Source organism: Panulirus ornatus, chromosome 46 (genome assembly GCF_036320965.1).
Source record: "Panulirus ornatus isolate Po-2019 chromosome 46, ASM3632096v1, whole genome shotgun sequence".
NCBI classification, from domain to species: Eukaryota; Metazoa; Arthropoda; class Malacostraca; order Decapoda; family Palinuridae; genus Panulirus; species Panulirus ornatus.
In genome coordinates, this window is record NC_092269.1 from 7,433,310 (window position 1) to 7,505,398 (window position 72,089).

The 72,089-nt window shown below is 37.7% G+C and overlaps 3 protein-coding genes and 1 pseudogene across 5 annotated transcripts in view; 3 read left to right on the forward strand and 1 right to left on the reverse strand.

Annotated features, from left to right (window-relative positions):
- The first annotated feature begins 8,498 nt into the window (after positions 1-8,498).
- LOC139763110 (carnosine N-methyltransferase-like) lies at positions 8,499-19,360 on the forward strand (annotated as a pseudogene).
- A 5,644-nt stretch (positions 19,361-25,004) lies between these two features.
- Dcps (Decapping enzyme, scavenger) lies at positions 25,005-47,225 on the forward strand. Of its 2 annotated transcripts, none has more exons than XM_071688767.1 (8): positions 25,005-25,140; positions 26,883-27,141; positions 36,383-36,503; positions 39,443-39,588; positions 41,951-42,175; positions 42,637-42,754; positions 44,211-44,348; positions 47,040-47,225. In XM_071688767.1, exons 2-8 carry the CDS (start codon positions 26,887-26,889, stop codon positions 47,054-47,056), a joined length of 1,020 nt encoding a protein of 339 aa, XP_071544868.1. In that variant the 5' UTR covers positions 25,005-25,140; positions 26,883-26,886; the 3' UTR covers positions 47,057-47,225. The 2 variants fall into 2 exon arrangements, with proteins under 2 accessions (XP_071544868.1, XP_071544867.1); XM_071688766.1 differs by lacking the exon at positions 25,005-25,140 and adding an exon at positions 25,203-25,335.
- Positions 47,226-48,235: 1,010 nt separating this feature from the next.
- LOC139763112 (RNA pseudouridylate synthase domain-containing protein 1-like) lies at positions 48,236-59,965 on the reverse strand. 2 transcript variants are annotated; one of them, XM_071688768.1, is made up of 7 exons: positions 59,828-59,965; positions 56,652-57,002; positions 54,524-54,699; positions 52,904-52,984; positions 51,116-51,359; positions 50,456-50,575; positions 48,236-49,214 (listed from the first exon to the last, which is right to left on the reverse strand). In XM_071688768.1, the coding sequence occupies exons 3-7, from the start codon at positions 54,674-54,676 to the stop codon at positions 48,895-48,897; spliced, it is 918 nt and encodes a 305-aa protein (XP_071544869.1). In that variant the 5' UTR covers positions 54,677-54,699; positions 56,652-57,002; positions 59,828-59,965; the 3' UTR covers positions 48,236-48,894. The 2 variants fall into 2 exon arrangements, with proteins under 2 accessions (XP_071544869.1, XP_071544870.1); XM_071688769.1 differs by having other exon boundaries at positions 48,725-49,214; positions 54,524-54,680.
- Positions 59,966-60,996: 1,031 nt separating this feature from the next.
- Positions 60,997-72,089, forward strand: part of RabGGTb (geranylgeranyl transferase type-2 subunit beta) — an 11,352-nt gene continuing 259 nt past the window's right edge. Inside the window, exons 1-7 of the mRNA XM_071688771.1 lie at positions 60,997-61,150; positions 62,048-62,155; positions 63,617-63,817; positions 67,358-67,516; positions 70,120-70,264; positions 70,906-71,105; positions 72,054-72,089. The exon at positions 72,054-72,089 is cut by the window's right edge and continues 259 nt beyond it. Of these exons, the coding sequence (XP_071544872.1) occupies positions 61,148-61,150; positions 62,048-62,155; positions 63,617-63,817; positions 67,358-67,516; positions 70,120-70,264; positions 70,906-71,105; positions 72,054-72,089 (852 nt within the window). The 5' untranslated portion in view covers positions 60,997-61,147. The remainder of the gene's footprint in view (positions 61,151-62,047; positions 62,156-63,616; positions 63,818-67,357; positions 67,517-70,119; positions 70,265-70,905; positions 71,106-72,053) is intronic.

The following is a 72,089-nucleotide window of genomic DNA, read 5'->3' on the forward strand; positions in this document are numbered from 1 at the left end:
GAAATGTATGAGAGGTTGTAAACATAAAAACAGTTCAGACTTTAGAGGAAGAAATTTGGAACTTGTCTGACGGTTCTGAAATAGTATAATGTTTTATTTGAGACCAGACGAGTTTAAATGTTTTTTTTTTTATATGAAGGGAGTTAAGTGCGTGGAGGTAAATGTATGTTGCGTAAGGTAGTGATTGCCTCATTATTTGTGGGGCAGTGTTGGAGCGGATAATCAACAGTCGTGTGTTGGTGGTAACTCGTCAACACACATGATGCCAGATACCACTTGTTAGTTCGGTGGCGACTACCCCCTGGTTCAGTTGGTTATTTATCCCTCGCTTCCCCAGCCAGCCACGTGATGTACTAAATAATAGCTTTGTTATGTGTACTAAATGATAACTTTTGTATTGTCTAATTCTCATGAGAAAATATCAATATGCTGTACAAATCCACCAACATCAGGTGTTATCGTACCCCGCCTGCATGTGACTCCGCCATGAGCGTAAAGTGTCCTTCATCGAGGCTGTATCATCGTCAGGAGACATGCAGGAATTTATTTACAAAAAGTTAATCATTTCCCTGCTCCTGATTGGGGTGTAGACTCGTATAATTAGGATCCTCCTCAATACGATCCTGAGGTTTATATGCATATAATTTTTTTTCCTTTCCATCCTTGTACGCTGTTTTCCGCGTTAGCGAGGTAGCGCCGAGAGTTAAAGGAAGAAAGAACTCATACCCATATTCTTAGCTGTCATATGCAATGCACCGAAACCACAGCTCCCTGTCCACATCCAGACCCCACAGACCTTTCCACGGTTTCCTTGGGCTGCTTCATGTACCCTGGTTCAGTCCATTGACAACATGACGCCCCCTGTATACCACATCACTCTATCCCGTCCATATGAAGGCCAGGTCTTGATAGAAACATGAAAAGGGTTTTAGAGATAAAAACTAAAAGAATAAGAGGAAATACGACGAAGGTAAAGAGTTATAAAACTTGGTCATCCTGTGACTCTAGTTAATGACGCGAGGGGAGGTCCACAAGCAGCCATTTGTTAAGGGGAGAAACCATGGTAATAGCTGTAGTGGAGAGAGAGAGAGAGAGAGCCAATCAGCAATGTGGCCTGGGCCAAGTGGGTCAAAGTTTCTGAGGTCAAACTGGTTTGGGGTCAACTCTTGTTGAGGATATATGTGTTAAGACAGGAGGATATATATGTGTAAGACGAGTATATATATATATGTAAAACAGGAGCACATATATAGCTTCCTGCCACCAAGATGTGGTCTCCCTGGTACCACAGATTGGCCTAACACCAAGGTATGGATGGACCTTGGTGCCAAAAGGTCGAGGGGGGGGGGTCCTGTTACCAAGGTATGGCCACCTGGTACCAACGTGAGGCCACTTGGTACCTACGTGTGGCCACCTGGTACCAACGTGAGGCCACTTGGTACCAACGTGTGGCCACTTGGTACCAACGTGAGGCCACCTGGTACCAACGTAGGCCACCAGGTACCAACGTGAGGCCACCTGGTACCAACGTGAGGCCACCAGGTACCAACGTGAGGCCACCTGGTACCAACGTGAGGCCACCTGGTACCAACATGAGGCCACTGGTACCAACATGCGGCCACCTGGTACCAACATGAGGCCACCTGGTACCAACATGCGGCCACCTGGTACCTGGTATTACGTCTGTCTTACCCTGGGAAATACTGGGGCGATTTCCGGGACTATCTGCTTTAAGATGACCTACCATTAAAGCGAAAGTTCCTGTACATCTAGTTATGAGTTCCGACCACATGTGACCCAGAATACTGGGCTCGTTTTAGCCCCACTGGGTACGACGGGACGACCTTCACCGGGTACGACCCCTTGAGCACGACGGTGTACGACCCTTCGGTTTGATGGCTTGACCTGAACCTTAAGGGCCGGGGTCAAAGGCTTAGATGTCACAGCTAAGGGTCGTACCGTCGTGCTCAAGGGTCGTACCGTCGTGCTCAAGGATCGTACCGTCGTGCTCAAGGATCGTACCGTCGTGCTCAAGGATCGTACCGTCGTGCTCAAGGATCGAACCGTCGTGCTCAAGGGTCGTACCGTCGTGCTCAAGGGTCGTACCTTCGTGCTCAAGGGTCGTACCGTCGTGCTCAAGGGTCGTACCGTCGTGCTCAAGGGTCGTACCGTCGTGCTCAAGGGTCGTACCGTCGTGCTCAACGGTCGTACCGTCGTGCTCAACGGTCGTACCGTCGTGCTCAACGGTCGTACCGTCGTGCTCAAGGGTCGTACCGTCGTGCTCAAGGATCGTACCATCGTGCTCAAGGGTCGTACCGTCGTGCTCAAGGGTCGTACCGTCGTGCTCAAGGATCGTACCATCGTGCTCAAGGGTCGTACCGTCGTGCTCAAGGATCGTACCATCGTGCTCAAGGGTCGTACCGTCGTGCTCAAGGATCGTACCGTCGTGCTCAAGGGTCGTACCGTCGTGCTCAAGGGTCGTACCATCGTGCTCAAGGGTCGTACCGTCGTGCTCAAGGGTCGTACCGTCGTGCTCAAGGGTCGTACCGTCGTGCTCAAGGGTCGTACCGTCGTGCTCAAGGATCGTACCATCGTGCTCAAGGGTCGTACCGTCGTGCTCAAGGGCTTTAGTAACCACCAAATCAAATATGATTTCCTTTTTAGGTTTGAAAAAGATAACTCAAAAATAACCCCATGTTGTAACCAATGTAATTCGTCTCGCCAGCGATTACATATAACATTATCAAGATGGCCGCTCCCACCCCAGCCTCACGGACAGACAACCCAGTTCCATGACAGTTTGCATGACGAAAGGTGGCGAATGTCAGTACTCATGACTGTCATGCCCAGGGTAGAATATATATATATATATATATATATATATATATATATATATATATATATATATATATATATATATATATATATATATATTCCTATGAGTCCACGGGGGAAATGAAACACGAAAAAGTTCCCCAAGTGCACTTTCGTGTCATAATCACATCGTCAGAGGAGACACAAGAGAGAAATATAACAGTCAGTCTCTTGTGTCTCCCCTGATGATGTGATTATTACACGAAAGTGCACTTGGGAACTTTTCGTGTTTCATTTTCCCCCATGGACTCATAGGAATATCTTGATCAGGCGCAAAATTGTGATCCTTTCTAATATATATATATATATATATATATATATATATATATATATATATTATAATATATATATATATATATATTATATAGGTCAAGACCTGAGTTGTGTAAGGTTAGGGTGGTGGCGGTGGGTCAGGCAAGCAATGCAGGGGAATTGACAGCCGAGAATGTGTGTGTGTGTGTCGTTGGGGCCCGGGGAGACGAGGAGGAGGAGGAGGCCTGCCTGACACAGAAACGGAAATACTGACAGTATTTACGACGACATTTTGCCAAGCGAGAAGAGAGTGTATTTACTAATGACAATATTGCTGCCGTCATGGTAAAGTGGGTAGGCTAGCGCGTAACGCTCAACACGTCTTTTGTTGTTATTGAATAATATGCTTCCTCCTTATTTTAGCTGCAGAATGTAAACAGGAATTTTAAGTTGGTGTATTTCGGCAAATTGGTTTTTCCATGAGGAAGCCACTGCAGTATTGGGGGTGATGGGGTGCGCACCCCCTTACTAAAGTCACGAGATATTAATACGGTCAAAATACTGGCCTTTTTTTTTTTTTTTCCAATTCCGATTCTTGTTTTTGAAATATGAATTTTATCAATAATACACCAAAGTTGACTGAGGTACGTGGAATTTTGCATAAGACCTTAGTCTTTATCTTTGTTTTTTTTTCTGTGAACAACATCATCTGCCGCCTCACTGACCTTGGCGCCACCGCTGCTGTTGGAGGCTCCAGCAGAGTCCTGACCTCTGGCGGCCAGAGCAGAAACTACATTATACATACTGACTCCACCAAGATCAAACCTTTTTTTTATTTTAGTTATAAATGCTATAGACATGTACACCATTGATTTATAAGCATACATATATAAGGTTTTCTCCTCGAGGATTAAAATAAAGATGAGTAAACTGGGTAATGGTGTAAAATATAATATGGTCTGCCATGGAACGAGCCACAGAGGTTGTGTCCACTCGTTTAGGACGAGTCACTTTGGCCTTCACGGTGCTGAACCTGAAGTTCTGATGGCAGAAATAATTCATTTCCATCCCAGAATTTCTCCAATTTGCAATACGTTAATTTTAGTGTATGCAATGAGATACATTTGTGGGGACAGGTGGAGGAAGCCATGACCTGCCTTCTGCAGGGGAGGAGGAGGATGGTAACAAGAGCGAAGATGTGTCACATGCCTGGGGGCTTCTTCATTGCCCAAGACACCCACAAGTGAATGACTGTATAAAGAATATATATATATATATATATATATATATATATATATATATATATATATATATATATATATATATATATCTTTTCATACTATTCGCCATTTCCCGCGTTAGCGAGGTAGTGTTAAGAACAGAGGACTGGGCCTTTGAGGGAATATCCTCACCTGGCCCCCTTCTCTGTTCCTTCTTTTGGAATATATATATATATATATATATATATAATATATATATATATATATATATATATATATATACATATTGGCTTTACTATTTCTGTAGGGTATAGAAATGACCACAAAACTGCTTGCAGGTATATACCACCTTACCGGCTGGCACTAAAGGGGCACCATGCCGACCTAGGCAGCCCCCACACACACAAGTGCTACATCACCCAGGAGGACACCATGCTCGCGCCCTGGTAGAGGTCATATGTCGTGCCCATCTTTAACAAAGTTGATCGGGAAATAGTGCTGTAGGTTTGACCCATCGAACAGTTTGAACTTCTCGTTTTCAAAGTCAATAGCGACTCAGTAACACTCTATGACAGTTCAAGAACTGTACATTCTTAGCTAATGGGAAATTGATCTTGTGTTCGCTGCAGCAGACATGTGTCAGTGTCAAGTTGGTAGTTTTCTGCTTTTCGAGATAACTTTTTTTGCGTGGTTTCCTCTTCTGGCAGAAGCTATTAATTAAGATAGTTTCTTCATCAGTCCTCTTTAAATCTGCAGCCTTCCTATTTATATATTTTTCCTTTAGTTTCTCTGAAGAAATCACAGAGAACTTAGTTTAAGGACACACTACGAAGGCTGTGAGTGAAGCAAAGGCCTCTAAGCCACCATTTGCAAACCTTCCAATATATGCAAACCAGATGTTCACGAAATCGTAATCATAAACTTAAGTTACAATGTCTATGGCTGCTGATATGTGTCACCTTCTTCTGTGACTCGAGCATCTCCACGCCATTGAACTTGGCGCCAAGGCTGGTGACCCAAATTGCCTCAGATCTACCTTTTTCATTGAGGTTGAAAAAGAGAGACAAAAGGCGTGTGGCTCACTGCTCAGTTATGACAAAAAAATGTGGAGTTCGAGGGGTTATTAGGAAAGAAATGATGTGGAGTTCGATGGGTCATCAGGGGAAAAAAATGTGGAGTTCGAGGGGTCATCAGGGAAAAAATGTGGAGTTCGAGGGGTCATCAGGGAAAAAAATGTGGAGTTCGATGGGTCATCAAGGAAAAAATGTGGAGTTCGAGGGGTCATCAGGGGAAAAAAATGTGGAGTTCGAGGGGTCATCAGGGAAAAAAATGTGGAGTTCGAGGGTCATCAGGGAAAAAAATGCGGAGCTCGAGGGGGGGGGGGGGATCAGGGCAAGAAGATATAATACGACATAATATACGAGAAATATTACGAACTTCGCGTGGAATAGATTCCCTCAGCAATGGAGTAGTAGATCGATAGACAAAATTAGGAGCACAGCTTAGTACAAACATGTTACTGGGATCTTAAGTTCACATATTTTCCTATGACCACAATAGTTTCTTTCTATCAAACTATTCCAGTCATTTGTCTTCGTGTAATCACACAGACACACACACACACAACACACACACACACACCACACACACACAACCATATCAATTTTCTTATTGTCTCATTTCTGACACATTGTGGAGTCCATGGCATTTATCTCCTCGAATTAATTGATTTTGGGTCGCCAGCGGGGAAATAGTTGACATGGCGAATGCGTCTTTAAGAAAAAATAATAATAAAAAAAGACTTCTGGAAAATATTAAAAACTTTTTTTTATGTACATATTCCGATATATTCTCAAATATTTGCAGAAATTCTTGATAACAGAAAAGACATGATCTTCTAGTCAAAGAAATATCTAATTTCATTCTAAATTCTATCACGGAAAGCTCTGGTAAAGTCATATTTTATTTGATAATTCTACAGTAACTCTTTATAATATCTTAAACACGCACACGATACTGAAATTATTTATGATTAGTCATTTGGTGAAAGGAGTCGAAGTGTCAGCCATCATGAGAATAGCAAGCTTCTAGGTACCTCTAGGTACTTCTATGTACTTCTAGGTACTTCTATGTACTCTAGGTACTTCTATGTACTTCTAGGTACTTCTATGTACTTAAATGTACTTCTATGTACTACTACGTACTTCTATGCATTATTACATATTAATATGTTCTACTCAAGTTTGGTTACCTCACCTACAAAGGTAAACAAAGTTAGTTCACCAGCAGGTTCTTGCAGGAGGACAACAAAGATGTTACGAAAATTATAAGACATGTGAGTCACAGCGAAAAGGCTAGAGATCATTAATTTGCCCACCATGGAAGAGAGAAGAGTGAGGGGTGACCTGATCATAACCTTTTAAGTTTCAAAAACTAGTTTAAAGGTGACAGTTCTCCACCCGAGAACATGACACCAGGCAAGAAACCTGTTAGATAAATGATAAATATATTTTTTAATGTGATTGGTGGACAAATGGAATCAAACTGGAGGACGTGGTAAATGTAGACATCATAAGGAAGTTGAAAAAAAAAATTATGATAGAGAATGTTTAGAGAAATATGGCTTCACTAGTATAGAATTACCTCCGTTGATATATATATATATATATATATATATATATATATATATATTATATATATATATATATATATATATATAGTAAAGAAGGTTGTATTTAGTTTATAGAAATTGAAAGTTGATGGTGAGATGAAAAACGCACCATCATCCAAGTTTCCAAACCCAATTACCCAGTTAGCATCATGGCTGGGAGAAATGTTCTTATGATCCCTCGCCAGGCTTTTATCTCGAGGTTAGTATTGATAATCAAATACCTATGAATGAACTTAATGTGCCAGTTAATGATTGTTATGATTATGTTGATGCCTTTGGTCATATTAATGGAAAGGAATGGATATATGTTGAGGGAGAGAAGCATAGAAGTCCAGTGTTTTAACTGGTTATGGCCATATCTCGGCAGTATAATACACAAGAATCATGCAAAATTCACATGACAGCCATATTAATTAGACGACACACTGATAAACTGTAATAGGAAGACATTATTAAAAGTTGAGGCAGAAGGGTTAATGGTAAGGGATAATTATGGTGCCCCCAGAACCAGCCGTGGCACCAAGGACCAATATGTCGCTGCTCCGGGATCTGCCTTTGTGTAATGACTCAAGATGTTCATTGTTAATGCTGGCCCGTACCGCTCACCACCAGTTCATTGGGTATGAATATCCTACCAGCAAGAATGTATATTGTAATGTATGTCTTCCATGTGGTTTCTATGCCAGAACATTAACTCTTGCGTGATGCAATCAGGTATGCCAAACATTTCAAAGCTTTACCCGAACTATTTCCCTTAGTTGCAGTAAGGTTTAATATCATGTGATATGACAAGATGGCTTACATAAGACGCTGGTCATGTCCAGCAGTTTTTTTTTTTTTTTTAAGAAAGGATCCCAGAATGCATCCATCACCTCTTAACTACAATTGGCTAATTTGTTCTCGTCGTATATATATTCTTGGTAGTATGTTAATTTGTTGAGGATCATTTGGATAATATTGTTATCCACGAGAAACCATAGGACACAAAATGACCTATTTTTTCTCTCTTAATCAAGGGCGTTTAAATGAGCTCCTGGGGTTTATAATGAGGTGTCTGGGCGGCTGGGTTAGAGAGGACTCATCATGGCCACAGGATAACGGGGGAGGCGGGGGTCAGGTCAGGTCAGGTCATTAGAGGTTGTTGCATTGCCGTATAGCAGGTCAGTTGGCTGGGGGGGGGGGGAGGTGAGGTGACTGCCTGCTGGCTGGCTGGGGTGATGGACGGCTGGGGGGAGCTGGCTAGGCTGGGGTGATGGACGGCTGGGGGAGCTGGCTGGCGGGGCCCCTGGGGGAGAGATGGCGGCAGGGGGCGGCGGGTGGCAGGCGGCGGCGGCGGCGGTGGTTAGTAGTAGGAGCAGCTGTGGCGGCGGCGGTCACCACGACGAGCCGTGTTGGTGGACACCAGGCCTCACACCACACCTCCCTCCCCCATAATTTTTCCACCTCATTCTGGGTGAGTTTAAGCTTGATCCAACCAGGCCATCTTGACGGGTCTCTGGGGGACCCACACAGCTGCGGGGAACCACCTGAAGACCACGTGCAGACCCCCAGGTGGAATGGGTCATCCATTATTGTTATGTCTACTGTAACAACCCAACCTCAGAGCTTAGCCAGGGGACTGATCACCTTTAATAGGAGGGAGGGAGGGGAACTAGAAGCCACCACGGGTCTCATTCCTCTATGGCCTGAAGATGTAAATGATTGAATTACATATTCATGTGTATTACTGTAAATCCATGTCGTTATAGGATGGTTTAAAGAGACCGTAAATGATAGTTACATACTTCCGTATGTAATGGTCTGATCCTATATGGCCTGAAGATGTAAATGATTGCTTTACATGCTCAAGTGTATTACTGTAAATCCATGTCGTTATAGGATGGTTAAAGGAGACGGTAAATGATAGTTACATACTTTAGTAATGACTGAAAAATATATGACGTTATCGCGATTGTTTTTCCTCTTTGTATAGATCTATGTGGCTGTTATAATCTTTTGATATTGTAAAGGAATGAGACTACAGATATTCAAATATTGGATATGTTCACCTTATAATTACATTCCTGGCCACGTTTAGAAATTTTTTCAGTTTTTTTTCATGGTGTTCGTGAGATAAACTGTTTCTACTCATGAACTGTCATTTAATGTCATTTTAGCATTCATTGAGCCTTAATGAGTATGAGTATTTACACGAATGTTTAGTTTCGTAATGTTAGTTGATTATAAGAATAGATTAAGACTTGTAAGGTTGTCATAACAATAAGGAAGTTTAGGGACACTGTATGAATCACAAGAGGAATATCATTGATTTCATTTGGCAGTGATGTTGTATTGTGTGAGGTAGGACGAAGTTAGGGAATGTTTGATTTTTAGAGTTTGTTTGTGTTCAGTGTACGTAAAAAAAAAAAGATTTTTATAGTGGGGAGGGCTATGAAGTTACGTGACAGTGTGGGGGTTAGTATATAAGCTGAAGGGAACAGAACCTGTCAGAGACTCACAAAGCTTCACCAAGCAAATGACATGGACAGTAATTTCGAGTTTTAGTCAAAATTTATCTACAACATTGTCTTCTGCAGTAGTGCATGCCACTTGCTTCGGATGTGCTTATATGCAGGCTTTGGCCTTTTCGTGTTTAAACACGACATGGGATTGCATGACATTGTCATTAACCAGGTGTAATCAATAACCTCAACAATTACATTTGTTAATTTACATTGAGAATGTTACATTAGATTACATTAACCTAGGGAATTTAGGAGAGGTTGTCATTACAAAATCATTGAGCTTTGATGAACTTTATTATTACTGGTTTTATTTTCTCTCGACCGGTTTGGGAGCTCTGCCCCTTAGTCCCTTTAATGTAGCCTAAATCAGCAACATCTAACAGGGAGGATCTTCTCTGCTCCTAGACCCCTTTAAAGAAGAGAGGAAAATGTTGATATCAGCATATCAGCAACAACTTCAATTGTGATAAGTCTGTTGCATTGAAAGCTACACCGCTTACTGATGTATTTTGAAAGAACATGTAGGCAAGGCACTGCCTGTTTCACAAAATCATGCAATGGAAGAAATTTGCAGCACTGATCATCAGGCTTGATTCCCAATAATTTGATAGTGCTGAACTGCACCCTTGATATTGACTAGCTATTTTCATATGAATGATTCAGATCCCTGAAAATGCATGTCGTATAAGGCTGGTGGTGCTAAAAAGCTTTTTATGTATATAAGCTGAGATGGCATGTGATCTAGTATTTGCTGATAACCATTTTTTTACATGGTTATCAGCGTATATGTGTGTGTGTGTGTGTGTGTTAGATTAAGCTAGATACCCATTTTATTAATCATTCTCTAAGGGAGGATGAACAGCTGGTATGGTTGTGGACCAACTCGTTATGAAGTATGACAAATATGACCCAAGAGTTTCAGACTTCACTAATATTAATGAAAATAATCCAAGAGGTCTTTGATATGATTTACAAGGAAAACATAAAAATCACCGTAAGGACATGTTCTTTTGTAAGTAGAGTTGTGAACAAGGGGGGGTACATTTCATAATGGCATCAGTATTTTCTTTCCTTGTTTGCCTGTCCTGTTTAAAGAAGGTATCAACAAGAACAGACTAAGCCCTCAAGGGAAAATATTTGCTTGGCTTGTAATTCTGTTCCTACTTTTTGAGAGTATTAATTCTATACAGGGGAGTACTTCATCCCCACAATCCAGGCCCTTTAGTTGCCTTCTGTGACATGCAGAAGATAAGTGGGTTTTGGGTTGTATATTTTCATCCCTGTTCCCATAGATAATGGGGATTTTATGTTTGTTTTGTGTTGAGAGCTTTCTTTTATGCATTTATTTTTTTTTTTTTTTGACAGGATCATGGATGATGCTGAAGCCCAGGAAAAGGAGCACTTTAAACGGATTGTCCATGCCTTCAAAGCTTATAGGTACGATTGTTGATTTTCATGCATTATTTTGTTTTTAATGTATATATTGGTATTTTTTTTTTTTTTTTTTGAACTAAACAGATAACATGACCAGGCCATTTATTGTAACCATAATACTTCTGATTGGTAAGTCGGAATTAGCAAATTACACATAGACACCCTCACACAATTGATTGAGATGGACAAGGAGTTAGTGAATGCTGGCAGACTTAAAAGATTAAAAAGTTAATTGATGGTATATAACATAGATATTTAAAGCTCTCTCCTTGTAATGTATGAATAGGTAATTACACTTAGATACTGAGGGACTGTTAAGAGAGGGAGGATTGGTTCAGCAAATGACATCAAAAAGTAAATAAGATACTGAGGGAATGTTAAGAGAGAGAGGATTGGTTCAGGAAATGACATCAAAAAGTAAATAAGCTTTGAGATGTACTATGGTGAAGTTATAGGAAGCCTCCAGCTATACAGTATTTTTACATTGTCATAGAGCCAGGAACGGGTGGATTAGGATAAGAAAGGAGGATCAACAGTATTGAAAGGGATATTATGGACAGGGCAGAAGAAATTCCAAAACTTATCCATAAACTCATGAGGGGTAAATTGTTAGTTAAAGAGCATGTGATCAAGCAAAGGTATGCTGAGGAAGAGTTGCAGGGGAGGATGATAATAGCATCTTTGGACCCTGAGGTCCCTTGTCTGCTTGCTCCTACATAGAGCTACCTCTCCCTACCTCATTAATTATCTTCCCACCCTGGCCGCCAGGCTGCAGGGTTGTATCATTGTCTTTTGACAAAAGGGAGTACTGTCTCATCAAGGAACTTTTCACTCCAAAGCATATGATCATTTCCCTACTACTAGAAGTAGTGCAACCTAAGTTTCATGATGGTTAAAAAAAGGAATTATAGACTGCTTTGCTTTAGATGTATGCATAGCTTCATTGTTGATCTCGTGTAAAAAATATACATTTATGTACTATGGATGCATAGTGTCCGACTTGAGATTACGAGCATCTTTATATTGACTGATTTACGCAAAGATTTATACATTCCAGGTAGTTATTTTGTTTTCTTGGTGTTATAAAGATAATACTTTTCATCTTAGTTATGTCCTGCTGTTAAATGTGTTAATTTTGACTGATAAGTGTTTTTGCATCCTAGCATTTTCAATATAAGATTCCTCTTCTCTGGAATGTAACTACTGGTGTGATTTGAAAGTTTCTTATTTGCAGATACTTTTCTTTGAAGAGGGTGACGGATAAAGAAGTGTACATAAAATCTCTCCAACCACATCACCAGTCACTTCTAGAATCATACAAGCGTCATCTGGAGCAACAAAGGATTTGTATTGAGCATAATGCGGAAATAATCAAGTCCATCATTAAGGATGTAGAAAATATGTTTGAGAATGTGCAGCATGAAGCAGTGGTATGAATTTATTTTTATCATTTGTTTTATATTTTACATAAGATTTTCATCACATTATGTAACAGTATGATTTGATCTGTGTTCATACCCATAACATGTCTGCTAACTGTATGGGGTAAGTCTTACATCATATTTATTGTTTCATGCTGAATTTAATGTTATATTCTCAGGTTGTCTTATCCTTACATCATTCAAAGAACTATTCACTGTGGGTGTTTCCCTTATTTTCTGGAGAAAAGTGATGTTTTGATTTGATTGAAGCATTTGATGAAGGGATTAAACAAGAATAATACAAGGGGCTTATGCAAGTTGTTACATGCCTTCATTTTGGATATTTGTTTCATGCTTTAGCCCATGTATACATTGGAAATATGCATTGCCTGTTTCTGAAAAATTCTCGATCATCTTTTTTTCATTTTATTCTATCTTGTGTTAACATTGTCAGGAAGATATACATCATGGGAATGAGATTTATATAATTAAAATCCAGTTACTGTATCTCATTTGCTTCATTTTCAATATATGTAGATAGTTGAGTGTAGGTAATTGAAAAACTAGTTTTCTTGTATGTAAGTTATATGCACATTTACAATAAGATATTGCATCATTGTCACACCTGAATGGTTCGGTGTATTCATTTTTATTTGTAGGTGTGTTCTCATTTACATGGATTTGAACAGGTGCAAACAGCCTCTTAGGTTAGTTACAGACCTCCTCAACCCTTTGGTGTTCAGTACCTTAATGAGAACGTAAGCTAAGATTGGAGGGGCAAGGTATTAAACTTTTCTTTCCTTACACCCCCTCACTTAAATGATTCATTGCCATCCCTGTAGTTGTTTCAAGGGAAGTGAATATCTTCCCTTCGCAGGGACTACGTAGCTTTCCTGCACTTCTTAGTCGTTGCATCCAGATAATAGCTTGTTACCAGTTACACAAACCTTTATATGTAACATGAGTGCAGGATGTAGTCCAATAATTGCTAGTTGTGGGTGCATATTCTTTTTTTTAGGTTGTTTTACCATAGAATTATGTTCCTTACCTCTGCAAAGATAGAAGTATTAGGGTTATGACCACACCTTCCATATAGAAGAAAAGATTAATATGTTATATGTTAAATTGCTTATTTGAATCTACAGAATGTAGATGCTGCTCAGGGGAACAGCTTATTGGCTCCAGACATTGAGAAAGTTCAGTCGACCATCAGGCAGATTGTGCGCGATTGGTCAGTATGTGGAGAGCATGAGAGAAGTCAGTGTTATGGACCAATCATTAGGCAGATTGAGCATCTGTTTCCCTCAGATAAAGTGTACGTATCTTTAGCATACAAAAATTTTGACTTCTTGACAGAAGCAGGTATTTGGCAGCTGGTTCTGTTACGGCATGATTTTTGGCTGGTGTAATTAATGTGATTAGTCCTTGTTTGTTGCTATTGAGGTAGCTTCCAACTTCTTTTTTTTTAGGGGTATATTCTTTATGTAATATAAGCATTATATGCATGGTCTAGAAACATTATATGTGGATGACTAAAGTTTAGCTCCTTGTCATCATGCTGTGTGTATCTCCTCAGTGAATGTATATGCTTTTTGCTGTTCTCAGATACTTCATCTCGGAAAGTTTCTGTGATTGAATGTGCTAATAAGAATGCTAGTTTTGGCTGTGTGGAGGCCAATGGAGGAGTTTCGCTCCTTCCATTTTCAAAAACTTTATGCCCCTTAATTACATGGAATCTTTGCATTATTTTCTTCTTTTTGAAAAATGATTGCCTTTCCCTTCCGCACTAATCTGTTAGTTTCTGATACCTTTTGCTTTCACAAACATTCTTGAAAGGACTTAGCGGTATGTTGATGTTTTGATTCCTTTGTGTCATCCTGTTGTCACTAGCTTCCCTCCTGTATCCTGCCACCTCCCTTCTTTTTTGAGCTTGAACTTATTTACTTGCTACCTACATGAAATTTATTTTATGATTATGTGGCTGATGACTTGAGTAATGCAGGTTGTCTGTGATAAGTATTTTCTATGAAATATATTTGTTTTCCTTGGGGATAAGGGAGAAATAATACTGCCCACACCTGCATGTTGTCGAAGGCAACTGTTGTAGGAAGAACAGGGGCAGGTGGCTGGAGATCTTCCCCTCAAATGGTATCATTTTCTAAAAGTACGAATACGAAGAGGATTTTTCTCTAAGGCACTTTCATCTCTGTTCCTGCTATGGCAGGAAAGTTGAAGAGATATGAAATAACTTGAGTAACAGTAATTATTGCAGAGTAGAATGTAAGGCTGTAATGGAACCCGTGCTAAAAATTGTATGTAGATGTGGAAAACTTTAGTTTTATAATACTGCTCACTTTAGTGATTGCTTCAAGTTGTTCAAATGTTTAAATATACTGTTACATCTTCATAAACCTGATAAGATGCAGCGAAGTATTACTTGCCATCCTAATAGACTTACACTAGACCAGTTGCCCTCTCACCTACAAAAGCACTAATATGAAATAGAAAGAATTACTGGAGAGAAGGTAATTCTTCAGTATTACATTAATTCTTTTCTGTCACTAGATTTACTGTGAGCTGCACATTCTGATGCAAACCTTCAGTTCCCCCCATTTAAGAGACTGCTGAAATGCCATTAGATATTAGTATTTTAAGTATGGACCCAAAACTTCCATGAATTGACATAAACTTTTAAAGCTAGTCATTCATGTACAGGGTTTTACTGTGAGCTGCACATTCTGATGCAAACCTTCAGTTCCCCCCATTGAGAGACTGCTGAAATACCATTAGATATTAATATTTTAAGTATGGACCTAAAACTTCCATGAGTAGACATAAACTTTTAAAGCTAGTCATTCATGTACAAAGTTTGAATTCACTCAGTTTACCATGTGTTTGGTGTATGTGTGTGTGTTCATTAGCTGAGTATACTGCATATTGTTAATGATTAACACAGGATGTTTCTTGTAAATTATTTTTTATATTATTCATTATTCAAACTTTTACTTTATAAACAAAGATCAGTTCTGTTCTCATATCATTTCGTGCAACAGCTATTGAGCATTTACTCTGCTCACAATCTTGGGCATTGAAAGACAGAGAAACACTTTCCATCAAGGACTCTTAAATGTTTGTATTTATTCCATTTTATAGGGTTCTTCAGGATGTTAGTATACTGGTTCCTGGAGCTGGACTTGGGCGATTGGCATATGAGCTTGCAAAACGAGGATATGCCTGCCAGGGAAATGAGTTCAGCTTGTTCATGTTGTTTGCATCAAATTTCGTCCTTAACAAGTATGTAAACACCTACTTTTTAAGAAAATGTTTTGCTTCCCACACCATATATTCTTGATACCTTCCACAGAGCATCTCTGTCAACTCTTTATCATATGCCTTCTCGAGATCCATAAATGCTACATACAAATCCATTTGCTTTTCTAAGTATTTCTCACATACATTCAAAGCAAACACCTGATCCACACATCCTCTGCCACTTCTGAAACCTCACTGGTCTTCCCCAATCTGATGCTCTGTACATGCCTTCACCCCCTTAATCAATACCCTCCCATATAATTTCCCAGGAATACTCAACAAACTTATACCTCTATAATTTGAACACTCACTTTTATCCCCTTTGCCTTTGTACAATAGCACCATGCAAGCATTCTGCCAATCCTCAGGCACCTCACCATGAGTCATACATACATTGAATAACCTTACTAACCAGTCAACAATACAGTCACCCCCTTTTTTAATAAATTCCACTACAATACCATCCAAACCTGCTGCCTTGCCAGCTTTCATCTTCCTCAAAGCTTTTACTACCTCTTCTATCTTTACCAAATCATTCTCCCTAACCCTCTGGGGATAGGGGATTAAGAATACTTCCCACGTATTCCCTGCGTGTCGTAGAAGGCGACTAAAAGGGGAGGGAGCGGGGGGCTGGAAATCCTCCCCTCTCTTTTTTTTTTTTTTTTAATTTTCCAAAAGAAGGAACAGAGGGGGCCAGGTGAGGATATTCCAAAAAAGGCCCAATCCTCTGTTCTTAACGCTACCTCGCTATCGCGGGAAACGGCGAATGGTATGGAAAAAAAAAAAAAAAAATTTTTTTCTGGTTGTATGTATGGATAATCAGCCCTCTTTTAGAAATGAATTGGAAATTTATGCATTATGGTTTTTCCATCAGTCACATCTTTGTTGAATAAGAAATCTTTTAAGGAGTATAGTCATTTTGTAATGTATGAATTTACGTGAATTAGTTTTCATTTAACCAGTAGAACATTAATAGGGAAATTTGAATTAAGGAGACACTAGCACACATGATAGATACTGAATGAATGTGAGCAAATGAGGACTTTTCTTTATGTAATCCTGGTGAACAATTATGAATAAAAGAAGAAAAGTTAAGTATGCTGTGGACAGGACTCCCTTAAATAAAACATCAGTTGGCTGAGGGCCATGTCTTTGTACATGAACAGCCTGAAGCAGGTCAAGTTACAAACTGTTACTTGTTTAGGCTTGTTACAGGTGTAGTGCCATCCAAAATTGGCATCCTTTTTTCTCCAACAGATTGAAGGATTTGCTGCATGATATTAACTTGCACCAGGGATTGAACTTAGCCAGTCAGAATTGCTGATGATTGTACCATTGGTGTACAAAAGTAATTGTAGACTGAGGAAGTGGTTCATGCATCTTCTAAAAATAAGTACAGAAGGATGATTTGAAATGCATTTTCTTATAAAGCACATGACATTTGTCGATAAAGATAGTTGAGTATGATTGGGCGTAAGTATGGTTAAAAATGTAAGTGCTGAATGGATCACACTGAAGTGTAACCTCAGAATTTTATTTTCTAGATAAACTAGATATCCTGGTTTTAGATAGGGGGCTGTGGTTTTGTTACATTACGCATAACAGCCAGAGAATGGATATAAGTGAATGAGGTCTTTTCTTCATCTGCTGGTGCTACCCCTGTAACATGAGAAATGACAAGCAAGTGTGAAAGTACAGAAGAGGAAGATAAACTTTGAAATGAATATTTCAAACTTGCATTACATGGTGTACAAATTAAACACTATATACTTTTCCCGTATTCTTAATTCTCCAGTTTTATATTTAGGTTTAGCATGTACTATAGAATTTACTTTGTTTACTTTATAGATGTCGTGGGCTGAACAGTTTACGTGTATATCCATGGGTTCACTCTGGTAGCAATACTCTTGGTAATGCAGATCAACTACGTGAAGCAACATTCCCAGACGTGGATCCCTCTGACCTTCCACCACGCTCACAGTTTACTATGGCTGCTGGAGATTTTTTAGAGGTAATAGTTTCCTCTGGTAGGTAGTAGTCGATTAGTAGCCACTTACCAGGGAAGTATATTACCAGTATCACCTGCCTGGGTATTGGGAGGATTAATGATGGCTGTGTAGTTGGCCAGCTCTAAAACAGTGGTTGTCAACTTGCACTCCTCTGACCCAGGTGGCTGTCTTTTATTTCTTCCTGACCAACACAGATTGCTGGCATTCTATCCACAAACATACAATCTTTTCTTGTCACACATAACACTTGACAACGCTTAACTCACACAGCTCATTCATCTTAAACTTTGATTTTCTTGCAGTGGGCATTAAGTGATAGCCTTGCCTTTTGGCAAAATGTTAGGAGCAATGGATGGAAAAAATTAGGTAGGAACAGTAGACAGGAGCATTATTGAGAAGTATTAGGTAGGAACATTTAGGTGGGAGCATTAGGTTAAAGTAGTAGATTGGAACATAAGTAACTAGTCTATAGGAACATTAGGTAGGAGCCTCTGAAAAACTCTTGATAGAGTTGCCATCTAAGAAGCAGCACTGGAGATCACCAGTTATGGAGACTGGTTCCCAAAGGGAATGGGCTTCAGAGATATAGATAGATAGTTTCCCTGTGTTTATTATTATTATTTTTTTTATTACATATTTGCCGTTTCCCATTTCAGTACATGGGAGTGGATGCCAGCAGGACCATAAGCCTTGCTTGTGTCCAGATATATTTGCTTTAGACAGAGCGTGTAACTGGGTAATTGAGGCATAGTTTAGGATCAGCAGGTGAATTGTTTGTGGAGGATACTTAGGGATTCTTTTATTTGTCTAAATCTAGTTTCTGTAAGCGTTCTGTCAGTTTTTAGTGTGTTTATGGCCATTATGTTGATATATGCGATGTGGGAACGATAGTTACCTATAACCTCGTTCCCTAAAACCGTGCTGTCTCTCTTTTGGGAGAGTTCTCTTCCATAGAAAATGATCCACTAACTGACTAATGGTATATAGCTCTTTCTGATGTAAGGTTAATGTGGACTGAGGCTCTTTCATTTTTTCCAGATTTACACGGAGGAATCAGTGTGGGACTGTGTTGCTACATGTTTCTTCATTAGACTGTGCGAACAACATTGTGGCTTTTATTGAAACTATTTACAAAATTCTTAAGCCTGGTGAGTATTTGAAGGTAATATGGAGAAGAAAACATTTTAATACATTAGATAACAATATTCTGCACAGGATATATTTTTATGAACCCACGGTCAACTTGCCTCATGCCACACAGTGACCTCAGGCTTTAATTTCCAACACATCCACCATCTTTTCTTATGCATTCAAGGCCTGAGATTCACATCAATACAAGACCCTGTGATCACTCCAACCTCCATGGCTCCAACTGCAGCCACATCCACTCCCAGATACCTGTAGCATTCCTTTTCTTTCAGTTCTTACCCGTTCAAACTTACACTCATGCTATCATTTCTCATTCCCCCCTCTGAAGCTTCCTTAGTAAATTACTCCTGTTCATTTTTCAGGTGGATACTGGGTGAATTTGGGGCCACTGCTGTACCACTTTGCTGACCAGCCTGGGGAGTATTCAATAGAGCCAAGCTATGAAGAAGTGAAAAGCATAATCTCTGGCTTGGGCTTTAGCATTAGTGTAAGTCATTAGTATTATATGAAGTTTTTATGATGATTTAAGAGATACTAATGGACCCTTGCAGTTTATATGTATGCATATGGTCCTTTGCATGAAGATGTATTAGAATGATGTACAGTAGATCCTTTGTATATGATTTTGTGAGTTCTTCATTTGAAGTAATTTGATGATTTACATATGTAGAAAACCAATTTAAGGCAGGAGTTGGTAGGCAGCTATCAACCAGGGAGGTATGTTACCTGTACTACCCACCTGGGTATTGAGAGAGTTAGTGATGGCTGCATAGTGAGCCAGTACTTTATTGACTGTCAAATTGAACTCCTCTGACTCCTGTAGCTGTATTTTCTGTTTGCTTCACCCACACATGAACTGCTAGCATTCTGTCCACAGACATAATTTCTCCTTGATACTCGTATCACTTGACAACACTTAACTTGCACAACTCATTCTTCATAAACCTTGATTTTCCTATGGTGACTGTTATACACTAGCCGTGGCTTTTGGCAAAATGGTAGAAGTAATAGGCAGAAGTAAGAAGTAGGAACATTAGGCGAGTGTTAGGTAGATGCATTGGGGACAAGTAGTAGGCAGGAACATTAGGTTGGAGCTTTTGGTAGAAGTAGTAGGTTGGAACATTGCCAGTGGCATATTAAGGGTGGGGCACTTGAGGTTAAGAAGCGGCACTGGAGTTCACTAGTTATGGAGACATCTATTGACGTGGCTACCCCCTTGAGGGAGTTTCAGGTAATAATATGTAGATACATAGACATAGAAGTTAGATAGAATGAATGATAGATATCAAATTTGTAGATAGCATGAGATGAAAGTGAAAAATTATCCCAAGATATAATTCTGCAGTGCCTTCATTACTGGAAATAACTATTCATGCATTTGCATATATTTCTTGTAATACTGTAGCAGTGGTTTTATGATTATATTCAATTCATATTTTGAGAAAGTTTTGTGTTGAGCTCCTTTGCATATTTTGGAAAATTAAATGTGCCCTGGTATTACCAATCGTCATATTTATGAATCGCCCTTTTTAGCATCCATATACTTTCCCCATTACTGTGTAAGGTTTTCATGAATGAGTGAGGCATTGAGATATTTTTCTCATATTGTTGTGTGCTGTTTGTTTGCAGGTTGAGACACAGGACTAATCACAACTTACACACACAACAATCTCTCGATGCTCAAGTATGAATATCAGAGCGTCTTCTTCGTGGCACGTAAACCATTTTGATGGTCCAGTCATTTGGTATGATTATTGGCATATTCACTTATCCAGTACAGGTAAAATTATTTCTCTTTTGCACCCTTATTTTGCTACTGATTCCAGGAAATCAGGCAGTCCCACATATCTCCTTTTTGCTCATCAGTTATGGAGACTCTTTTGCCATGGCCATCCCCTTGAGGGAGTTCCTGGGGGGAATGGGCATTAGAGATACAGATGGATAGTTAGTCAGAAAAGGTGACTAAGAGTAGCAGGGCTGAAAATCCTTCTTTTCTGCATTATCTGATCGTAAAACAAAAACCAGAAAGAGTATAAATGTGAGATGATATAATGTATGAATATATATATGTATATATATGTGTAGAGAGGTACAAGGCAGCTTTCCCAGTGGAAAAAGAAAAGGCTGAAAAATGAAGAAAATTGAAAACATGAGCTACTGTCTCTCAAGAAATACAACGTAACTTAAGGAGACTTACCTTTCCCAAGGAGACTTCACCTCCAGAAGGACTATACCATTAGGTGCAGTACCTGACTTTTACATTACATTGCTTATTTCAGAACTATTATTGGTACCACTGTGATCTCAAAATTTTTATTGATACCATACAGAGTTTATCAGAAATTGTCAATTTTGTGACTTTCACCACCAGAAACATCAACTAATCTAGACAGATGAGAGTATGAAAGGAAAGAACAGTATTACCCAGCAGCTTGTTTTATCATGTACAGGCATGAGAGTGTACAGTTAAATAATACGATTTTTTTGTTTTGTTTAGTATGAATTACTACAACAGTGTCATTTTTGATCTGCCGTAACATTTTTTTGTTTAGTATGAATTACTGCAACAGTGTCTTTTTTGATTAGCCATTGAATAGGTAACTGTTATATGGTGTTTGATAGCAAACCAGATTTTATAATGTCTGTAAAATTCTTGTGGTATTGTTTAATGTGTTTACTGAAGGCAGCCTGTTGTCTGTGAGCTGAACAAGGACACAGAAAGTGGTTGGTTAGGTGCTTGACTGTGACTAGGGCTCTGATTCAGTGCATTATACATGACAATTAGAGAGTGATTGTGAGCAAATGAACCTATTTTTTCTGTTCTTGGCACTACTTTGCTCACATGTAAAACACTGAACAAGTTTGTGTGAAACCAAGTATCTTCTAGGTTTTGAATGGCTAAAAGCTATGTTTCCAGTGGAAATGGAAAAAATTCGTCTCAGAGAATCGGTCCATGATATGTAGGTGATAATGGAAAATGCCTCAAATAACAAGTACTATACTTATATAGCTTTGGGAATATATAAAGTTCTCAGAAATTTATACTGCTGTTGGGACCAATTTGCATAGATTTTGCTACAGAACCACTGATTTTTGAAAAAGAGAAAAATATCTGTGTCCTATGGTGCTGAGTATTCACTGAGTACCATATTAATTACTGTTATGTTTTTGTGTTAGGGCAGTGAAGAGAGTCCCGTATTTCTAGATCATAAGTACCATCATTCCTTATGGTGTCATAATTTAATATGCATTTTATTTTCACTCTCTCTCTCATGTGCCATTTTCTCAATTATAATTGAATTTCCAATTTTGTAGTTATCATTATTCCTGTCTAATATTGTTTCGTGCATATGCTTGTCCATCAGAATAGTTTGATTTAGATTTAACCTCTTGAACTTAGAATTTAAGTAATGTCCAGTTTCATCCTGTAGCCATAGATTATCAGCTTTTGTAAGAAAACAATAAAAAGCACCAAATATTCTGTGATATTCTGGCTCTTTATTTTCCCTCTTGAAATAGAATTGTTTAAAGATATTCATTATAGTCGAGTTTATTAGAAATTAATTGTGACCAAAGACAGAAATGTGTTTGGATATTAATTTATGCAAATGCTGTTTTCGTTGTATGCATGTGTTTTATAAGCAAAATACATGCATATAGTTAGATAGAAATACATGCATAAATCTTTTCTTTCTTTTAAACTATTTGCCATTTCCCGCGTTAGTGAGGTAGCGTTAAGAACAGAGGACTGGGCCTTTTTTGGAATATCCTCACCTGGCCCCCTCTGTTCCTTCTTTTGGAAAATTAAAAAAAAAAACGAGAGGGGAGGATTTCCAGCCCCCCGCTCCCTCCCCGTTTAGTCGCCTTCTACGACACGCAGGGAATACGTGGGAAGTATTCTTAATCCCCTATCCCCAGGGATAACATGCATAAATATACATGAATATAATGAACAAAGGACAAATATGAAAAATAATAATTACCAGCAAAAAATTACTCTTTGGTAACAAACCAGTTAGATGAGTTCTTGGCTTGCTGAGGTATATGAACAAAATTGCAATATGTTGTACTGCCAGATGATGCTAATGAAAAGAAAGTATATTGAAATTTTGGTGTGAATCAATCCGTCCTTGTGATTTTATTGTTAACTAAACTTTACAGATAAATGAAATTTGTTAATGCTAAAGAGGATATTAATTAATTACTTGCCATCATGATGATGTGCTTGTTATATACAGTCAATTGTAACCACAGATCCTTTGTTTCTTGGCAGGTGGTTGTATTGGCATATTAAAACTGCTGGAAATAAACTTGTAGGAGCTCATCTTACTTATCCAGATTATGAATCGACCCTTGATTTATTTGGAATTTTTCTCAGAGAAACTATTTAGGTTGATTAATGATATAATGCAGAAGTAATCTGTATTTGTATGTGACCATTTTGAAGCACAACAGCTTCTCGAGCATTCTCAATTTTTCAAGTAGTTTTAGCCCAGGAGGTGAAAATTTTAGGATAAAAGATGGTATAACTTTATACCCAGAGAAACATGATGAAAGTAGAATGTAAGGGCATTTCATAAGGAAAGTAAGGTCACATACCTGGTATATATACCATGAATTGTAAATGGCATCCTTTTTTATATCCCAGCACAAGGAAACAAGTGCCTGAAAAATTTAGCTTGATGTCAGCAACATGGTAAAAAGAAAATCCCATATTTTGTGATGTGCTCAAACAATGCAAGAAATCAATGTACCAGACCTAGAGCATGCCATTTAATGTTTCACCGCTACCATTAACCAAACCAACACGAAGCACTTTCCAAGTTTTTCCCCATGAGTTGCCGACATAAGCAGATAAACATGCTGAAAAAAATGTCTACAGAAACCATAGAATATTACAAATATCTAGACAACACCAATGTCTGCCTTTCCATTGAAAAGTAAACTGGCACTGCTTTCTTGATACAATAAACTATAAAACTACCAATGAAAATTCATAGCCACTCAACGAACCTGACAAATGAAGCACTTCAAGTTTAATTAGGATAGATTAACAGCTGGCGATCACTGGGAACATCAATAAATCTTGCACCCAGTACCGGTGTGTGTGTATGTCAAGAAGTATTTATCAGCAGATATTGCTCTAATTCCATAATTTATCCTTGGGAATCCTGTTGGAAATGTGAACTTGAAAAAACCTTTGACGGACTCTCCTATTGAACTGTGACTACAATGCATGAAGAAGATAATGCACTTGTTATATTGATTAACCTCCTCACTGTTCATGTCAATTTCCAAGAACCCAAAACCATATTGGTGAAAGAGTATCGTAACATTATTGCCAGAATTACACGAGAAAAGACTTGTAAAGCTGGTGTTTTTCACTTGGTCTGTATTTATTCTACATATAATGAGCCGTACAAACATAATCTTGGGTCTTGTGGAATGACTCATAAAAGTAATTTCAGGCAGTTTGGTGTGGGCCTACATAGAACATTGTAATTATCCCATTAAGGCTAATGTTATTAATCATTTATGATGCTGTATCCAACTTTGTGAATGCCATGGACTTTGTACCACCTTGTGTTAAGCAGTTGCAGTTCCTATGTAATAGAAAAACTTTGACAATGAATTAATTCCTGGAACGAATGATGTGCCAAAGTGATGTAGAACTGGTGATAAATCTTTTAAGTTTCTTTAATAATATTAATCATATAGATGCACATTGGACTTGACGAATTGTTTAATAATCACAAGGAACACAGATTACTGTGTGAAGTCAATGGCATATCTGTTGGTGAATTCATTTGTACCCTGACATCCAGTGACTTATTTTATTATTTGTGTTTTTGTCTTTATAATTTGGGAAAGCCGCTGTTGGACAATTGTAGATTTACTTTATATCTCGCGTAAATCGATGAAAATTTTGCTTTGATTAATCTGTATAAACCGAACAAATGAATTTGTCCTAAATAGTATCACCCTGTCATCAGAATTATCGTCCCTTACTCATTTATAGCATTAATCAAAGATTTCTCAGTTTCAGATTTCTAAAGAAAAAAATATTTAATATATGATGTCTTATTAATAATGTTAGATAAATGAAAGGAGTTAGATGTATGTTCATGAAGCTGTTGTATAACACATTCGAGATCACCCTTTATTCTGGTATATAAGCGGAAAAGAGGAAAAGGAAAAATGATGCGATTACATAGGATTAACTAGGAAGGAAATTGTCGACATTCAAGGTCTGCAAATGGCGCCCAGGAATATAAGGGAGTCACCGTATAGATGGTAAGTTTTATATATAACCTTTTTATGAGTGAAAAGGTACCTTTTTTCCCCATATAAAAACTATTGACTGTTGACAGTAATTTATTATTAAATATACACGTACTTTATCCCCTTCAGAGTTTATATACAGGACGCTTTGTACTGTAAACAAACAGTAGAGGTGAAAAATAAGTTCGTTGCCCGAATTTTGAAAAGGTAAGGATATTATGGCGGTACTAATCCTCCAAGAGGTTTGTTCCTCTTAACTGTATCACTATAGTGAGAAATTAACATTGAGTGCGAATGCTAAAATACATATTTCGTTTCGTGGATCAGTTGAATTAAATGTTGAATTTTGTCACTTGAGTGTAGTATTTTGCGGGTGGTTTATTGTTGTCACACAAGTAAAGTCTAGTACGATTATGCCCAGTATTTTGAAACTCAGTTTTGGGATGTAATAACCCTTACAGTAATGGAATGGCACCTCAGCCAGGCTGTATCCTCATTAAAGGTCGAAGTTCTACTTTTCGTCCGCTGGGCCACTTGGTTATGTAGGGCGTCCTATATAATTTACGGTCACCCCAGAGACCAAGTGTTACCGGCATAGGTTTACCACTTTGCAATGATGGTTATTGGTTTACTTTAGGGGCACCATGGCAATGACATGAATTTTAGGGGGGGTGAAAATATGCGTCTCAGTTGAGTCCTTGTTCTTGGTAGAAATTATGACTCCGAGGGAGCGTGATGTGGATCATTATGTTTTTAGTAATGTATCAAATTATCCTTTTGGTTTAAACCAGCTTTAGCTGTTATGTGATTTTGTCTTTCAAATGCCTGTGTAGCATATATTGAGTACAGTAACAGTTGCAGAGTGTTATTTTTAAATGAAGTAAGTTGTTAGTTATGAGGGTTACGTATATTAGGGGAAATGTGGGGATAATTAATGCAGAGGTTGGTAAAACATGTACAAAATTTGCAGAACTTATGAAAAACCTCTCCTAACTTCCCCCAGCAGCCAAAATGGATAAGTAACATTTTAATAGGTTCTGTTGAATTTGTACGTGTTTCATGAAATCTTGCATTATTCTCATGATTTTCCATATTCGTAGATCCCCACTGTTGGCTTGTTTAACAGTGTAGAATATATGACAATGCCCTGTATCATCCTCCGCAACTCGTATTGTGTTCTCCAAATCATTCACTGGTATTTCAGGAGGAAAAGACTCGATAGCCAAAGTTAGGTATGTTGTGAGGGTAACCTGATAAATAGCTTGAATTCATCCTTGTAAGTAATGAATAAGTAGTAGAGGGGCTGTGGTGATCTGAGAAAATTTAAGGTAAAAGTATGTGAAACCTGCATACAGATCGAAAGAACCTTTGAAACCCTCATCTGATTTCATAGAAATTCACAGAAAGCTATATTACAGTATTAGCTTTGTGTAGGCTTGGTCTATGGCTTCCTGAAGGGGGAATGCACTGCTAATGAAAAGTTGTCTTCTGTAGGGTTGCAGCATTGTCAGTGGTCGAAAAGAATGAAGTGTGCTGGTTATAGGTGTATATATGTTTAGAAACAGCCTCATGCACTCACATCATTCTCTAGGTGTACACCATATTGTATATTATCATTTCATAATTTTCACACTTAGTCCTCTTCATATTGTAAGATTAGATATGACATGGGGTCTGTTCTTTCTAAGCCTTGAAATGTATGTTACATCATATTGCCTTGAAAAAGTTTAAATACTTGAATTTTTATCTGGCAGAAAGATGGCAGAGGCGGTAGCTAAAGATGTTTTACCTCCAAGCAAGAGAATGCGGACAGATGATTGCAGTGATGCAGTTGACAGTACCACTGACAAAAGCTGTGATCAGGTGGAGGTCTCCAGTAGAGAAGATTCACTCATCTCATCTTTTGAAGACTTTGAGATTATACGTGTTTTGAATAACAGTGAGGAACACAAGTCAGTAGCTGTTGAGGGGCGACTCCAAGGTAGAGATGGCACAGCTGTTGTTATGCTACAGGTAACTTGTAGATGATTATACTAAGATTTGTATTTTTAAGGAGATTTCATGATGTATTTGCATGTTCAGAATAAAAAACTTACTTTTTATTTCATGCATAATTTAAAGATTCATAATTAAAAATAATAATTAGTGAGTCTATATTATCTTACCCTTGAACTATGAGAGTATATTTATATTTTTTTTTTAGATAATAAGCAACATACATGTAAATATTTAGGTTTAGTTTTTTATGACCAGATTGATATGTTGAAGTTATCATTACTGTTCACAGAACATAAAGTTCTAAGAAAGATACGTGGTACCTTTTCCTCTAGCATTGTGACTGAAATATTTAGGTGGGAGGATGGTATGAATGGAGTCCTAACCAGTTTTAGTAATGAAAGGGTGCTTGACAGTCGTAACATTTTGAGTCTTCAGTTTAGCTCGATTTGAATGTGAGTAACATCTAGATGTCAGCTGAAATTAAATCTAGGAGTATCTGTCATTTGTGCCACTGAAGCAAGTGGATACATAGGTGGGGGAGGAAGGCGAAAATTTATGGTAGCCTTGCAAATGTGTGGAAGTAGAGACACATTATCCGAAAGTCAAAAAATGGTTAAGTCTCTGAAGAATGTTTCCAACAATGTTGTATGTTGCGAGGCGTGGGATGGATAGAGTTGTGCGCAGGAGGATGGATGTGTGGAAATGAGATGTTTGAGACAATGTGTGGTGTGAGGGTTTGATGAGTAAGTAACTAAGGGAAGGAGAGGTGAATAAAAGACGTGGTTGAGAGAGCAAAGAGGGTGTTTTGAAATGGTTTGGGCACATGGAGAAATGAGTGAGGAAAGATTGACCAAGAGGATATATGTGTCGAGGTGAGGGAACGAGGAGAAGAGGGAACCAATAGGAGGTGGAAAGATGGGTGAAAAGGATTTTGTGTGATCGGCCTGAACTGCAGGAGGGTGAAAGGAGGCAAGAATAGAGTGAATTGGAGCGATGTGTATACAGGTTAGTGCTGTCAGTGGATTGAATCAAGCATGTGAGCGTCGGGTAAACCATGGAAAGCTGTGTAGGTATGTATATTGCGTGTGTGGACTGGTATGTACATGTGTAGGGAGGGTTGGGCCTTTCTTTCGTCGTTTCCTTGCGCTACCTCGCAAACGCGGACACAGCGACAAAGTATGAAAAAAAAAAAAAAAAAATCTTCATTGTAGCACTCCACAACTTATACATAGTCAGAAGCTAGGGTAGAAGGTCAGAAGTGAAAGGAATTATGTAGTTCCCTTCTATAAGGGCAAGAGAGACAAAAATGAATGTTCAAATAATAAAGGCTTAAGTCTCTTGAGTATGTTTTGTACAGTGTATAGGAGAGTGGTAATTGTTAATGGTCCTTATTCAGGACGTGACCTAAGATTTCCTACAAAGTCTTGGACAAGATCATACCCCTACAACCTGTAACTACCAGTCTGAGACCACATCTTTAACAGACAGAAGGAATTTCCCAATAGCTACATTTTCCACAATTACTTTTATGCCCACTCTTTTTATGCACTGCCATTAGATATAAATGTTGCTACTTTCATATGCTTTTCTCACATAAAATCGTATTCAAATCTTTACCTGACATTTTCTTGAAGATATTTCAGCAATGGAAAGCAAAATGTTGACATCTCGTATGGACACCTTCTATATAGCCTCCCCTCAGACTCTTGCAAGAAAATAGAGAATTTTTCAAAAACCCACAAACTATATATATATATATTTTCTTCTTTCTTTCGTACTATTCGCCATTTCCCGCATTAGCGAGGTAGCGTTATCAACAGAGGACTGGGCCTTAGAGGGAATATCCTCACCTGGCCCCCTTCTCTGTTCCTTCTTTTGGAAAATTAAAAAAAAAAACGAGAGGGGAGGGTTTCCAGCCACCCGCTCCCTCCCCTTCTAGTCGCCTTCTACGACACGCAGGGAATACGTGGGAAGTATTCTTTCTCCCCTATCCCCAGGGATATATATATATATATATATTCTTTCTTTCATACTATTCGCCATTTCCCGCGTCAGCGAGGTAGCGTTAAGAACAGAGGACTGGGTCTCTGAGGAAACATCCTCATCCAGCCCCCTTCTCTGTTCCTTCCTTTGGGAAAAAAAAAAAAGAGAGGGGAGGATTTCCAGCCCCCCGCTCCCTTCCCTTTTAGTTGCCTTCTACGACACGCAGGGAAAATGTGGGAAATATTCTTTCTCCCCTATCCCCAGGGAATATATATATATATATATATTTTTTTTTTTTTGCTTTGTTGCTGTCTCCCGCGTTTGCGAGGTAGCGCAAGGAAACAGACGAAAGAAATGGCCCAACCCACCCCCATACACATGTATATACATACGTCCACACATGCAAATATACATCCCTACACAGCTTTCCATGGTTTACCCCAGACGCTTCACATGCCCTGATTCAATCCACTGACAGCACGTCAACCCCGGTATACCACATCGATCCAATTCACTCTATTCCTTGCCGTCCTTTCACCCTCCTGCATGTTCAGGCCGCGATCACTCAAAATCTTTTTCACTCCATCTTTCCACCTCCAATTTGGTCTCCCACTTCTCCTCGTTCCCTCCACCTCCGACACATATATCCTCTTGGCCAATCTTTCCTCACTCATTCTCTCCATGTGCCCAAACCATTTCAAAACACCCTCTTCTTCTCTCTCAACCACGCTCTTTTTATTTCCACACATCTCTCTTACCCTTACATTACTTACTCGATCAAACCACCTCACACCACATATTGTCCTCAAACATCTCATTTCCAGCACATCCACCCTCCTGCGCACAACTCTATCCATAGCCCACGCCTCGCAACCATACAACATTGTTGGAACCACTATTCCTTCAAACATAACCATTTTTGCTTTCCGAGATAATGTTCTCGACTTCACACATTCTTCAAGGCTCCCAGGATTTTCGCCCCTTCCCCCACCGTATGATTCACTTCCACTTCCATGGTTCCATCCGCTGCCAGATCCACTCCCAGATATCTAAAACACTTTACTTCCTCCAGTTTTTCTCCATTCAAACTTACCTCCCAATTGACTTGACCCTCAACCTTACTGTACCTAATAACCTTGCTCTTATTCACATTTACTCTTAACTTTCTTCTTTCACACACTTTACCAAACTTAGTCACCAGCTTCTGCAGTTTCTCACATGAATCAGCCACCAGCGCTGTATCACCAGCGAACAACAACTGACTCACTTCCCAAGCTCTCTCATCCACAACAGACTTCATTCTTGCCCCTCTTTCCAAAACTCTTGCATTCACTTCCCTAACAACCCCATCCATAATATAATATTATTTTTATTATTATTATTTTGCTTTGTCGCTGTCTCCCGCGTTTGTGAGGTAGCGCAAGGAAACAGACGAAAGAAATGGCCCAACCCACCCCCATACACAATGTATACACACACACGTCCACACACGCAAATATACATACCTATACATCTCAATGTACACATATATATACATACACAGACACATACATATATACCCATGCACACATTTCACACTGTCTGCACCCATTCACTCCCATCGCCACCTCGCCACACATGGAATACCTTCCCCCTCCCCCCTCATGTGTGCGAGGTAGCACTAGGAAAAGACAACAAAGGCCCCATTCGTTCACACTCAGTCTCTAGCTGCAATGCAATAATGCCCAAAACCACAGCTCCCTTTCCACATCCAGGCCCCACACAACTTTCCATGGTTTACCCCAGACGCTTCACATGCCCTGATTCAATCCACTGACAGCACGTCGACCCCGGTATACCACATCGATCCAATTCACTCTATTCCTTGCCCTCCTTTCACCCTCCTGCATGTTCAGGCCCCGATCACACAAAATCTTTTTCACTCCATCTTTCCACCTCCAATTTGGTCTCCCACTTCTCCTCGTTCCCTCCACCTCTGACACATATATCCTCTTGGTCAATCTTTCCTCACTCATTCTCTCCATGTGCCCAAACCATTTCAAAACACCCTCTTCTGCTCTCTCAACCACACTCTTTTTATTTCCACACATCTCTCTTACCCTTACATTACTTACTCGATCAAACCACCTCACACCACGCATTGTCCTCAAACATCTCATTTCCAGCACATCCATCCTCCTGCGCACAACTCTATCCATAGCCCACCCTCGCAACCATACAACATTGTTGGAACCACTATTCCTTAAACATACCCATTTTTGCTTTCCGAGATAATGTTCTCGACTTCCACACATTCTTTAAGGCTCCCAGGATATTCGCCCCCTCCCCCACGCTATGATTCACTTCCGCTTCCATGGTTCCATCCGCTGCCAGATCCACTCCCAGATATCTAAAACACTTTACTTCCTCCAGTTTTTCTCCATTCAAACTTACCTCCCAGTTGACTTGACCCTCAACCGTACTGTACCTAATAACCTTGCTCTTATTCACATTTACTCTTAACTTTCTTCTTTCACACTACCAAACTCAGTCACCAGCTTCTGCAGTTTCTCACATGAATCAGCCACCAGCGCTGTATCATCAGCGAACAACAATTGACTCACTTCCCAAGCTCTCTCATCCACAACAGACTTCACACTTGTCCCTCTTTCCAAAACTCTTGCATTCACCTCCCTAACAACCCCATCCATAAACAAATTAAACAACCATGGAGACATCACACACCCCTGCTGCAAACCTACATTCACTGAGAACCAGTCACTTTCCTCTCTTCCTAGATGTACACATGCCTTACATCCTCGATAAAAACTTTTCACTGCTTCTAACAACTTGCCTCCCACACCATATATTCTTAATACCTTCCACAGAGCATCTCTATCAACTCTATCATATGCCTTCTCCAGATCCATAAATGCTACATACAAATCCATTTGCTTTTCTAAGTATTTCTCACATACATTCCTCAAAGTAAACACCTGATCCACACATCCTCTACCACTTCTGAAACCACACTGCTCTTCCCCAATCTGATGCTCTGTACATGCCTTCACCCTCTCAATCAATACCCTCCCATATAATTTACCAGGAATACTCAACAAACTTATACCTCTGTAATTTGAGCACTCACTCTTATCCCCTTTGCCTTTGTACAATGGCACTATGCACGCATTCCGCCAATCCTCATATAGTATATATATATATATTTAATATATATATATTTATATATATATATATAATATTCATTTATTTATTTTGCTTTGTCGCTGTCTCCCGCGTTTGCGAGGTAGCGCAAGGAAACAGATGAAAGAAATGGCCCAACCCACCCCCATACACAATGTATATACATACACGTCCACACACGCAAATATACATACCTATACATCTCAATATACACATATGTATACACATACAGACACATACATATATACCCATGCACACAATTCACACTGTCTGCCTTTATTCATTTCCATCGCCACCTCGCCACACATGGACTACCATATTAAATATTTATATATATATATATATATATATATATATATATATATATATATATTATATATATATATAATACACACATATATACTAAAGTTTATCATTGACACAATCACATAAACATATATATGTATTTAAAATTTCCTTTCAAAAGTTTTTTTTTTTTTTTTTTTTTTTTTTTTTTTTTTTTTTTTGAGACGCACTCTCCTTTCCATCGGAACATCACGTATTGAAAGCAACAGAAAATGTCATCTTCAAAAACAGGTAAGTCTCGTTGTCCAAGTTCAATATGCTCCTCGGAGAGGGATCTCCTGATCCCTTAGACGTAGTCTTGTCCTCTGAAGAAACTCTCAAGTCTGAGAGAAGCTGAGACGTATCGCAACTGATGCTTTCCTCTGATTTTGTTGGAGTCTCCTCCTCTGACAAGGAGGCTCAACATAAGCGTGAGACAGAGCTAAGAAAACCACCACTAATATTATTTTCAATGCACTTGGGAGGGGAGAGATATCCCATTTCTCCTCTTCAGAGAGATCAGCATCAACTGGAAATATTTTTCTTCTTCCCCTGATCTCTCAGTCTCTTTTCTCCACCTCTGCATTAGAGAAAATCGAAAGGAACTCAACATATTTTCTCCTGCTGGTTTCTCTCTCTACGAACACTTTTAAGTGCTTTAGGCCGGGTAGGATTTCTCTTGCACACTGTCTCATATTCCAAATTTTCTTGTGAAACACGAGGTATTCTCCACTTCCTCTTCTCGCGCTCAGTCTTAACCTGAGCCAAACGTTTGGCGTAACGATGCAGCTGGAAGATGGAGATGTAATGGTGGAAGGGGAGGGAAGAAGATGGCCCTGCATCTACGTCAACCTCATCAAGGGAGAGGGATGCTTCGGGAGATGAGCTATCAATCTCAGAGTCTATGTCGCTGAAGGAGACATCGAGACTCAGTGGCAGAGCAATGTCGATTTCTTCAGGTTTGAAGCCACTCTCGATGACTGGTTTGGTGACGAAAGCCATCTCGGTGATTCATGTTTTTGTGTGTGTGTGAGCAATGAATACACCGCAATATCCCAGATGCAAATTTAGGCAAGGTCCATCAAGAGTAGTGGAGTTATCTTAGGAGGATAGGAGTAGTGGAGTTATGTTAGGAGAATAGGTGTAGTGAAGATATGCCACAAACCTGTGAATCACCACCCACTAGCTTATAATGAGAATTGAGTGTACCTGACCTACCCGAAAAGGGTGTAAGTGAAGGTGAGGGTGTAGGGAAGATAGTAAATGACCTAATCTTTTGTAACTGACCTAACCTTCAAGGGCTTTAAGGTAAGGGTGTATTGAAGTTAGCGACTGACCTAATCTTCTGTACCTGACCTACCTGGCAAGGGCGTAAGTGAAGGTAAGGTTGTAGTGATGTTGAGGACAGCTAAATCTTTCGAAAGTACCTGACCTACCTGGCAAGGGAGTAAGTGAAGGTGAGGGTGTAGTGAAGATAGTAAATAACCTAAACTTTTGTAACTGACCTAAACTTTATGGGCTTTAAGATAAGGGTGTAGTGAAGATAGCAACTGACCTAATCTTCTCTACCTGATATACCTGGAGAGGGCATAAGTGAATTATGGGTGTAGTGAAGATAGTGAATGACCTAATCTTTTGTAACTGACCTAAACTTCAAGGGCTTTGAGGTAAGGGTGTAGTGAAGACAGCAACTGACCTAATCTTTCGTACCTGACGTACCTGGCAAGGGCGTAAGTGAATTATGGGTTTAGTGAAGTTAGCAACAGCTAATCTTTCGAAAGTACCTGACCTACCTGGCAAGGGAGTAAGTGAGTGAAGGTGAGGGTGTAGTGAAGATAGTAAATGACCTAATCTTTTGTAACTTCTAAACTTCAAGGGCTTTAAGGTAAGGGTGTAGTGAAGATAACGAATGACCTAATCTTTCGTACCTGACCTACCTGAAAAGGGCACAAGTGAATTATGGGTGTAGTGAAGATAGTAAATAACCTAATCTTTTATAACAAACTTCAAGGGCTTTAAGGTAAGGGTGTAGTGAATTTAGGAACTGACCTAATCTTTCATACCTGACCTACCTGGCAAGGGCGTAAGTGAATTATGGGTGTAGTGAAGATAATAAATGACCTAATCTTTTGTAACACCTAAACTTCAAGGACTTTAAGGTAAGGGTGTAGTGAAGTTAGCAACAGACCTAATCTTTTGGACCTGACCTAACCGACAAGGGCGTAAGTGAGGGTGAGGGTGTAGTGAAGTTAGCTACTGACCTAATCTTTTGTACCTCACCTACCGGTCAAGGGCATAAGTGAAGGTAAGGGTGTAATGAAGTTAGCAAAAGACTTGACTTACCCGAAAAGGGCATAAGGGAAGGAGTGGGTGTAGTGAAGATGGCGTAAGTAGAGGTAAGGGTGTAGTGAAGTTTGTAAATGACCTAATATTTTATACCTGATCTACCTGGCAAGGGCGTAAGTGAAGATAACGGTGTAGTGAAGTTAGCGACTGACCTAATCTTTTGTACTTGATCTACCTGGCAAGGGCATAAGTGAATTATGGGTGTACTGAAGATAGTTAATGAACTAATCTTTTGTAACTGACCTAGACTTCAAGAGCTTTAAAGTAAGGGTGTAGTGAAGTTAGCGACTGACCTAATCTTTTGTAACTGACCTAACTGGCAAGAGCGTAAGTGAATTATGAGTGTAGTAAAGATAGCAAATGACCTAATCTTTTGTAACACCTAAACTTCAAGGGCTTTAAAGTAAGGGTGTAGTGAAGTTAGCGACTGACCTAATCTTTTGTACCTGACATACCTGGAAAGGGCATAAGTGAATTATGGGTGTAGTGAAGATAGTGAATGACCTAATCTTTTCTAACTGACCTAAACTTCAAGGGCTTTAAGGTAAGGGTGTAGTGAAGATAGTGACTGACCCAATCTTTCATAACTGCCTACCTGGTAAGGGCGTAAGTGATTTATGGGTATAGTGAAGTTAGTGACTGAGCTAATCTTTCGAAAGTCCCTGACCTACCTGGCAAGGGCGTAAGTGAAGGTGAGGGTGTAGTGAAGATAGTAAATGACCTAATCTTTTGTAACTGATCTAAACTTCAAGGGCTTTAAGGTAATGGTGTAGGCTCTGAGATTGATAGCTCATCTCCCGAAGCATCCCTCTCCCTTGATGAGGTCAATGTCGATGCAGGGCCATCTTCCCCCCTCCCCTTCCACCATTACATCTCTATCTTCCAGCTACATCGTTACGCCAAACGTTTGGCTCAGGTTAAGAATGAGCGTGAGATTATTGTTTAATCATACATGTATTTGCTATTTATTAATCTTATTTACAGTACTGTATCATAAGTTTTACTATCAAGGATCAGAAGTAAATCTCTCAGGACTAGCCAAACCCACATATGAGGGTAATATTAGTTAAAGATGACCTTTCAGTTATGAACTAAAACTCCAGGTACAATGAGGGAAACTGGGAGAAATGTGCCATGATTGGATGTGCTGTATGCCTTTCCTCATGCAATTAAATTAATTATGAATAGATAATGGTACATTGAATTTAAGCTGGTATTGGGCTGAAAATACATAGATGAGCTTATTACAGATATTACAGGACTGAGAGGCCATAATTGAACTAGTTAAATGATGTTGGATGCTGAGAGTTGTTGAATGATATGCTTGTTTTTTATTCATAGCTGTGCAGCAAGATGGTTAGTGTTGATTATATCATTAAACAATTAGATTTGTGATGTATTTCATATAGGTTTTTCTTTACAGAAACTTCCCTTCAACAATGATAAACTCCAAGAAATTTTCACTGGCTCTACAAGTTTGAAAATGATATTTCAGAATGACATTTATTACAACAAGACTGCTTTAATGCCACCAGAGCTTAATGGTGAGTGTTAGTGTCATATGAGCAACTGCTTACATGCTTCTAAAACTCCAGACTTTTCTTGTTATTCCTTTTCATCTTAGTACTCTGGGTTGTACATATATTTCAGTAAAAGCTTTATTATAACTTTTATATAGATTCATATGGTTAACAAATGGCTATTGCATTCAAAAATTTAGTGGGAATAATGGGAGGCTTACATAAAGCACATGTTATTTGGAAATACTGCATTTGAATGTTAAGGAAATGCAGATGAAGTTGATTACATGTTTGTATTGGATGGGGAGGGAGTTTTACACTCATGGTGCCTCTTCTCTTATACTTTTTTAACTATCACACAATTCTTTTAAGCTTCTGTTTGCTGTTCTCATTCACAATTTTATTGTTCATTTTATTTCATTCATGGTAGGTAGTAGTTGGCAAGCAGCCACCAACCAGGGAGGTATATTATCGGTACTAACTGCCTGGGTATCAGAAGGGTTAGTGATGGCTGCGTAGTGAACTTGCAAAACAGTGGTTGTCATGCTGCACTCCTCTGACCCAGGTAGCTGTCTCTTCTGTCTCCCTCACCCACATGTGGACTACTGGCATGCTGTCCACAAATATACGATCTCTCCTTGTCACAAATAACATTTGACAGTGCTTAACTAGCACAACTCATTCTTCTTATCTCTATCATTAGGTGAGAGCATTAGTTAGAAACGTTAGTTAGAAGTTGCTGGTAGGAACATTAGGTAAAAGTATTTGATTGGAACATTAGGTAGAAGTGGTCAGTATGAACATTAGGTAAGAGCCTCTGAAAACACCATGCTAGAATTTCCCTCAGACAGTGGCCTGTTAAGGGTGAGGTACTAAAGGCTGACATGCTCGCACTAGAATTCCCCATTTATGGAGACTTGCTATGGCATCAGAGATACAGATAAGATAGATAGACAGACCACCAGTATGCTGTAAAAGTACCCTTCACTTTTCGAACACGTTTCTTGCTTAATTTCATTTTATGGCCTTTGATTGTATTCTTGCATCATTTGAAGAACTGTTCACCATTCACATCATCAAACTGGTTTAAAAACTTGAAGGTTGTGATTGGGCTACCCCTTCCTCTTCTTCCCTGTATGGTTGAATTTAAGACCTCTAACCTCTCCTTGTAACTCAGCTCTTGATTTTGATACCATCTTTTTAACCCTGTAAACATTTCTGTTAGTTTGTGCCTTGTAGATGCAGTGACTAAACTTGAGAAGCATATTCTGATTTTAGCGTGATGTAGGATGTGAACAGCATGCTGAATATATACTTATCTGTATACTTGATTACCAAACTATTGTTTGCCAACAGACAGTTGACCTTTACTGTTAACTTAATGGTGGAATATGACAACAGGGTAGGGACAAGTTTTTCTCCCAAGTTTCTCTTTTATGCAGATTTCTGGAGCTTATTTCGTACTTGGTGATATTCATATTGAGCTCTTTCACTGTGTCCCATCCTTATTTTTTTTTAACTCTGATTTATAGGTACCAGTGTAGGGTGATCCATTCCTCTTTATTTTCACCTCTTTCATGACCTTTAATATCAGCCACAAACATATTTGCATAGGAGTCCAGTCAATCTAGCCAGTAATTTACATAAATCAAGAAAGGCAGTCTCAGAAAGGATCCCTGCACAACACCACTGGTGACCTTAACCCCTTTTAAAAAGGCTTCTCAGACTAGTAGTTCCTTTGTTTTCTTTTAAAGGTAATCTTTTATCCAATGATGGAGTCTCCTATTTATTGATGGAGTCTCCCACTTATTCATGACTGAAGATCCAGCTCCTTTACCAATCTCTTGTCAGATGCTTTCCAGTAATCATGATACAGACAATCCATCCAGTCTTCTCTTGTTAGAAATGGAATTTACAGCTTACATTCTCTTAGAAATTTGATAGCTTGTTACATTTTATCTTCATTCCTGATATCATACTGTCTCACATTTATATAGTTTCTCCTTTGCATGTAATCATCCCTTTACTTTCTGATTATCTTTTTCAGTATTTTACAGACCATACTTGTCAAGGAGCCCAGTCTTTAGTTCTGTGCATCCCTCTAGTCACCTTTCTGAAAGATAGGTATGATGTTTACTCTTTTCCATTCCCTTGGTACTCTAAATTTCTTCTGCAACACCTTGTTCAACATAACCATTCTCTGGTGACATCTTGAACAATATTCAAGTGGTCAAATGTATCAGCACACATCTTTAGCACATATGGAAAACTTTCATCATGACCATGAGCTTTAACATTCTGTGTATGTCTTTTCTAGATAATTCAGTGCCTGCTAAAACTTACCCTGAATGGAAGAGTTTATTTGTGTGCGTCTTTTGTATGCGATCACAATTTGTGTATATGGGCAGAGAGTTTTACATTCATTCCTTTTAACAGATGAGGCCAGTGAACTGAAATTTAGTCTAATACTCCCATTGTATAATTTACTGTTTTGTACCTACATAGATGTAAATGCTGTTAATTTGGTGATCCAGTCGTGTCTATTTTTATTTGTACCATATGTGATGTTCACTTCTGACTGATTTTCTTCAATTGTAGAATGGAATTACTAACTGATTGTGACCTTTTTTTTCTTTCTTTTCTTTTTCTCTTGGTCTTCAATTGATATGATAGATTGAATTGATAAATATATGGTGATACCGATGAATTGTAAAGATTGAGAATGAAAGGAGCTGAGATGGAAAAGCTGTATCGTGATTTGTGCAGATGAAGTGATAGTAAAGGGTCCACAATCTTTATGCCAAGTATATGAAAACAGTAACTTGAATACCTCCATAACCTTTGTTCTGGACTTTAGGGTGTGTAATCATAACAGAATGGATTTTTTCCCCTTTTTTCATGGGAAAATTTAAGTACAGCATATGTTTCCCTGTAATGATTTTCTTCTAATTGATATTTTTCAGAAGTGAGAACCACCATAATCTATCCAGCAGAAGAAAAGCACATTCTTCGTTTTGAAAAACAGCCATCTTCATTTATCAATGAAACTCCTGCATTGTATGAGGAGGTCACTAAGCCATTCATAGAATCATCATCTTTTAGTAAACAGGTAAAGAGTCATAATTATTTGTATCATGATTATAAAAAGGCAGTTTGCTGTGTGTAGATAAGGTCACCTTTGTAAAATATTAGGATATTTTTAGTAAGAGAGATGTGTGGAAATATAAAAGAGCGTGGTTGAGAGAGCAGAAGAGGGTGTTTTGAAATGGTTTGGGCACATGGAGAGAATGAGTGAGGAAAGATTGACCAAGAGGATATATGTGTCGGAGGTGGAGGGAACGAGGAGAAGTGAGAGACCAAATTGGAGGTGGAAAGATGGGGTGAAAAAGATTTTGAGTGATCGGGGCCTGAACATGCAGGAGGGTGAAAGGCAGGCAAGGAATAGAGTGAAGTGGATCGATGTGGTATACCGGGGTTGACGTGCTGTCAGTGGATTGAATCAGGGCATGTGAAGCATCTGGGGTAAACCATGGAAAGCTGTGTGGGGCCTGGATGTGGAAAGGGAGCTGTGGTTTTGGGCATTATTGCATGACAGCTAGAGACTGAGTGTTAACGAATGAGGCCTTTGTTGTCTTTTCCTAGCGCTACCCCGCACACATGAGGGGGGAGGGGGTTGTTATTCCATGTGTGGCGAGGTGGCGATGGGAATGGATAAAGGCAGACAGTGTGAATTGTGTGCATGGGTATATATGTATGTGTCTGAGTGTGTATATATATGTGTACATTGAGATGTATAGGTATGTATATTTGCATGTGTGGACTGTGTGTATGTGTATGGGGGTGGGTTGGGCCATTTTCTTTCGTCTGTTTCCTTGCGCTACCTCGCAAACGCGGGAGACAGCGACAGAGCAAAATAGAAATATAATTTTTAGTACATTCATCTCAAACTTTTCAAAATCAGAGGTTGTGTTATTGTATTACAAATAGAATGTGAAACACTGCCAATGTCTGTGAAAGTGTTGAGTAAAGTTTTTATGTAAAGGAGTATAGTGCATACAACTTCAGTTAGGGTGTTTAGAAAAAGAGCACGTTTGTTTATTAAGAGTAGGATGACTTGATAAAGGGTAGGACACTTCAATCTCCTATTTCTGACTTGAATATTGTATCAGATTTAATAGCATTGAAAAGTATAATGGACTCGAGAAATTGAAACATCAGGAAGTAGAGCCTCATAAGGGGAGAGCCTTTCCATAATTATCTATTTGTACTGTACGGAAGGGTGTTTTACATGCGAAGGGTCCTATCACTTGACCATTACTATCATTCAACTTTTTAAACTAATGTACACTTTATGCAATTAGTGAATATTTATTCAGTTTATTGCATTTGTCACCTACTCTTACACTTTAAAAGTACGTCTTTACTGGTGATCTAACAAGCATTAAGGTTTTTGTAATTGTGGATTTAATTTTTACCCTGCTAGGTTTACCACTGAGAAGGTACATCTTTAGGATGATGCAGAATGGTCAGCGTTAGATGCTAGAAGTAATATGAGGCACTTTATTTCATAATATTCTGATTAATGTTTCACTAAATGTAACTTATTTTTGCTACAGATGATTATTTTTTTGCATATGCAGTTTTCAAAAATACCATAAAGCTAGAAGGATAGTCTGCTCCTGGTGCTACCTCCTAGATGTCGGAATTTGTGATCAAGAATGAAAAATATATATTTCATACTTGATCATCATTTCCTGCATTAGCGAGGTAGTTCCAGGAACAGATGAAGGGAGGCCACAAGGTCACATCCACTCACATCTGTTCTTTAGCTGTCATGCTGTGTAATACACCAAAACCAAAACTCTGTATCCACATCCAGGATCCACAGACCTTTCCATGATTTATCCCAAATGTTTCACCTGACCCAGTTCATAACATTGACGGCACTTCGATCTCTGCATATCATTCCAAATCACTCTGTCCCATACCTTTCACCCTCCTGCATCTTCAGGCCCAGTTCACTCAAAATCTTTTACACTCTATCCTTCCATCTCCATAAACACTTTTTTTCATAACTTTTTGTATCATATGTGTCAAATATGACACCCATCTCTTCATTTCACTTTAAGGTTCTTTACTTTTCAGTCATGTTTTATACATACCTAATTCCATTGTTCCATTTGTAAAGATTTTTGTAACTTCTATGTTTTCATGTACATCATTTGTTCATCTCACATGCTACTCAACCCATAAAAACCTGCATCTCTTGGTGTGATCAGTTGCAGGCGAACTGCTCCTGCTTGAGGCATAATGTACTTTATCTGAGTGGAATATTTGTAGAGCTGGAGTCCTTGGTTCCAGTTCTGCAGGCTAGTAAACAGTGTTTGGATGCTTATCCCACTGAACTGGATTTGCTACTTCATAATAATTTCTGTACAGTACTTAGATTCTTAACCTACAACTCTTTCCAGTGGATCTACAACATCTTGGAGCACAAGAAGGAAGCAGACCGCATCGTCTTTGAGGATCCAGATCCTGACTGTGGTTTCGTTCTTCTACCTGATTTAAAATGGACAGGGGAACAAATGGAGGATCTTTACCTCCAAGCCATTGTTCATCGGCGTGACATTACATCTTTACGTGACTTAAGAGGATGCCACATTACACTCCTCAAAAATGTATATGAGAAAGGCACGGTAAGAACGCAAAAACAGTAATTGCTTGCATCAGTTACCTCAAACTTATTCACTGTTTTCCAAATAGGGAATTAGCACCAGGAGCAGACAGTGTAGTGTACTAACTTGCTCACATTCACTTTCAAGCTCTTGTGAGTAATGCAGTGTAATAATAGTCCTCCATCCACAGCCAAGCCTTACACACCAGTTCTGTGTTTTTTCTCTACTGTGTCATGTACCATGCTGCTTGCTCCTTTTTTGATTTTCATACATGTTCACTGTTTCATGTGTGAGCAAGGAAATATCCAGAACAGGTGATCATATGTTTTGCATAGGTAGTGGAGAATCCACAAATGCCAAACTGTTAGATAGCTTGATACATTATGTTTGTCATTGAGTTTATCAGCTTGTGTGTATCCTTACAACCAAATTCTGCCTTCTTATTCACCTATAAAACAAATTCAGCCATATTTTCTTTGCAGGCAGCCATCAAGGAGAAGTATGGATTGCCAGCTCACAAGCAACGTGTATATCTCCATTACCAGCCATCATTTTATCATCTTCATGTTCATTTTACAGCCATATCCTTTGAAGCTCCAGGTAAGTTTGATAAAGCTCTGAGAAAATGAGCTAACCTTCATTTATTTCTCTGTCAGGTACAATTTTAATTTTTATGGAAAGGAGGTTTGAAATGTGCCAGATTTATTCTTTTCATATTTTCTCATGATCCTCCATTAGCGAGGTATCGTCCAAGAACAGAGGAGTGGGCCTCGTGAGGATATACCCTCACTGGCCCAATTCTCTGTTCCTTCTTTGTGAGGAAAAATAAAAAAAATCCAAACCTATATTCATTTTCATTATTCTGTGAGGAAAACCTTACCATAATTGAGATGCACATTCATTATCCAGGAAGATCAAAAAACTTTTACAGAGAATCTGTATAATCTAGCAAACTTAATTGTATCTCATTATTTCAGAACTCCAGCCACTTGTCTGTCTGTTTTTTGTCACTTGCTGTCAGTATTGCATTTTCCCATATTCTCTGAATAAATTTACGATATGATTTTCTTTAACCCAGTGTCTCCTTACTTATCAAAGTATAGTAAGGATCAAATGAACAATCATCTCATTTGTACACTTCTGTTCTCTTGCTGTCATGTATAATTCACTGAAACCAGAGCCTGAGTGAATATACTTGCAAGGTATTAATGTCTTCAATTCTGACATCTCAGTATTCAGCCACATCTCACACTTCAAAGCTCCTCTTTTAATTATATCCATTTCACTTGTAAATTTTAACAATTAGTTTCCTCCTCTTACATACTCTTTTAAGCACACCAGCTATAGTCTGTAGTTGTTTTGTGCTATTTTTTATGAACACAGTATCATCTACATACAAGAGAACTCAGGTATAGTGTTATGCCTGTCTCTGTAACTCTTTCTTATTGTTTTAAACTGTTTATAATGTATCACTTTTGTATTTATTCTTTTAGAGATTTCTTTTAGTGTTTTATAAAAATTATGTGAGTAGGTCTCTTAAATAGAACCGAAATCATTTAGTGCTATGCTAGGAAGACTTTCCCTTAGGTTTTTGTATGGTGCTTAGAGCTGTGGGACCAGTAAGCTTTCTGAACTTCTTTTTAGGGTTGAAGGATGAATTGCATTCCAAGATTAGGATTAAAATTTCTTTCTCCCAGTAAGTCTACTCACTGGAGCTTTAGGATGGATGAAACCATTGCAATAATCCTTTCAATGTCCAAAGCCATATCATTTACAATATATCTGTGAGGAACACCTTACCATATTAGAGATGCACAGTTCTTTCCAGGGAATCAAAAACTTTTTAAAGCAAACTAAAATCCTAGGCAAACAAAGCCTTATGGAATGATTTTTTCCAGGCTTCGAAGCAATAGAATGTGTGTGTATTTGTGAAAGTGACCTCTGACAAATGCAAGTTACTAAAGATTATTGTAGACTAAGTTGCTATTATATAATGAAAATGTAATTAAGACCGAAAGTCTTATTAAACTTCGTTTTTTATACCTATTACTCACAGGAACATGGGTAGGCAAGGCACATCTCATGTCGTCAGTGATCAGTAACTTGGAAGTTTGTGGAGATTATTATAAACAGGCTGTGCTGCCATTCACTGTGAAAGATAACCATCCGTTAAGAGCAAAATTTGAAGAAAAAGGTAAGTTAGATATAATTATTGTATTCAACCCATGAACTCTTGTCTTGAAGTTTATTTCTTTATTATGTCATTAACTTTCTTGCCATCTACATTAAGAAACTCTGATCCCCTTTAAAACTATTATTATATCCACTCTTGCATCCACAGTCTATAATTACCATCTTAGCATTTGAAGCATGAACCTTTATCGACATGTCTTGAAAATAAGAAGCTTTTGCATTTGTTATTTGGTAATTAAACAAGTAATATCCACAGTAATCAGAAATGACACTTGCATTTTTCACAAATATTGGAGGGTTTTTCTCTGCAAGTAGAAGTTGCTTTTCTTTTTCTTTCATACTATTCGCCATTTCCCGCATTAGTGAGGTAGCGTTAAGAACAGAGGACTGGGCCTTTGAGGGAATATCCTCACCAGGCCCCCTTCTGTTCCTTCCTTTTTTTATGTTCATGTGTATAATCTTCTGTCAACGCAAGTGTATGAATTTGCTTTGTAAAATGAAGTGCAAACTCCTTTGCAATGACATGTGTTTTTACTCTACACTTTTTGTTTGTATACATATTCTTGTTTGTCTTTATGTGCAATTGAGTATAGACTCATGTGTATGTAAGGTGTTGTTGGGTGTGTTTTGTGTATGCATGCCTGTTTAAAATTTCATACATGAACAAATATTGCCCAGGAGTTATTCACTCCTGGAGCCCCAAGTTTTAGATATTTTTTTCTCTTCATAATTGATTGTGGTTGCAGTTGTAGATCTGGCTGAAGCAAATCGTTAGCTTTTGTATGGTTTAGGATGCAATGAGACCCTGGTCAATAAGCTGTGGAGACTTCACGTGGAACTGTGATTTTTCATGAAGGCCCTTGAGGTTGATGGTCCTACCGGGACCCAGGTAGAATCATAAGTTTCCTTTGTGGGTTTGAAGCCATCACAACCTAAAGGTCATATCATTTCTGTTCGAGATTTAAGGGCAGAAGAATCTGAAGATTCCTTCCCCTTCCACATTTTGTCATTTCTTGGAACTCTGGCATTCATATCTTGGGTTGTGAGTTGTATGGTATTTTGTTTCATTGGAATTCTGACATTATCCAATAGTAAGCAAGAACTCATATCCTTTGTTTCTGACTTGATATGGAACCTCATTGTGGTTTCAGAGGTCTTCTGTACCCACAGCTCAGTCTGGGATCAAACTGTTGTGTTGCTCCCCTGATCAGCAGACTATTTAAGGCCAAGTTTTATAAGTAGTGTAATTGTCATGCTGTAGCTTGTCTGGCACACTATATAGGTACACTAATCGAGGCCCATTGTGGTTTCTAATGATTGTAGTCAATGTATTAAGCAATTTGAGACCCTGGTTCTTTAAATCATTTTATCTTACTTGATTTTTGTACCTTGTTTTCTTTTTTCTTTATTTTCCTTGTCCATCATGTCAGTGAGGAAATATTTTCATGGGTGTATAACTGTGCCACTCAGGATTTTCTTGCTGTACATTTTTGAATGGTGATATAGAGACTAACCTCTAGTGTTTTAATCCTTCCCACTGCTTAAGTACTTTCTCTGATGCTTGTAGGGATATGCACCATAAAGAGAAATGGTTTTAGATTTTTAAGAGCTACATTACAACCCCTTGTAGGACCCTCTCATTAAGAAATTCTCACTGATTATATGAATTTTACAAAAACTAAACACTTTTAAGCACACTATTTCTTTGGTGAACTTGCATGCATATTTTTATTTTTAAGCTTGACTCCTTGTTTTGTGTAGCTTTGTGTTTGCATTTTTTAATTTTGTATGCATATTTGTGTTGTCATGTTTTAATTTTTTCTATATGCATGAAATAACTGTATATAGTAATAAGTTTGGGGAGAAGCAGTGTGATTTCAGAAGTGGTAGAGGATGTGTGGATCAGGTGTTTGCTTTGAAAAATGTATGTGAGAAATACTTAGAAAAGCAAGTGAATCTGTATGTAGCATTTATGGATCTGGAGAAGGCATAATAAAGTGTGTGGACGTGTATGTATATACATGTGTATGTGGGTGGGTTGGGCCATTCTTTCGTCTGTTTCCTTGCGCTATCTCGCTAACACGGGAGACAGCGACAAAGTATAATAATAATAATATAGTAATAAGTTACATATCAGGCTTTTAAGAGAGCTTATAATTGGATGTATGGATGAATGGAAAAGTCTTAAGGATGTGAAAGTTAGCTTTAAGTGATGGAGTGAAGTGGTACAGTGTATAGAAAATGGATCTGAGGAAAACGATATGTTAAAGTTGTATTCCTTGATAGTCTTAGCATATTAAGGAAAACTGGAAGATCAGATTAAGAGAGGCATATATGTTTAGAATAATTTGATAATGTCAGTAACTGGGGACCTTTCTTTTTTGAATCTTTACAAATGCTCTCTTGTTATACAAGATTGTTGCTCAAGTAGAACCTTTTCCACACATAAGTCTCTGCATACTCCTGCAGATTGCCCTAGAAAGACATCCATATTACCCATGTATTGAAAGATTTTATCCTTTCACCTTACTTTCTGCTCACTTGTGTCCATACGATGGGCCACACAGTAGTCATTCCCTTCACTGTGCTGGTTTTCTTCCTTTCCTGGCCTTTCATCACTCAATGAAACAAAAATAAACTTCTCATTTGTGTGATTACAAAACGAGTAACTGATTTTTTTTACTTTTTTCAGGGTATTTCTGTGAGTAGAACACCAGAACTCAAGTTACTAGTTTCTTATGTATTTTCTTAGTCTATTATTTTTGATAGAATATGCACTATACTTGTGAAGCAGATTTAAGGTGATTTTAGTGGTAGATTTTGTTATCAACGTAAGTGCATTGCATTTATAGTTTTTTAAATAAATATAATCATTTTCCTACACGTTTGATTTTTGTGATATGATATAAATTAAAATCATTAGAATTGCAAAGTCCTTGTATTTGAAAAGGAAATTAAATACAAAAATCAGTACTCATAAAATAAAGATTCAAGACTCTTAACAAATAAAGTGCACAGTCTATGTGTACAGTATGAACCAGATGTATTACTCTTGTCTGTCTGATAAGTTATTTATAAGTGACATACTCTGAAGCCTTCAAGGAGTATCCATCCTTTTACCTTCTCTTTCCCCCTGCTTATTTCATACACTTGTGAAATATATAGCCTCTTCATCACCCTCACCTTACTCACCCTTTCCATATGTCCAAACCATTTCAGCAAACCCTTTTCATCTTTCTGACAATACTCTTTTTATTTCTATACAAAAGATTTTCATCATTAGCCATTTTGTTATTCTTTTGAAAGTTTTCAGTATATTTTGTGTTCATTATTTGGATCAAAAGCACTATCTTAGCAGAGTGCTTTTTGAATTCTATATTCTCATTTACAATAACTCATAGATCCTCTCAGATATATTATTGACCATACCATATCATATTTGTTCAAATCTCTTCTCATTAATTTTATGTTGTCTTTTTCCCATTTGAAGGTTATGATCAGGTCTGTATATTGCTTTTTATTTTCTATTTCCAATCCTATTGCATAACTCATTCTTGCATCATCTGCAAAGTCCGTAGCTATACTTTCCTTAACTTCCTTATCTGATGGGGAGACAGAGTCGGAGATGGAAAGATGAAGTAAAAGAGGCTGAGAGTTATAGGGGGCCTGAACAACCAGTTAATGGGGTAAATCAGGGCTTAGAAAGTGTTCATAGATACCCTAGAGAGATCCATAGGTTTTCGCTTTGGATGGAGGCTCTGGTTTTGATATATTAGGCATGCCAGCCAGAGAGTCGATTTAACCAAATGAGGCAATTTTTCATTTGCTCCTTACACTGTCTGACTAAAATGGGGAAATGGTAAATTACTGAAGAATGACAAAAACATGAAAAGTATTCCTTTTAATTCAACCTTACTCCTTTTATGAGGTTCCTGCATCTTCAAGACGAGAAATCTCATGCTCATGGAGATAGACCAAATCAGAGTGAAAATAATTCAGTATAAACAATTACTTCCGATCATTTATATGAACTTGAATAAAATTATTATATTCAATACTTCATATATGCTGTTCACATTGCAATATGTGTCCAAAAGTGCACATCTTATGCTCTACATATGCCATCCATTTTACATTAAATTTTCAATACTGCACATGTCTGCACCAGAGGGCTAGTGGTGATTTCAGCTGTGACAAGATAACTCGACTGTGAAGAATGGCATAGCAAATGGTGTTTATCATGGCACTAAGCATGAATGGTTTACATTATGAAGAGTTTGGTATTCTTATCAGAGGGAATAAACATTGAGTTAAGTACTCTTAATGGAGGGAATGAAAAAATTTACAATTAAAAAGATGTGACAGAGATATTTCAGGCTCAGTTTATTGTTTATTGAGACTGGAGTAATTATGAGAGCATGTAATGACTGAAATACTGCAAAAATAATTAGCTTGGATTGCCCAGCTTGTAAAGTGAATGGACACTTAATTTTTGTATAAAACATACATGACTTATATTAAAATACATCCTTTCCTTTCTGTGGAGGTTAAGAGTTATTTTTACATGTTCCAATTTTCAGCTTCTTAAAAGATGCATCAGCTAGTACATTTAGTGTGTCTAATGGAACCCATTTATTTCTTGGATCATTTTCTGAGAAAGGGTCATCAGTTCTCACATCCAAGTATTCAAGTTTTGAGGGGATTACCAGTCTATAAGCATGAAGAAACATGCGGTAAGGAAAGATATCACAGCGATTAGAGTAAGTGAAGTCTCCAACAATGGTATGACCTGATTCAGACATATGGACTCGAAGTTGGTGCCGTCGGCCTGTTATGGGCTTAAGAAGGACCTTAGTTGCTGGATAATCTGAAATACAGAAAGCATATGTATAATTAATAATCAAGAAAGCTGTATATATTATTATATTATTTTAAATAACCAAGTTCCTTCAGCTTCAGGATTGTGCCCTTAACAAGACTGTACTCCTTTTTGTCAAATGATGATAATACAGCGATGTTGAAGTTGAACTTCTCATTCGCATTGTAACCACAAGCAAGCTGGGTCTTGTAACATCAAGCTGTCTGTATTTTTATAATTACTTTCTACCCTGAAGTCCCTTCTGCTTTCTCTGAATCTCCTGCAAAGTTCAGAAAGCCATCCACATCCACTGTGTAGGTTCACAGGTTTTAAAGTGTAGTGATGTGAGTGTTTCTATGGGGGAGGTAAGGGGTATTTGAGTAGAAAATGTTCAGTGTCTTCATTATGCTAATTGCATTCTTAAGTATGAAAGGTTTTAAGATGTGTTAAAACCATGTTTGTAGTGTAGGGATGGGTGATGTCAAGAGCTAGATTAACACATCTCATGTATATCTGGGGAGTGTAGTTTTTGATGGTTATATCTATGGAGGGGTGCTGTTTGAGACTGACTTAGGAAGGTGGTTGTACGGTGTTTGATGGGCCATTTATCAGTGTTATGTTTCTTTGGGGGTATAGACAAATACATTTTGCTGAAGTGTTAAGGCAGAAGTAAGCTTTTTAATGCTATTTGAGGATTTGCTTGCACTGTGTTTCAGTTCTTCTCAATTAGTAGATTTCATCTTCTTTTGATGATAACAGTACAACACAGAAGTATTCAACTCTCCTTTTCCTATATACAACACACATTTTATATACATCAATCTATATCTCTGATGCCCAGTTCCCTCCAGGAACCTCTCCCCCACAGCCTGACTCGAAAGTACAACTTTTTTCAGTGTGGTCTTATGGTTCTCATCTTATGTTTCAAATGTCTCTCAGCCCTATGATATTATTTTAGCTTTCAGTCTTTTTCCTAGATGGACTTATTATAAGTGACAGTTCCTTGATTTATTTTAAAAAAATTTCCTTTATTTTTTTTTTAATTCCATTAAGTTCTCTGCCTATTTATACCTGTAAATGTTTTTGCATCTTCTCTATGTTTCCTCATTGTATCATTCTACTTACTCTGAACTATCTGGACCCATCTTCCTAGTTTACTTTTTATGTTTTGTATTGCTCGCTACAGCTAAATTCTGAAGTGTACATCATATGATACAAATGGCAAGACAGTGAAACAGGCAGGTACTTACTGTTATATAGACCTTTCTGAAGTACTAAGAGACGAGTATGTGCAGTTTTACAGTAACCAGCATGTGGACTAACTGGTGTTGCCATTCGAATTCCATGCCATTCATCACGCATGTCATCACCTGTTAGCATGGAAATATTTTTCATTTTTTAAAGCTAATCAAAATGCAAGTTATATCAGAATATTAACCTCTACTTGAGTACCTTTATTGTTAGAAAAAGATGATTCCAAAACATGTCATCTGCTACAAAAGGAAAAATATGAATCATCATGTCCAGGAAGGCTTGACAATTGTAAATCAATCTTCTGATTATTCCACAAATAAGACCTCAGTTTTTGGCTAGAATACAAGTGCAACCATATTTGTGTGGGCTTTGTATGGCAAATCTAACTGTAATTTTACAGGATGCCTCTTCCTGTGTTAGTGAGGTAGCACCAGAAACGACGAAGAAATTGCTTCGTTTGCTCACATCGTCCCCAATCAACTCTAGCTGTCATGTGTTATGCGCTGAAACCTCAGACTCACATTCCTATTACAGTATACTCCTTTTTCTGTTAATGTATTGATATTAGATATTTTCTTAAACACTAACAGACTTGTGGTACGAAAATGAAACAATTAGGTGATTTGATACAAACTTTTGAAATAAAGTTAACTCACCTATTGGAAGTTCAACATCCATCATTTCTTTGGAAACATGACCCCTCACAAGAGCCAAATAATATTTATCAACCAGCTTCTTAACAAAACATTTTGTGATTTCCCCTGCAGCTCTCTTATGAAGAGCAATACACAGTAATCCACTAGTGGGAAAGTCAAGACGATGAGTAAATCTAAATTCATGTGTTAGCTCCTTATTGGCAAGATTAGGAAAAAGTCGTCGCAGCTGAGTTTGCACTGTTACCTGAAAAACATATACTCCATGTCAATAGTGTGACATGCATGAAAGAAAAATATTTATCAATCTCTTCAGCAAGGAAAATGTTTATTCCAGTTAGGTTATTCCATCTGCCAACAGGCCACATCACATATAAGTTCACAATATATGAAAGTGGCAAGCAGTCTGTTACATTCCAGTGAATGAAAATATTCCAAACACTGAGTCTTTATGACAGCTCAAATTTATGCTGGTTATGGAAGAATTTTATGGTGCTTCATTTAGTTGGCAGATGTTTTTGAAGCTTAACTAAGGGAGGCTAGACATGTTCACCTTCCAAGAGAAAGAATAGGGACTAGAACATAATTTATCAGTAAGAAAATAATACCTTGCTGGTATTATGTACAAAAAACACTTGGTATTTGCCGTTTCACAGCATTCCCTTGCGAATACATCACATTCATCATAGAACTTTGTCAACAAAATGTACCATATTTACACATGGCACTTCATCTAAATTAAATTCATAGGGGTCACGCAGTATGGTAGTTCATGTTCACTTTAAAATCTTCGTATGTTCTGAGATGTTTTAAAGGTAAACTTATAAAATATGCATTTCTTGTCTAGGAATGCATCCTACATTAATAGTATGGGAAGCCTGCATATACAAATAACACATCAAAAACTACATCAGGTGTAATGTACCATATAGCTGAAGTAAAATTTTTGAACCACTCTGGATCTAATGGAATAATCAGTATCTGTAACCTCCCCAAAAAATTAATTTGAATTCTGCTTAATCCTAGAGGAATTTGGATTGTATCCCTTCTACGTGTACTGACAACAGTACATTGTCAACCCTTAATACATGGGTTCCACAAATTCGCATCCAGTAAGATAAGCAAAACTTAGGCTTCCTTTCAATGTTTCATCCTAGTCAACTCATATTTTCTTTAACTTCAACCATATATCAACATTGTGCTGATGCTTAAGTCTCTATGTTGGCTACCTCCACCCTGGAACTCCTAATTTTCTTATGATGATAAAATCATTTAGAAATATTTAGCTGCTATTAAAGTCCTAGCAATTCATTTAAATATACAAAAGATAAAAGCAGCTCAAGGCCAAGCCCCACAGTAAGCCACTTGTTACTCCACCCAAATCAAAAATGACAATTTTGATATGCACTGTTTGTTCCCCTATGAAATGGTTGATGGGGGGTTGGGATGAATGGTTGGGAAGGTGGATAGGTTTCAATCAGGCCAGTTTAACATTAGGCAGCTTTCAGGATGAGCTGATGAGAAGTGCGTGATAATATTAGTCTATTAGGCAGTTTGATTTCCTATTTTACGAGTCAATTGTACCTTTTTTTCATGACAGGTTGTAGGTTACATTTTCTGCACTTTGAACTACAACACATCAATATCATATAATGCAAATGTGCTTTTGTTATCACTTAAGACATGCAATTGTGATTATCTGAAATCTGTTGTATAAATGACTTTTAAACATAATTTAAACTCTTCATATTCAGAGTAACACAAAAGTAACTGTAAAGCTCATGTCCTTACCTCATCTTCTGGAGTATTACTGTTAATTAGGACATCATATCTTTTGTTAACTACTATGTAATGACAACTCTGATGAACAACCTGAAAAGTGAAGTAGAAAGTGCTGTGAAACCATACATCTCTCAATCAAAAAGCTAAATATATGAATAAATATTGACCTTGAATATGATGCATCCAGAAAGAGTTATATTCTCTTGACTATTCTAAATACACAAAGCTGAATCTTGATACTGGTCTACAGGCTTTGATAATACTTCTGCACCTTTACAGTTTCCTTATGAAGTATCATTTTTAAGGAATCTGAACATTTCCCTTCCTCCTATTTGTTATCTGAATTTTCAGTTTTCTTTCTTTCTTTCATACTATTCGCCATTTCCCGCATCAGCGAGGTAGCGTTAAGAACAGAGGACTGGGCCTTTGAGGGAATATCTCACCTGGCCCTTCTCTGTTCCTTCTTTGGAAAATTAAAAAAAACAAGAGGGGAGGATTTCCAGCCCCCCACTCCCTCCCCTTTTAGTCGCCTTCTACGACACGCAGGGAATTCGTGGGAAATATTCTTTCTCCCCTATCCCCAGGGATAAGTTTTCATCTTGTTTATTCATGTAAAACTTCCATTTAAAATTTAGTCTTTTGAAATCATATCTGCCATGACCTGCACAAACAGGGTCAGGGTTTTGAGTTTAGATTTGGGTCCCATCCCCAAGATATCTCATTATATGTATGCGAATATTCCTAAATCCAAAACATTTCTGGTCCTAGACATTTTGGATAAGGGATATGCAACCTATATCTACTTTATACAAGTTATAGATGAATGTAAAATTGACAAGAATTATGTTATTGCTTATACCACAAGAGGCTACAGCAGAATGGTTACTTATAACAGAGTGCAGGATAAGTGTAGAGTGAGGGGATTTTATTTATAGTACAGGATGTATAGATGAAACCTTCTCAGTGAAGATGACGGAAAAGTAAACAGCAAAAGGAAGAAAGTTGTCGCAGCATTCAAGGACACTGAATAGATGCATAATGATAACAAGAACTGCAATGCACTGCAGGAAGTACTGAAAATCTATGGTGTAGAAGTGGTGCAGAAGTAAAGTTACAAGGTTCAACATAATTCTTCTACATTCTCCCTAGTATTTTTTCATACACATTCACCATTTCCCATGTTAGTGAGGTAGCACAAGAACAAGTTGAAGAAATGGCTTCATTCACTTGAATCCTCTCTCAAGCTATCATGTATAATGCATCGAAACCAGAGCCCCCTATCCACAACTAAGTCCCACAGGCCTTTCCATGGTCATCATTAAATTCATTCCCAATTCCATGGTGTGGATAAGTCACATACACCCACTCAAATCACACAAGCAGATGGGTTACAGACCTATAAAATAAGAGGACTGAGTTTTGCTTAATTATCCCATGTCTGATACTTTCAGATAGCCAATGCAGAGAGTTGACAGAAGAGTATTCTTGAAGACTTTCAGACAAATAAGAATCTTCAACCTGTGGTCCTGTATCTATGAGAATTTAGGAAATCCATGACTTCAGTACCCCTATTTGATAGTTATATGATTTCTACATACCTATAAATTTTACAAATATACAGAAACCTACCTCTATGTCATTAATTGATGGGGGCACATTTTCACCCAGTTTCTGTCTCACTAGACAAGTTAATGATTTGGAAATTCTCCCCAAGAATCGATGCCATGCCATACGGAACATCATCTCGAAGATATAAACTGCAACACTATCAAGCCAAAACATTCGCCTATAAAAGTAAAATCGATCTGTAATAAAGAGGATGGTTTAATAGTCATGGCAGTGGCTTATTTTTTATTATATTTCATTCAAGCAGTGCAAAGAGTAAAAATTCATATGCAAGTGCCACACAATAACTGTCTGGAAAGTTCATAGCAACTAATTTCATATCCAAAAAGAGCTGTACTTGCTTATGATAAATGATATGACATCAAGTAACCTTCAGCCTCCTCTGAACTACTAAATTCACCCTTTTAGAGAATATGGAACAAATGAGAAACTTCAAGAATGAAACAAGCAGCTGTTGATCATCATATACTCAACTAAATGTTGAGGATTTCTGGTTTATAGAAATTCAGAACAAACTGGAAGGAAATAACAAAGTCAATGGAACAAGTCCTTATACAGTAATGAATGTATTATAGGTAGTCTCTTGTTCATCGAGCAGTTCCAACAGAACTTTTGTCTTTTGTGGTACTTGTGAGTGAACAGGCTAGGTAACACTTAAAGTATCCTGTTTGATTACTACTTGCAGTTCCTATGATACCACTAGATGCCTTACACATCTTGGTTATCTACTCTATTGCTTAGTTTGGAGGGCCTGGTTGAAGAAATTATTTTATTTTATGAAATTTGCATTACTTCAAATCATGTATTTATACTAATGTTACAAACCTTCCTTTTTCATCCACACATTTGCAGTTTTCCTTTTGAAGTATCAAGGTTGAAGTAGACTTGGTTTTTAGTTTTGGTTGTAAATGGAAGCTAAGTAAACAAGGGTAATAATAAAATAATATGTAGTCAGTTGCACTAAATCACAAAGACTTTCTTCTGTACTTTCTGGTATAAAGAACATACCTTTTGTCACTCTTAATTATGTTGCATATAGTAAGAAATGAAATACATGTGGTACATTTGATCTATCACAGTAGCAACAATTGTTGATTGTTATTTTTATTAGTTCTCAGGACTGTGGGCTGACAAATTACTAACCAGTTACAACATTTATAGTTATTATTTGCAATGATAAGCAGTAAAGAGAAGAAATGACATTTCATAATATTTACACCAAGCTCAAGGTGGTGTCTCATGACCTTTGAGGCTTCCACTGCCAATGGGAAATTTGTCTGCAATTGTCACCATTCTGCTTTTGGGGTCCATATGTCTTGTTCTGGTGGTGGTGCTGCTGTGTCCTGCAGCATACCCACCAAAATCTTTTAGCAGTGCTGCTCCTCTCTGGACAACCTAGATAAATCCCATGAGATCTCCAGTGCCAACACCCTCTAGCACACAGCCATCTGTGTGACACATTCCTCCAGTGTCAATTCATACACCTCTAATAACAGATCAAGCCAAGCCAAATACATCTATGAAGTCATCCTATCAAACTCCTGAGGGTTGCAGGTATGGTTGTATCTTAAGGTACTCCATGTTTCTGGTTAAAATTCAGGTGCCTCATGATTCAAGCTTTCTCCAACAGGACTGGTAAGCAAAAGCTCTACATAACTGATATTCTGATACTGTGCAAGCCCTTGCTGATTCCCATAGTCTACACCTATCCATCCAGCTTCCATCTTGGCCATGGTCATCCCTAAAGCTGGCACAGCACAGGGTGCCATGACTGCTGCATCTTGTTTGCAGTCCAGGTCCTATGTGTATTGGCCTACCTGTACCTCCTGTTGGACAGTCTTCTATTCATGTTGGCCCACAAACTCCCCTGTTAGTCCGGATTTTGTTCATGTCAGTCAACCTATGGTGTTAAGTCTTACCTATTCCTCCTGCTGGTCAAGTCGCTGCTCATCTAAGCCTACTTAGTACCCCTTCTAATTCTGCTGTTCTGTTGGGTGTCAAGCTGGTCCTGTAACTTGCTTCACCACAACTAGAGCTTCTACTTGCTCCCATATCTGGTCTTGAAACCCTTCTTTATTTCATTCAAGGCTGCTGACTGATGTTTTTAACTCCATATGTAGCACTGCCTTACCTTATCTACCTGCTGCTGCTTTAACTATTGGGTCTGGCTGTCAACCATCTGCTTCTGTTGCTGGTCAGGTTATCACACATCCACTGCTGTTATTGGGCCAGGTTTTCAGACATCTGCTTCAGCTTTGTCGTCACTTCTTCCAAGCTTAACTTCATGTCCAAATCATCTACCACGCAATCCTGGCTCTTGGTGCACACTGCCCTCTAACATTCTGGCACCTTGACTTTCAGTAGTCCCAAACTCCTAGCAAGAGTTGTTAAATTGCTCTTCATTACTTTAGGGCATGGATTCTTGTTGAAATAAATGTGTGTGGATGTCGCTGTGAACAGTCAGTGCCTGAGTCATACACCACTGTAAAAAAGAACAATATGATTTACTGTAATGGAAGATATGAACAGTTACAGTTCAGCAGTTTCAGCACTGAAAGCCACTTCCTTGCCTTAACATTATGCCGTCAGTAACCTGCAAAGAAAAACACTACTGTGTAGCAGGTTACAATGACTGTATTTGGGATGTGATACTATGTAGTGAAGGGAAAAGTCACACCCACTGTGGATCTACTTGCAGAATGGGTTTATGTGCCTTGGCAAATTCACCAAGGATCCATCAGTAAAACTAGTGGGCATCTCTTAGTGTTGATCCTTTATATACCGCCCTGGTTACAAAAGCTGACCCAGTACAAGGAAATGATCACATAGCATGATGTAATCACAGCCACTTAGCAAAAAGGATATCAATCGAATCTTAGACTTTTTGAATTATGGAATGCATTATAGCATACTGTGATGTGGTTTGGAGAGCATTCTGGGAATCGAAGTAGACTATATATTTCTTCTTTGGAGAGTGCTTATTTTATTCAAGTGCCACCTGTATATTACTACAAAACCTACACCATCATATTTCAAGCCATCTGGTAAATATCTTAATTCTCTTTATATGAAAAGTTCAACATTGGTTTTTTCATCCAATCCCGGCAAAGTTCTTGGAAACCTTCCAGGAAGGGAACCATGTAAAATCTTTTTTAAATTGAGTTAAAGCCCAAACCACTCTCACCAGTGGCTTACTTTTTTGTACTTTAAAAGCTTTAGGATTCTGAAAATCAATGAATATGTAGTTAGACATGAAAGTTGGTCAAACAGAACCTGTGAAAATCTCACCTACTCTCTCTTAGTCTTAACTTGGTCTAGGACCATGTGGAATGGCTGCTGTTTAGTTATGTTTATAGGAACTTGGTGTGATATTCAGTTACAGATGTGTCTGGCATATTTCATCTGGAATATTGAAAATTCATGTAGATATTAACTGCTAAAGGAGTTTAGGAGAGGTTTTCAGTTTTTTCTTTTTCTATTTACTTGATTAGTCCTACATATGCCCATGATCTTCATAAGCCTCACTTCTGTCATCTTATCTACTGTCATAGGAGAAAAAGATAAATTCTAAGTTTAGGTATGCATGAAAAGTATCTACAGATACAGAGTGATTTTGTTTTGTGCAAGTTGAGAAATGTTTAGAGAGTAGACTAAAAGTAGCTACATGGGACTCCATAGAATGGCTGCTTGCATGGGGAGTTGGATGTTGGTGCGAATAGCCATCTGGTCTGTAGGTTGTTTGTCGAAATGTATTAGCAACTGACATAATGGTCACGTCATAGGTGTGTCTACTATACTTCTACTAAGATATTACTATACTTCTACTAAGATATTTAAATAAAAGATAAACTGGTTAGGCTATGTTGATTCTCACAGGGATTTCGTCTGTTTATAGCAATCAAACCCACAATATCCCTAATATTCAAAACCCTTACTACTATCATGTAAGTCAATAATATAGAAAAACTATATAGCTCCAAATCATGCCCGGCACCTTGTATCATATAGACAAACAATACTGTGCAAAATGATGCTAATATTCAAAGCAACTTTCAATGTATAGCTCAACAAGTAAATTATCAAATATACTGCTCCGCTCTAAATCACACTCCATGACTCTTATTGTTCTCTAAACAACAGTACACCACCACTGCGAAACAAAATCAATTAATATCCAAAGTTAAGAGCCATACAGAGCTAAACTTGACTTTACCGAAATCAGTTCAATAAATTTTCATATGAGAACAATTCAAACAACCCTAACACACAGCTGCATCATGGTATCAAAGGAAGATACCATAAAAATGGCAAAATTATGAAATAATATAATACTGAAGACAAAGTAAATGTCACACACTGGGAAACGGCTGAAGTTTCGTGTTTAAATCATACTCATTATATGCTTTATTCAAACCCACATTATCCATCAAGTTCACAACCCTCCCCACTTATGAGATGTGTTCATGCAAGATATTACTACTTTGTCTGGTACTTCATCCTTATTATGTCATGGTAGTTCATTGTGATTCCCTCCCCCCCCAACCTAACCTAACTTAACCTCATCTAATCATGCATTGTGATATTTCCTATGAGACCCCCTCCTCAAGCATAAAATAATTAATTACCATCACAGGCATTATTAATAGGCAGTGGCAAAAAATGCCACTCGTGGAACACCGACTGATTGGCATCGAGTCGATCGTTATATTGCCGACTAATTTCATGTACTTTTATTCAGTTTTTAATCGCATTAACTTTCCATGTGGAAAGTTTTTGAAGATATATATCATTATGAATTTTAAATCTGACGAGTGACAAACAATGTTGGGTTCACTGTCTAATGTAATCGCACGAGATCATTCAAACTACCATCTTGAAGCTCAGGGAAAGTTTTGGATAAAGCTAAACCCAGTCAAACCTACTCTAACCTAACACTGGTTAGGGGAATGGCAGAACTCCCACAGATTAAAAAAAAAAAAAAGGCTTTTGATATTACATATTACGTTGTAAGTTATCCTTGATCTTCAGGTCTTCCAAATTATTGGTCATTCATTGATCTATTGTAAGATAGGTCCCATCTCATTCTTCTCAAATTGTTCTTTTCCTCTGTATTATCCAAAGGAATTCTTAATTATTGCCACAATACAGTGACTAATTAGTTTCTCGTAATGACTAATCAGAGCGTTTACTGGTTTAATATCTCACGGGGCTCCTTTAACGGCAAAATAACCTCTACAAATGATCTAAATGACTGAAACGCTTGTTATATCCGGCTGTTTCAGCCTGAATTATCATTTACGTAAGTACCTTGTTTCCATTGTCCACTTGACGCTAAATAAATTCGAAATTGCCGACATCTTAACTACTTATTTTGGTGCCGGGTCATGAGAGTGCTACACCGTTGCTCCGGCATCACTTGATCTTAAGAGCGAACTTCCCTTTGAGATATCATGGCATTATCTGACTTAAACTCCTTAATGCATTTTCACATTCGCCATATTTCTATATACCAGAAAATTTTAGATAAAAGATGGACGTCGCTGATTGTCTTACAGAAATTTATATTTAGTGTAAATTGTAGTTTTTTAATGTAATATTGAACGAATTATGGGAACATCATATTTTAATTATATCATCACCCCCAAAATATTAATTGTATTCCGAAACTAATTATATGTAATAGTAACCTATATATTAATATTATAAACTGTAAGTCTGTTTACACAGACTTTAAAAGTAATACATCATAGCACATGTGTACGAGGGGACTGTATAATAAAATAGTCGTCAGGTAGTTTGATATTAAATTATTAATCATGACACATCTAAAACATTAATCCATTTAGAATTAATTAGGGAATTTCATGATATTTTGAGCAAAACGCAAAGATTTAAGTCAGTGAAGGCGTATGACTAAGTGCACACCGACTAGATCCTTAATTAAAATCTCCATGTACAAGATTTAGATATTGATATATCTTGACCAACTATAGAAGATTAATATTGCAAGCTTCTAGCTCATCACATGAATATATTTGAGTCCATTTTTCATTATTCTGTAAGAATCTCGATTATACAGCTGAATGGTAAAGGTATCGGTATGATTCTCATTATAATTTTCGAGCTTTGCAAGTTGGGTATTAGTATTAATAGAAATATAAGAAGATAGTCCATGTTTCTTGTTATTAGGCAGGTACAAAGCATTACAATCAAGATCCCTGACCCGGCCGGATATGTACGGTGCACTTCGCTTACTATTACCAATTCCGTGTCTAAATACAGTAAAGTATATTTTTAATCTCTTCAACGATAGGAGTTAATTGAACATAACAGTAAACAAGAATATATAATAAGAATTACGTAGTGGCTGTAAAATTGATAACATTATCTTCCTAATTTAAAAAATTAATAAAATAAATCTGAGCTCAGACTCTTAATCCAACTGCAACCATAAAATCCGAAAACGGTGGAGCTTGGTCAAGCTCCTGCCGTCAGGATGAAGCTGCGAACGTCCGCTGGATTAATAAACAAGAATATTTCTGCGGGGAAAGAAAATCTATGGCTGGCTGCTGCACCACTAACATTTTGAAAGAGGGGAAAAAATAAAGCTTTAACGCAATCATTACGATGGTAAGTAGTTAGTATGAGGTCATGGAAGGCTGGTCATGAAGGAGTATATATGAAATAGTACAGACACTGGGTTGAAATTAATTAGTTTCGTGACTATAAACAATTATTTATTCGTGCTGGTTAAGTAAGCCATAAGTTATGACAGATGATAGGTTGGCCAATAAGATATAAAGTGCTTTTGATGGAAAGTAGACGTACAATTGGTAGTAGATTGTGGAAGAGATGGACGGCTGACGTGACAAGAGCTGCTAAAGACCCCAGAGAATCCATTTGCATTAGGATGGCGTCCTGAGGAGTATTATTTGTGGTAATGTCGTCTGGAAACTCATTGTGGTTTCACGTGATGAGTCCATCTGGTGAGTGTAATGAATAGAGGAAGAAAAACTTATATATTATATAAAGGCTATGATGAGAACTGGAGTTTAACATTCTCAAAGGAACCATAGATTAATAACAGTGAAATTACTTCGTGTAGGTGATGTATGATATATAGGATGTTGATATCCTCAATGATAACATTATGTTATTTTGTATTTAGAAAATGAGACTTTTATACATAGTCTAAGCTAATAAACTTATCAAGGAAGGTATGTTTTGCATGGCTATTAGCATTGAACGGAGTACAGTCACATGCACAAATTAGAATACAGAATGATTTTATATACTGTTGTCCATAAACTGATGAATTTGGTATATTTAGAATAGGCTCATGACACTCAGAAATATGAAATAGATGTCCGTGATTTCTCCAGGTACAATGAGATATGAGGAAAACTCGCTCGTAACAGTATTATGGGTCTATGGAACTTTTGTAATAGTTTGTAGGGAACTTGTTTATTTGCAGTGTGTTTATACAGTTGTTACATCATCAGATCATCGTCTCTGATCTATTTACAGGCAAGTCACCCCAAAGATGTGGCGATAACTGATGAATACCCCAAGACTCTTCTGCACCAGAAGCATGCTGACTATATTGTTGGCTACAGTAAAAAGAAGGAGGATTATGTAAGTTGTTGTTGGAGTAATTCTTTTTTTGTAAAGGCACAATTATATGGAGCATGTGTTTGTAATGTTACATTAGATGATATCGTAGAGTGAGTGTAAAACTCCCACCTTTACAACACAAACTAGTAATTACAGAGCTAGTCAAAATTGCTTACATGCATTGTCAGCTGTATATTAAGTGGCAAATAAAATAGATGTAATCAATTGTACAATTATTACTTTGGAGAAGAAACTTGAAAATATAAATAAATGATTGTACTCACTGTGCTATGTATGAGGTACAATGAAAGCAGGCAATCCTTCCTCACTTTATTATAGAGTAGTGAGAGAGAGAGAGAGAGAGAGATTGTTTTGCAGGAGTGCACAGTGATTTAGGAAAGTTACGGTTCAAATGACCATGTTTTGGATGAATGGGGTCATTCCGTTAAAAGAAAAATGTTTTAAAAGAGATTATTTTTATGTTTTTACTGAATAATCATGCTGTATTATACTGTCATGTTGCTATTCATAATTTTCGTGAAAATACTCAGGATCCACAGTTTAGTTCTGGTTGTTATATTATTCTTTAGTTATTTATGTACACAGTTGGCTTTATAGCTTTGCAATGATGAGGAAGTTGTAGAATTAACATTTTCTTATTCTTTAGTTGTGCTTGGTTGGTAGTTGGTTAGCAAGCCTGTTTGAGGGAGCTGGGCATCCCATCCCTTTTACCCTCTCGCAGGGTTTGGGATGGAGACCACAGTACCTTGAAATCAAGTTCCCATGAATGGTGCACTTACACATTTGATCAACCCCATGTAAATGGGAATGGATGTAAAGATACTAGTTTTTTTCAGATATTGTGTATTATTTATTTTCGTAGCTTTAGATTACAAGTCAGTCAGATAAAGAGAAAAGTGTCAGGATAAGGTTGTCATTATGATAATTTTTAAACAACTCCTTATTTGACAGCCAGCTGTAAGCTTAAGAGAACAGGTTAGTTTGTGACAGTACAAAGTCATTTGATACTAGAAAGTGAATTCCAATGTCAAATTGCATATAAGGTGAATTGAAGAGAATGAATTAGCCATTGCTCAGTCCAGTAGAGATGTCTGTGATGAATCCTTTGAACCGATGATTCTTTGAATGGTAAAAAATTCATGTATCGCCCTGCAATATGGACTTGTACTTTATTTAATACTGCTTTACTAATATGTGTAAAACAGGATGAAAAGCCTGTTCGTTTACTTTTAGAATAAGGTAAATGTAAAATGTTATCTTTCTTATTTTCTTTTGACAGATGTATAGCTTTACTCTGAATATTATAACTTTTTCACTTTATGAGAAACTAGGAATTCAGTAAATATGCTAGTAACAAGGTAGAATTTTGATTCAATGTAAGGCATACTGTATGGACACCTTTCTGTGAATAGAAGAATAATCTGGCCTGTAACAACTTATAGCTGTTCCTTACATTTTCAGGAGTTCACCATGACCGAACACTTCCGCATGTCTGGCATGTACTGGGGCATTACTGCAGTGGATCTCCTCTCTCACTTGGACAGAATGGATCGTTCGCTAATAATTGAATTTGTCCGTAAATGTCAGGATCCAGTTTCTGGTGGTTTTTCTCCCAGCCTTGGCCATGATGCTCATCTCCTGTATACACTTAGTGCTGTGCAGGTACATTATGGAGTCCTTAATATTTTCATTATTAAAGGAGGTGAGAACATTAATGCATCTAAAGAAAGAAAAGCAAGGGGTGGTAAGTGAAGACCGGAGATGATAGCAGTGCTGAATGAATTATGAAAGTGTGTTTGGGAGAGCATAGAAGTGGTTATGCGCTTGATGAATTGAAAATTGTAATTATTCCCTTGTTTATTAGTAAAAGCAATCAGTAATAGTTTTGAAAATTACAGGAGTTCTGTCCTAATAATTGACCAGGTATATGATAAGATCATTAGTGTGTTAGAATATTAGTGAACCCCTTGTAGTTAAAGAACATGTAAGTAGGAAGGTAAGAGTTTGTGTATAGCAATCTTTTCAAGGAAGGGAAGAGTGTTTACACAAAGCATTTCAAGGAAGGGAGGAGGGTGTTTAGACTATCCTTTTCAAGGAAGGGAAGAGAGTGTGTAGAGCATTCTTTTTACAGAAAGGAAGATGGTTTGCAGATCAGCCTTTTCAAGGAAGGGAAGAGGGTGTGTTGAGACCAGTATTTTCAAGGAAGGGACGATGGTATGAATACCAGTCTTTTCACAGAGGGGAAAGGGGTGTGTAGACCAACCTTTTTAAGGAAGGGAAGAGAACATGTAGATCAGCCTTTTCAGGGAAGGGAAGAGGATGTGTAAACATGCATCTTCATCCTAGGCTGGTAAAAAAAGATTTGAGAATAAAGAAAACATAAGCATCATTTATGGATGTATGTAAAAAAGGGATGTGATGAGGTAAATAAGAAAGTTTTCTGGCGAGTTATTGCTTGATGTGCTGTGGCTGGAAGATTTTTAAATGCTGTCAACAGCTTTTGTGATGGAAGTGGTGTCTGTGTTTGTGTAAGTGGTGGCTTGACAGAGTTTTGATATAAGTGTGGGAGTGCTTCAGGGTTCTGTAATGTCAGCATTGTTGTACAACACTTCAGGGCAGCAGTTACTTTATTGGCTATACTGAGCCTGTAGAGTATTACGTTATGCTCCCTTGTATGCCACCTGAGGGGCAAACCCAGTATGGGATGAGCCTTTCTGGGGCATTAAGAATTATAGAGTAATAAGTGTACTTAGCAGCGCTAATGGTGAATATTAGGATTATGAAATGATAAATAATAATTTGGTTAATGAATTTCTTGCAGAATAAGGGTAAGAAATTTGAAAAGGAAGGGTGTGTGTAGATGAATTTTGTAGTAATACAACACGGAAAAAAAAGGAAAATATATGTGCTAGATTTATTTAAAAAGGCATCACTTGATGTGGGTAAAGTGAAAAAGCAAGAAGCACTTTTATAAGTGTGGAAGTCCATGGTTAATACACTGAGCATGGGTTGATGATGAGTTTGAGTGATGTTTAGAGTCTTTGCGTACTTGACCTACCCCATGAAATTAGGAATGAAGTGCTGATAAATGAATAGCAATAGGTTAGAAAGGCATGTTTTAGACTTTGGGAATTTTTGACTTTGCTCTTCATGGAAGATTTCTAAATGCTTTTAAGAGCTTTTATGATGAAAGATTACTTGTGGCAGTGTTAGCTTATTGAATATTTGAAATTATTTTGGAATTGCATCAAGACATGTAGTGCTACTATGATCATGTATTTTTTGGGACATTACTTAAGGTGATTTTGGAGTACAGCCGAATTGTAAAGGAGGAAAATGGGAGTACGGCTGAATTGTAAAGGGGAAGATGGAAGTTTACATACATGCCAATAGCAGATTATGCAGCTTTTTTTGCTGAATTAGAGAATGAGTTGGGCAGAATGGTAGGTCATGTTAATGTTGTGATTAGGAAGAGGATGTTAGAAATAAAGCAAGCACTGTAAGAGTGAAGCTCTTAATTTTAATTGAGATGGAAAGTTCTGATGCTGCATCAGATTAATTGGTGAAGTACAGATTTTTCATAAGTTTGGGTATTTAGGAGAAATTTCACTTGAGATTACTTCTAGGAAAACTGAAGTGGAGAATGGGTCATGTTAGGGAGAATTACAGCTGAATTAGGAGCAAGTGTGAATGAGAAGAATGTTAATGTCATAACTCTTACAGTGTTCACTCATTGAATCTTAAACAGTGTTTTTGCATGCTGAATTATCATTTTGTTTATGGGTACATTGTTTTGATTCTTTTCTTCAATCCAGACATTTAAGTAATTTCTCTTTTTAATTGCTTCATTTTTATTTGTATTTATTTGTATTGTTCCCGTAGATGTAGCAGAGTCTAATAACACTTTCAAGATTTTGCTCATTTTCACCTGCTTCTAAATGTCTTAAAATGTGTGATTTTGTATCATAGTTAATTGATTTAAGGTAGGTCGTAGCTGGTAGGCAGTCAGCAACCAGGCAGGTATATTACCAGTACTACCTGCCTTGGTATCAGGAGGATTAGTGACATCTGATTAGTGAGCCAGCACTTTTGTGGTTGTCAAGTTGCATGCCTCTGACCTAGGTAGCAGTCTTTTCTTTCTGCCTCGCTTGCATGTGGACTACTGGTATTCTGTTTGCAAACATACAATCTCTCTTTGTCATTTGTAACAACAATTAAGTCGTGCAGCTCATTTTTTGTAACTAGATTTTCCTCTGGTGAGCACTATGCGCTGGCCCTGCTTTTTGGGAAAATGATAGGAGCAGTAGATAGAAGTAGTTGGTAGGAAAATTCAGGCGGGATTATTATGTAAAGCAGTAAGTAGGAGCATGAGATAGAAGGAGTCATTAGGAACATTAGATAAGAAGCTCTACAAACACTGCACTAAACTTGCCCTTTGCCAGTGGCCTGTTAAGGGTGAGGCACTAAAGGATAAGAAACAGCACTAGAGTTCTTTAGCTGTGGAGACTTTGTTGCCATGGCCACCCCTTTGAGGGAGTTCCAGTTGGAACAGGCATCAGATAGATAGATAGATAGTCAGATAGTCCATTGATTTATGGTATCTTTCTGCACCTCTTGTATTAATAGCATTTATTGCCTATTTTCCAGCCATCTGGACTTATTATTACTGTAGGTATGACATTGAAAAATGGTGATATATACTCACAAGTCAGATCCACACAACACACAGTATTGGTGCCTTTGGGAGAACATAGGATGCAGACTGGGCCAAACAAAATGAAGCAGTCATAAATGCACTTGATGACAAGCAGAATAGAACATTGCACATTTGATTTTGGCTTAAAGATTTATAAGTTAGAGATGAAAAATTATGTAGAAATGAACTGTAGCCTTCTGGATAACAAATCAGTTCCCTGATTGATAAGTTATACTAAAGTGGATTTCTGCACAATTAGTTTCTGCATGACGAGGGATGGCTGTATTTGTATCTGGATTCTGCTGATTGGTCTCCTGCATGGAAAAGTTCACTTAATTGTAGCTCTGTTTTAGGTACAGCAAACAGATATCATGTGACATTTATTAGTGTACGTCATTATCCTTCATGTGGAGAAAAGGTTACTCTGGTGTCATTTCATATTTATATTCAAAGTTCCGTTGAATTGTAATGTCAAGTTCTGAAATATGTCATTGGATATTTTCCAGATTTTAGTGATACTGAATGGAATGGATGAAGTGGATGTTGAAAAGATTGTAAGGTTTGTAGTCGGTCTTCAAAATGATGATGGATCATTCTCTGGCGACCAGTGGGGAGAAGTGGATACAAGATTTTCCTTCTGTGCTGTTGCATGTTTGGCTTTAATTGTAAGTACTTTTGCTTGTCTGTTTACTTGTGTGAGTAATCCTTTTTTTCCTTCTTAACAAAAAGCCTTTAATGCAGATGAGGGTAGGCATCATAAGAAAAAAGTAAGATGTGTCACCAGTGCATCTTAAATACAAAATTTTATCAACCAGGTAAAACGTAAAGAATTCCATTTTTTTGGATGTGAATAGAAAGAAGTGGTCGTTAGATCAGGTAACTCTTGATTTGCCAGTGCTCATGCTATATCTGAGGTTTGATAGATTATTGCATGCTGGATGACCTAGTCTGAGGAGAGAGCATACAAGCAGCCTTCTCATGAGAGAGAGAGAGAGAGAGAGAGAGAGAGAGAGAGAGAGAGAGAGAGAGAGAGAGAGAGAGAGAGAGAGAGAGAGAGAGCAGTATTGTTGCATAGAGAAAGAAGTTCCAGTTGACAATTGATATGGTAAAATGCATTTGACTGAATTTTGATAAGAAGGAATGTGGAGAGAGTATCTCGGATATATGAGCAGTGCTCCATGCTGGAACGGATTAACTGTGTATGATATGCGTGGTTGCTCTCAAGAGAAATGTATTTGAGAATAGAACAAAATACTTTTATTTTTAGGGTGACAGCCATTTCAGTTATTTGAGTTTTGAAGAAAGAGTTTTTGATTGTGCTGTATATTGTTAAAGGATTTAAAACAATGGAATGTATGAAGGAATTTTTTGAAGGAGACATGAGAAGAGACTGCTTTTTTTCTTTTTTTAAGCACAAAATTTGGCTGGAACATTTTCCTGACAGAGTGATATTGTCCAGATTAGAAATGAAGTAAGTACATGAGAAGACTGTAGAGTTGATTCATCATTAGGAGTGTAATTGAAATAATGTTAGAAGAGTCTGTGAAACTCATGTATTATTTAGATTTAGAGTCTAAAGTTGAGGCTCATCTTTATGAGGAGTCTTTTTCCCAAAGCCTTACTTTCTTGCCAAAATGAAATTTCTCTTTAGGACGCTCATGTCAAATTGCTGGAGCCCATTATATATGGTAAGTGACTTCTTCTTTAGCTTTCTATTGAGGTTTTCAAGTCCTTTACTCTCAGTGATTTCCTGTCTACCTTTGTCAGAGTACAGTCCAGAGCTGAGGTAAAGTTTTCATGTTTTTCTTTTCTAAAGGGCCTTCCTTCGTAAAATGGGTATGATTTCATGTGCTCATAGTCTCAGTACATAGATGAGAAAAGTATGTTTTGAATTATGAAAACCCACTTCCCTCATAGGCAGAGCCATATGAGCATCCACATGGTTTTCCATCCTGATCTTTCCTCTGTTTCTGTGTTGAAAATCCATTTCTTCAGATCTGACAGTAACACGCTTAAGGCACAGTGGTTAGTGAGTGATAGGGTAGATTTACATTTTATCACTACATCACCAGTGCACCATGAAACCATAGATCTGAACTGTGTGTAGTGTAGTTGTTTAGTCTCAGTATAGAAACACTGGCCAGTTGCATAGGTATTATGGTTATTGAAGATAATTCTTCATAGATTCACCCTGTTTTAGTGGGTAAAGCAGTGTGTAACTCCGCACCAGACAAGTGCTTTTAGATGCTCTTGGGACTCTTCTATGCAAGAAGAATGGTTTTCCCACCTCATTACTTTCTTTATAAGATTTTGAAGTCATTAGACAGAAATGTTACTTAAAAACTATATTGTGATATCAGTTAAGTAGAAAGGTTGCATTTATTGTTTCTCATTTTTTCTGTACTTGATGTTTTGATATTTCTTAAGTTTCATAGTTCTTTTATCAAAGATGTATTTGTTTGCAGTTATCCTGTTCAAGAACTGTTGTTTCAAGCTAGTTTTTGCATGAGAAATGCATCTCCTTAAGCTTCTGAAGTCTAAAGTTTTTAGGTAGAAACATTGATGCAGAAACCTGTTTTTGCTGCTTGCTTTGGAAAGGTGAGTTGATGACATATATGCCTTATCTGATGATATCATGGAGCAGAGAAACCTGTATTCTCACATTTCTTGTATTCCTAACACTTTTCTTGTAGATTGATATTAAGTTTATGCTTGCAATACTGAAACTAATGAATTGCCTATGTGTTATAGAGAAGGCTCCTCTTTGTCGTAGTTGATGTTTCCCCCATCATATGTATGTGAACCTTCAGACTTGACTCTCGATTAACAAAACAGAAAATCCTGTTCATTTACAGTCTGTCACTAGAGATAACTTTCCTTCAGTAGGGAATGAGTGTAGGATTTTTTACATGGATTATGAATTATCACCTAAGAAGATTTTAATACCTCGATCATTTTTTCCTTCTTTACGGATTAGGGAGAAATTTTTTTGGGGAATCTCATTAAAATTATAAGTGAAGCATTGATGACAAAATAGTAAGTATGATTCACTGTGTTGAATAAGGTTTATTCTGATCCTGGTTTGAGATTTTTTGTAAAAATCTCAAATTAGGATCAGAGTAAACCTTATTCAATACAGTAAACTGTTTTCAGAAGTTATTTTGTCATTAATGCTCCATCTGTACTTTTACTCACATACATATATATAAAAGTCAGTTATCTAATCCCATTTTTTTTTTACCTCTTTGATATTGCTATTGATTTGCAGAAAAGACTGGATGCTATTAATACAGACAAGGCAGTTGAGTTTGTAATGAGGTGTCAGAATGTAGATGGCGGGTTTGGAACAAGACCTGGATCTGAGAGTCATGCTGGCCAGATTTATTGTTGTGTAGGGCTCCTCTCTATTACAGGTTAGTCATTTTTATGTTCTATTTGCATATCAGGCTCTTTATCTGTATATTTATTTATCTGTCACTGTCTGTCTATTTTATATTTATCTACATATATGTCTGTCAGTCTCCTATCTTTTTAGCATAATTAATTCCATTACCAATTCTTTGAGGTGGATTAAGTGTATTAAAACCTTTCAATCCCTCTTACACATCCTCAACCCATTCCCAGTGTGTTAAATTGAAACGTGAATATTTGTACTTTTAAAAGAGCTGTTTACATTTTCACCTTGCATAGTAAGGTAAGTTGATCCAGTCATACCACCATTTTTTGTAAAAATTGCTTCCATTGCTTTAGATCTCATGAATATGATAGATGAATGTCATAAGCACTGACATTGTGAACAAATTCATAATCTGTCAGTTCCTGGCACACCCTTTCTAAAATGTGGAAAAATTAGCTGACATGAAATTTATTTTGAAGAACTAAGATCTGTGGTATAGCTTGTATGGAATTTATGTACCAAACTTCATTGTAGTTTGAAAATGTTGTCGCAACATTATACAAGATCAGACGCTGTTAGTGTAAAAAGACATTTTTGCATTTCTGTTTCATGCATGAGGTTTGCATTTAATGGTTTACTTTTGTCTCATATATGAAGGTCAGTTGCATAGAGTGAATGGTGATCTCCTTGGCTGGTGGCTTTGTGAACGTCAGTTACCATCTGGTGGATTGAATGGAAGACCAGAGAAACTACCAGATGTCTGCTACTCATGGTGGGTGCTGGCCTCTCTCACAATGCTAGGCAGACTTCATTGGATTAATGCCAGTAAAATGCGTCTGTTTATATTGGCAACTCAGGTATGTTTGATTGTATTTTTTGCACATTCCCCTGTGATAATTAGATATGAGAGCAGGATTTTGTTTGAGAGAGGAGGTGAATTGTTGATATAGTTGACTGAACATGTAGAAAGATCGGAGAAGCATTTTGCTAGAGGAGAGAGGATCAGAAGAAGCGATGCAGCCAATATATCAGTGTATATTCTAGGTTTGGAGATTTGCATTAGACAGGTAGGTAAATTGTAACCGGTGAAAATTGATTTTTTAAGGGAGAATATGTTTTTGAGAAAGCAGACAGAGTGACTTTAGCAAATATGGTAGAATTTTGTCATTGTTAAAGAAATATTTAATGGAAAATAATGGTGTGCTGAAGTAGTATGAGCAGAGACTATGGCCATGGTGATAAACACAATACATATTTCAGAAATTTATAGCATCAGGTGTACGATGAGGTAAAAGATTGAGGTAGGAAAACAAATACATTTGGAAAAGAGTGGTTATGCATGAAACATTCAAAACATGATGTGACTGAGGTATGATATGTAAATTTGCAGATCTTCCTCTCATGTATATAACTTTCTAACAGCAGAAGGAGTCATACAAGGATTTTATCTTGAAAGCTCCCTTGTCTGTTCCTTATGGTACCTTGCTAAGGTGGGAAACACAAGCTAGTATGACAAAAATATATATAATGTGACTTGGATAAAGACAAATTGTACACATACCAGGAATCCTTGGTACATTATTGTATATGAAAATTATTATACATGTCAGCATTGGTATCATCGAAATTTATTCTGTGCAGTAATGTATGCTTCATCTGTTTGGATATTCACCAACTGTAGAGAATATAATGAAATAGTTTAAGAACTTGTGTAAACATCACAAAGATGAAATAGTTAAGAACTTGTGTAAACATCACAAATTATAAGTAAGCAGTGTTATTAACAATAAAGTTATCTCCCCCAGGATCCTGAAACTGGTGGGTTTACAGATCGTCCTGGA

Coding starts and splice junctions, on each gene's coding strand:
- LOC139763112 (XM_071688768.1), bottom strand. CDS start 54,676: ATGTTTTGGCTTGATAGTGTTGCAGTTTATATCTTCGAGATGATGTTC. Junction 52,985..54,523: donor CATCAATTAATGACATAGAG/GTAGGTTTCTGT, acceptor TTCACTTTTCAG/GTTGTTCATCAGAGTTGTCA. Junction 49,215..50,455: donor TCAGAAAGGTCTATATAACA/GTAAGTACCTGC, acceptor TCTGTATTTCAG/ATTATCCAGCAACTAAGGTC.
- Dcps (XM_071688767.1), top strand. CDS start 26,887: ATGGCAGAGGCGGTAGCTAAAGATGTTTTACCTCCAAGCAAGAGAATG. Junction 39,589..41,950: donor CATCATCTTTTAGTAAACAG/GTAAAGAGTCAT, acceptor AACTCTTTCCAG/TGGATCTACAACATCTTGGA. Junction 42,176..42,636: donor ATGTATATGAGAAAGGCACG/GTAAGAACGCAA, acceptor TTTTCTTTGCAG/GCAGCCATCAAGGAGAAGTA.